The sequence below is a fragment of the Piliocolobus tephrosceles genome, chromosome 16, assembly GCF_002776525.5.
Source record: "Piliocolobus tephrosceles isolate RC106 chromosome 16, ASM277652v3, whole genome shotgun sequence".
In the NCBI taxonomy this organism is placed as follows: Eukaryota; Metazoa; Chordata; class Mammalia; order Primates; family Cercopithecidae; genus Piliocolobus; species Piliocolobus tephrosceles.
In genome coordinates this window covers 43715075-43773759 of record NC_045449.1, presented here as the reverse complement: position 1 = coordinate 43773759, position 58685 = coordinate 43715075, and the positions used below count along the sequence as shown (strand labels likewise).

Genomic DNA, 58685 nt, shown 5'->3' with positions numbered 1-58685 from the left:
GAGGATGCTGCTGCAAATGATTCAGAGTCCGTGACTTCCAAGAAAAGTTTATCAGGGGAGACAAGGCGAACAATAGAACGTGCTATGCGTTACAATAGAAACAACTCGGCATAATGGTAGTGAGCATGGAGACAGATGCCAGACTGCCTGGGTTTGTATGCCAGCTTTGCCACTCATATAATCTTGGATGAGTTACTCAACTTTCCCGTGCCTCAAATTCTGCACCTGCGAAATAGGAATAATAGTAGCACCCACCTTGCAGGATTGTTGTATGGATTGAATGAATGGATATGTGCAAAGCCTAGACATCTTAAACATTCATTGGATCATAGGTGGGTTACAACAAGGTTTACGTTAGGGAAACTTAACCTGGCAGAATGGGAGAGCAGTGCTGGTCAAGAAACAAGGATAATGTTCGGGTTTCTGGCTGATTAGATGGTGGTGTGATGTATTGAGATTTGAGACAAAGGATGTTGAGAAGGTTTGAGGTTTGGTCGTGAATTCACTTTTGAATCTGTTGAGCTTTCCGAGGACTTTTTAATTACTACTACTCTTTACTATCTGCTACTATCAACTCATTGCCAAGCACTGCAGGAACTGCTATACGTGGATTATCTCATTTAATCCTCACAACAACCCCTCTGTAAAACAGGACCATCGTTATTATCTGAGGCTCAGCGAGGTAATTAACTTGCCCCAATGCTGGCCAGGCGCGGTGGCTCACACCTGTAATCACAACCATTTTGGGAGGCTGAGGCGGGCAGATCACCTGAGGTCAGGAGTTTGAGACCAGCATGGCCAACATGTCGAAATCCCGTCTCTACTAACATTATAAAAATTAGCTGGGCCCAGCGGGTGCCTGTAATCTCAGCTACTCAGGTGCTGAGGCAGGGGAATCGCTTGAACCCAGGAGGCGGAGGTTTCAGTGAGCCGAGATCATGCCATTGCACTCCAGCCTGGGCAACAGAGTGAGACTCCTTCTCAAAAACAAACAAACTTGCCCAATGCTATACATGGTAGTTTGTGATGGAGCAAAGCTTTGAACTCAAGTTCAACTTCTGAGCCTGTGCTTTCTTTTCTGATTTTCATTTAAATGTTCAGTAAACCAGTAAACAGTTATGTGAATGGATATTGCATTTAGGAAGGAGATCTGGGCTGGTGATTTGTATTTTGGCAGTCAGCAAAGGGTGCTAACTGAAGTCATGGGAATAGAAGAGATAGCCCCAAGGGAATCTGTGTGAGTGCTGAGAGAAGACTGCTACCGGCGGTGGCTCACACCTATAATCCCAGCACTTTGAGAGGCGGAGGAGGGTGGATCATCTGAGGTCAGGAGTTCAAGACTAGTCTGGCCAACACAGCGAAACCCTGTCTCTACTGAAAATACAAAAAGTAGCTGGGTGTGGTGGTGCACGCCTGTATTCCCAGCTACTCAGGAGGCTGAGGCAGGAGAATCACTTGAATCTGTGAGGTAGAGGTTGCAGTGAGGCGAGATCGTGCCACTGTATTCCAGTCTAGGCAACAGAGTAAGACTGTCTCAAAAAAACAAAAAAAACCAAAAAAGACTGCTGAAGACAGCCAGGAATGGTGGTTTGTTCCTGTTATCCCAGCTACTCAGGATGCTGAGACAGGAGGATCCCTTGAGCCCAGGAGTTCCAGACTAGCCTGGACAACACAGTGAAACCCTGACAGTGAGACCCTGTCTTAAAATAAGTAAGTAAATAAATAATTTTTAAAAAGAAGACAACTGGTCGGGCACAGTGGCTCACGCCTGTAATCCCAGCACTTTGGGAGGCCAAGGTGGACGGATCACAAGGTCAGGAGATGGAGACCACGGCGAAACCCCGTCTCTACTAAAAATACAAAAAATTAGCTGGGCGCGGTTGTGGGCGCCTGTAGTCCCAGCTACTCGGGAGGCTGAGGCAGGAGAATGGCGGGAACCGGGAGGCAGAGCTTGTAGTGAGCCGAGATCGCGCCACTGCACTCCAGCCAGGGAGACAGAGTGAGACTCCATCTCAAAATAAATAAATAAATAAATAAATAAAAATAAAAATAAAAATAAAAAGAAGACAGCCAAAGACGGAAGAATACAAATGGTTCCCAATTTATGATGGTTGCAGTTAGGATTCTTTTACTTTACAACAGTGCAAAAGTGATACACAAAAGTGCAAAAGTAAGTAGAAACCTTACTTCATGTAACCAATTATTGTTTTTCATTTTCAGTACAGTATTTAATAAATTACATGAGATATTCAACATGTTATTATAAAACAGGTTTTGTGTTAGATGATTTTGCCCAACTGTAGGCTAATGTAAGTGTTCTCAGCACATTTAAGGCTAGGCTAAATTATGATGTTTGGTAGGTATATTAGTCTGTTTTCACCCTGCTATCAAGAACTACCTAAGACCAAGCACAGTGGCTCATGCCTATAACCCCAGCAGTTTGGGAAGCCAAGGCAGGTGAATCACTTGAGGCCAGAAGTTCGAGACCAGCCTGGCCAACATGGAGAAACCCTGTCTCTACTAAAAAATACAAAAATTAGGCAGGTGTGGTGGTACAAGCCCATAATCCCAGCTACTTGGGAGGCTGAGGCACAAGAATCACTTGAACCTGGGAGGCGGAGGTTGTAGTGAGCCTAGATTGTACCACTGCACTCCAACCTGGGCGACAGAGCAAGACTTTGTTTAAAAAAAAAAAAAGAACTACCCGAGACTGGGCAATTTATAAAGTGAGGAGGTTTAATTGACTTACAGTTCCACATGGTGGGGGAGGCCTCAGGAAACGTACAATTATGGCACAAGGTGTCATACACATTCACAAGGTGGCAGGAGAGAGAGCGACAGGGTGAAGGGGAAGTGCCACGCTTTTAAACCATCAGATGTCCTGAGAACTCACTCACTATCACAAGAACAGTATGGGGGAGCTGCCCCCATTATCCAATCACCTCCTATCAGGTTCCTCCCTGGACACATAGAGATTACAATTTGAGATGAGATTTGGGTGGAGACACAGAGCCAAACTGTATCTGTAGGCTAGGTGCATTAAATGCATTTTCAAGCTATGATGGACGTATTGGGATCTAACCCCTTTGTAAGTTGAGGAGCATCTATAGTCAACATTTTAATGATGGACAGAAGAGAAGAAATTCTGAAATGAGACTAAAGAGGAGCAGCTATTAATAGACTAGCAGGAGGAAAAGCAAAGGAGTGGGAGGGTTTGGAGACAAGGGAGTGATCCACAGGGTCAAATGCTGCAGAAAGGGCAAGAAAGAAAGGGCTGAAACGTATAAAATGGGGTTAACCATCACAACCTTGCTGGTGCCATTGAAGAGGAAAGGTGCAGTGAAGTGATACAGGTAGCCACCAGACTTTCTTAGTCCGTTTGGGGTGCTATAACAAAATACCACAACCTGAGTGACTTATAAGCAACCGAAATTTTTTTCTCACAATTCTGGAAGTTGAAATTCCAAGATCATGGTACCAGCATGGTCAGGTTCTGTCGAGGGCCCTCTTCTGGGTTGCAGACTGCCAGTTTCTCATTTTTTCCTTACATGGCATAGCAGAAGGGGCAAGGGAGCTCTCTCGGACCTCATTTATGAATGGCACTAATCCCATTCCTGAGGTCTCTGCCTTCATGACCTAATCACACCCGAAAGGTCCTGCCTCTTTTTTTTTTTTTTTTTTTTGAGACAGGGTCTTGTTCTGTCACCCAGGCTGGCACTTGACCTAAAAAATAAATATAAACAAACAAACAACAACAACAACAAAACCTTTCATTCTAAGGGAAGAAATCGATATTTGCAATATTGTGTGACAAACCCAAAAATGTGCAAGGATGCTTCAGGTAAAATGATGGCACAAAGAAGAAGGTGATCAGTGTGTAGCAGGTGGAGGGCCAGGGTCCAGGGTGGCATTGTGGAGCTGCTGAAACTGGGGCTGTGAGCTGAAAGATGAGTAAGGGCTCACATCTGTAACCCCGGCTGCTCAGGAGGCTGAGGCAGGAGTGAGACCCTGTCTCTGAAAGAAAGATAAGTAGGTGTTGCTTGCTGCTGGAGTGGAAGAGCTTTCCATGCCTGAAGCAACGTAGGTGGTGAAATGCAGAAAGCAAGGGTCTTCCAAGTACTGGAAGCAGTAGCAGATGAAGGTAGAGAAGCAGGTCAGAGCATGGACTACCTTGGACCACCTTGTGGTGGTTGAACCTTAGGGTGATGATGGGGAGTCATCGCCTCCAAGGTTGGAGGCATTTTTGTTTTGTTTTGCTTTGAGACAGGGTCTCACTCTGTCACCCAGGCTGGAATGCAGTGGTTCCATCTTGGCTCACTGCAGCCTCTGCCTCCTGGGACTCCAGCAATCCTCCCACCTCAGCCTCCTGAGTAGCTGGGACTAGAGGCGCGTGCCACCATGCCCAGCTAATTTTTGTATTTTCAGTAGAGATGGGGTTTCACCACGTCACCCAGGCTGGTCTCAAGCTCTTGAGCTCAAGCAATCTATCAGCCTTGGCCTCCCAAACTGCTGAGGTGTGAGCCGCTACACCTGGCCTGTTGGAGGCTTTTGAGCAGGGGTGAGACACAACTAGATTTACATTTAGAAAGGTGACTGATGGCCGGGCGTGGTGTCTCATGCCTGCAATCCCTGCACTTTGGGAGGCCGAGGTGGGTGGATTGCCTGACCTCAGGAGTTCCAGAGCAGCCTGGGCAACATGGCGAAACCCCGTCTCCACTAAAATACAAAAAAAAACCAAAAAACAAAAAATAGCCGGGCACAGCGGTGTGAGCCTGTAGTCCCAGCTACTCGGGAGGGTGAGGCAGGAGAATTGCTTTGACCTGGAAGGCAGAGGATGCAGTGAGCTGAGATCGTGCCACTGTACTTCTGCCTGGGCAACAGAGCGAAACTCCATCTCAAAAAAAAAAAAGAAAGGTGACTGAGGCAGCAAGATAGATGGAGGATGGGGTCAAGGGGCCCAAACTGGAGGCTGGGAGGCTGGGAAGCAGTCAGAAGACCTATAGTAACTGCAGCTTCCTTTCTATATTAGCTTATAGGGCTATCATAACAAAAATACCACAGACTAGATGCTTAAACAAAAGAGATTTTTATTTTCTAGAGGCTATGAGTTTACAATCTGGGTGTTGGCAGGTTTGGTTTCTTTGGAAGCCTCTGTCTTTGGCTTGTAAATGACCACCTTCTTACCATGTCCTCACATAGCTTTTTCTCTGTGCAAGTGTATCCCTGGTGCCTCTGTGTGTGTCCAGATTTCCTCGTATAAGGACACCAGTCTGATAGGATTATGGCCCAACCTAACAGCCTTGTTTTAACTTAATTGTCATCTTCAAATGCATGATCTCCCAATACAGTCACATTCTGAGGTTTCAGGAATTAGGCCTCAACATATGAATTCGGAGGTGACAGGAACACAATTTAGCCCATAACATTTTCTTTTTCTTTTTTTTTTGAGATGGAGTCTCACTCTGTCACCCAGGCTGGAGTGCAATGGTGTGGTCTCAGCTCACTGCAACCTCTGCCTCCCGGGTTCAAGCAATTCTCCCGCCTCAGCCCCCCAGGTAGCTGGGAGCATAGGCACCTGCCATCACATCCGGCTAATTTTTTGTATATTGAGTAGAGAAGGGTTTCACTATGTTGACCAGGCTGGTCTCGAACTCCTGATCCACCTGCCTCGGCCTCCCAAAGTGGTGGATTACAGGCGTGAGCCACCGTGCCCGAAGCCCATAACATTTTCTATTGGTAACAGGTATGGAATGGGGTCTGGACATCACTGGTTGATAAGATTAAGTCATTTCCCATTCCATCATTAGGAAACAGCCAACTCCTGTAGTCCATCAAAATTATCTGTGAAATGGGCTTTGTGATTTGTTAATAAAGACTACTTTTACCTCTGGATCCCGAGACACAGCAGAGAATCTGATACAGATCACACTAGGGCTCACTGCATTAATGGAGGATGAAGGAATTCATTATCTGTAGTGGTAACGCACACTGAAATGTGGCTTGTCCTCAGACTCTAGGAAAAAGAGAGTTGTAGAGTAAGACTTACCTGGTGTGTGACAGGGCCAGGAGCTCTCACCTCTGTGATTCAAAGGCATTTAATACTTTCTTTTTGAGACAGGGTGTCACTCTAGGTGCACTCCCAGGCTGGAGTGCAGTGGTGCAACCACGCCTCACTGCAGCCTTGACTTACTGTGCTCAAGTGATCCTCTCACCTCAGCCTCGTGAGTAGCTGGGACTACAGGCATGCACCACCACACCCAGCTAATTTTTTGTATTTTTTGCAGAGGCAGGATTTCATTATGTTGCCCAGGCTGGTCTCAAACTCCTGGGCTCAAGCAATCCGCCTGCCTCGGCCTCCCGAAGAGCTGAGATTACAGGTGTGAGCCACCACGGCTGGCCCAAGTAGTTTCATTTCAAGACCAAATTGTAGTTGTGATGTTTTTGTCTCCCATAGGTCAGGAGCTCCCGGAGAACTCGGTTTTATACATCCGTCTTTGTATTCCCAGCCAGTAACCCAGGTTCAGAACAGAACACATGCACCATTATAGTTTGTGGAAAGAATGAGATAATTAGATTAAGAACTTGTGATGGGCAGGAGCTGTAATTTTGTGTGTTTGTGGTTCATGATGTGTGCAGTCCTGTTTGTTTGTGGTTCACTTTTTTTTTTGGATGGAGTCTTGCTCTGTCACCCAGGCTGGAGTGCAGTGGTGCAGTCTTGGCTCACTGTAAGCTCCGCCTCCCAGGTTCATGCCATTCTCCTGCCTCAGCCTCTGGAGTAGCTGGGACTATAGGCCTGGCTAATTTGTTGCCCGGCTAATTTGTTGTATTTTGAGTAGAGACGGGGTTTCACCGTGTTAGCCAGGATGCTTGATCTCCTGACCTTGTGATCCGCCTGCCTCTGCCTCCCAAGTGCTGGGATTACAGGTGTGAGCCAGTAAGCTTGGCCTTTTTTTTTTTTTTTTTGGTGGTAGTAACAGTGGAGAGCCCTCAATAAATGCTTCATTGGGAAAACTGAAACCAACAGCTGAGAACTGCCTCATCTCACTGCTAAATCTGTAAATTGATTTTCTTCTTTCTTGTTTCAGTGGAGAAGATACTTTCTCCTATCAAAGGCCAGAGGTTTCAAATATGCCCTGGAGCCTAACCCGTTACCTTTTTAAGATTTTAAGTCATTAACTATCTCCTTCTTTTATTTTCTACCTCTCTACTGGAATATCCCCAACATTAAACATACTCTATATTCCTATGTTTGGTTTTTTTTTTTTTTTTGGTCTTTTTTTTTTTTTTTTCCTTTTTGTGGAGAATGGAGTCTTGTTATGTTGCCCAGGCATGTCTCAAACTCCTGGGCTCAAGCTATCTCCCTGCCTCTGCCTCCCTAAAGTACTGCGGTTATGGCGTGAGTCACCATGTCTAGCCTCTAATTTCCTATCTTAAAAAAGGCTCCGACCCCACGTGGTGGCTCACGCCTGTAGTCCCAGCACTTTGGGAGGCTGAGGCAGGTAGATCACCTGAGGTCAGGAGTTCGAGATCAGCCTGGCCAAGATGGTGAAACTCCGTCTCTACTAAAAGTACAAAAATTAGCTGGGCGTGGTGGCAGGTGTCTGTAATCCCAGCTACTCAGGAGGCTGAGGCAGGAGAAACTGTAGTTCCAGCTACTGGGGAGGTTGAGGCGAGAGGGTCACCTGAGCCCAGGACTCCAGCGTGGGGGACACAGCCAGACCCAGTCCAAAAAAAAAAAAGTGTTGGACTTGTTATCAATGTGTAGTGCCTTACATTGTATCAAATCATTTAATCTTCACAAAAGCATCGTGGCTGGGGGCCCGGGGAGGACTATTGTAAACCCCATTTTAAAGAAAAGGAAGGCCGGGCTTGGTGGCTCAAGCCTGTAATCCCAGCACTTTGGGAGGCCGAGACGGGCGGATCACGAGGTCAGCAGATCGAGACCATCCTGGCTAACAAGGTGAAACCCCGTCTCTACTAAAAAATACAAAAAACTAGCAGGGCGAGATGGCGAGCGCCTGTAGTCCCAGCTACTTGGGAGGCTGAGGCAGGAGAATGGCGTGAACCCGGGAGGCGGAGCTTGCAGTGAGCTGAGATCCGGCCACTGCACTCCAGCCTGGGCGGCAGAGCAAGACTCCGCCTCAAAAAAAAAAAAAAAAAAAAAGAAAGAAAGAAAAGAAAAGGAAACAGGCACAGAGCAGCAGAGCTGGGATTACGAACCCAAGCAATCTGGCTTTAGAGACCATACCCTTAACTGTGCTAGAGCATTATCCCAATTTATGTTGATGTATTTGTGACTTTATTTCTTTAGCGATTATCTCCCTCGCCAATGCACAAGTCTGCGGGAGCATGGACTGTCTGAAAGGTTCTAAGTTTAGCTTCAAGCACAGTGCCTGGCACATACCGTTTGTTGAACAAATGGATCTATCTATATATGTGTGTGTGTGTGTGTGTATATATATATATATATTTTTTTAGATGCAGTTTTGCGTCTGTTGCCCAGGCTGCAGTGCAATGGTGCAATCTTGGCTCACTGCAACCTCCGCCTCCCGGGTTCAAGCGATTCTCCTGCCTCAGCCTCCTGAGTAGTTGGGATTACAGGCATGCGCCGCCACGCCAAGCTGATTTTGTATTTTTAGTAGAGACGGGGTTTCTCCATGTTGGTCAGGCTGATCTTGAACTCCGGACCTCAGGTGATCCGCCCGCTTAGGCCTCCCAAAGTGCTGGGATTACAGGCGTAAGCCACCGCACCTGGCCTACTGGATCAATATCTTTTTAAAAAATTCCGCACCGGGAGGAATTTGATGTAGGACTGAATCCCCATATTTTAGAAGCTGCCTTGTCTCTTCTTGCCTCGATTTCCCATCCTGTTAATCAGGAGACTCAGTGTGGGAGGACAAAGCCAGGTGCAAAGAGGCGCGAGCGCAGCGCCTAGGAAAACGGAGTCGGAAGCCGGAATCTTCAGTTTCCCCCGCTGCAAGAGGCACCATGTGCACCACGTGGACTAAAGGAGACACTGTCTTCTCCATTTTGAAGCGGTGTCCAGGCTTCAAGACCCAGGTTCCAATTTCTCAGTGTTAAGAAGCTCGGGAAAACTGGGCACTGGGGGAAGGGCGCGGGCAGGAGTTACCTGGCCCCACAGCCTCTAGACAGGGGCGGAGTCCGGACCCGGCCTCCGCGGGCCCCGCCCCCGGACGGCGGAAGCCGAGCCCGCCTTCTCCGCCCGGGCCTGGGCGTGTCCCGCAGGCGCACGGCATGCTGGGAAGGCGTCCGCGCGGCGGCCATTTTGTCTTGTCGGCTCCTGTGTATAGGAGGGTTTTCGGCCTGAGAGCGGGCCGAGAAGATTGGCAACGGTGTCGCCCGTGTTTTCGTTGGCGGGTGCCTGGGCTGGTGGGAACAGCCGCCCGAAGGAAGCACCATGATTTCGGCCGCGCAGTTGTTGGATGAGTTAATGGGCCGGGACCGAAACCTAGCCCCGGACGAGAAGCGCAGCAACGTGCGGTGGGACCACGAGAGCGTAAGTCCCGCGGGCCTTGGTTGGGCCTGAGGCCGGGCTCCGTGGGGGAGGGGAGCGGGCGCGGGCTATGGCCCGCCGGGCCGCGGCGCAGTGTGGGGCCAGGGCCGCACTGGGGTCGAGCGTCTGATCCGGTACCCAGGGAGCCAGGAGGGAGAATGGCCCAGGAGGGAGGATGGTGTCCGGACCCGGGGATGGGGGTGATTTGGTTTTGTTGTTCTAGTATCAAGGGGGTCCAGGAGAACCCTTGGCAGAATTGAAAAGCACCTTGATGAGGCGGGGAAACGCGGGAAAGAAGGATAGCAGCATCTTATTAAATCTAGCGGCTCCGAGGTTTCACCTCATTGTGAAATAGGGAGAAGGGCACATTCGTCTGTAGTTTGGGTTGAACGTCGTATTTAGACTGAAATTTCTGACTAGGATTCATGGTAAAAATCGTGGCGGTATTTTATTTCAGTAATTACAGCAAGATGCTTATACGGGGAGATAGAAATGTAAAAGCAGTAGTTTACTTGTTAGAGGTTACCGTGATGATTTACAAATATTGTTCGTTAACAGTATTCTAGTAAGTCCCTTATAGAGGCAGCTGTCAAAGGTTTTTGCTAAAACATCAAACTCATTTGATGCCCTTAGCCCTGTGAGTAAAGGTAAATATTATAACCCCAGTTTCACTGGTGAGACTTAAAAAGGCTCACCCAAAGTCTTGGCAACTGAGGAAACTAATCTTTGTAGTTAGCTTTCCACAATCCTGTGAAACTGTTTCTCTGCGCATACTGTAACATTTTAAGTATTTTGATCTAGTTTTGAACATGCAGTGTAATGTTTACTTTAGGTCTTACCTGGAGAATAGATACAGAATTTAATTTTACTTTGCGGTTATAATCTAACATGCTAATTTTAAAACAATTGCTAATCAAAGTATGAAGGAATCGTTCAGGTAATGCATGCTTCTTTAGAAAACTGTTTCCTTACTCTTTTTAAACGTAGGCTTTGGTGAAGGTAAAATTTCTTTTTTGCAGTGTAGGAAAGCAAGTTGGTGCTAGATGACTTCTTTTAGTACCTTAAGAAAGAGTAAGTTTGGCTCAAGTTGTGTTGGGGTGCTACCTGATTCCAAAGTAGTATGAAACATTCTTAGAGTAGAATTTATTGTTTTTAAGAGGTGGGTTTTTTGTTTTTGTTTTTAACATGTAGGCTCCCCACACACACACACCCCGCCCCCCACCATTTGTCACAGTAGGAGACTAAGGAACTGCTTATCTTGACCATCTTTTGTAGGCTTCTTTGTTACAGCGAAGTAACTTAAAATTTTTTTTTTAACTACCTAACTCTAACCTTTCAGTCTAAACTTTGCAAAGGTGTTAGGAATAACGCTCAAAATCCTAAGGAAGGTAAAAAACAAACCAAAACATTATGGCGATTCAGCTGATATGCAATAGGATATTTGTGTATTTTGAATTCAAGAGAAAAATGTTTTCCATTGTACTGCTTATCAGTTGGAGCAGCCTTGTATCTGCGCCCTTGGCTTTGAACACGTTTTAGAGAAACTGTTTTCTTTCCCGAGGTAATTTGTTGCCAGATTGCATTGTATGTGATGGGTTTATGACTCTGCAATGATGAGGCCCTCAGAATAGCAATTTAGGTTTTATGTCATCTCAGCCATAATCTGCTTTGCTTTCAGTTTTAGTACTTTTCACTAATTTTAACTTACAGTGTTTGTTACTAAATTATTTAATGCCTTAATGACAAATTGCACTTCATTCTGGATTGAAGGATTTCAAATCAGTTACTGGCATTTCAGATTCATATCTGCAGGGAAAATGTTGGTAGTGTTGACCAAAAACAAAGCACATGGTCTCATCTAAATAAGTGGAATTATTGTGTAATAAAGCTGGGGAAGCTGTTGATATCATTTCCGGGTCATCTGCGTATTCTTGTACTGTTGGCTGTTAGTGCTAAACCTGCAGGGATGGGCAAACCCATTATATGCTGAAAAGGATTCTCTATCACTATAGTCTGATATTTTAACATATTTTTGCATTCCTATTACATCTGGAAATTTTTCTTGGCCATACTTGCATTAAATGGAAGAAGCCATTTCAGCTGGATTGGGTCCTTGTTTTTTCTTTGGAATAGAGATCAATACCAAAATAAGGAAAGGAAGCAACCATTTATTAAAATGACAGTTGCCGAGGCATCTGTAGGTATTTAACAGTCAAAATGGTGACTTTACCTTAATGTTAAAAGTAGTCCCTAGATAGCTGTATTTGACCTGTGGAATTTGTTTTAAAGTACTTCAATCCCTTGAACTCCCCTTCCCAGGGAGTCTGATTCAACAGTCTTGGGGAAGGGTCCCAGTATCTGCATTTTTTAAAATGGCTCCTCTTAGGCATTCTAAAGTTTGTGACCTACTGTTTCCTGACCCATCCTGATTAGTCCTGGGCTTTTAATTGTGCGTATCTGCACAATTAAATCTTAATTGGTATTAATTTGGTGGTAGATTCTACTACTGTACTTTTTTCTTCTTTTCATGATGAGTGATACGTGAACAAGCAGCACTTGAGAAGCTCAGTTTCAAGTGAAGGATGCATCTGTGATGCAAAACCATCGACCATTTATTTGTAATGGTGTGTATGTAACCTTCACCAAGGTGTTTTACTAGGGCTAGTGCTTTTACAGACATTTCCAACTTTGTAGATTGCTACCTCTGGATCTGAGAAACTCTTCAGCTAAAGTCAAATCGACTTTGATACTGTTTCATGGATTCATTGGTATACCCTCCCAGCGTGTGTGTTTGTATTTTGCAATTGTTTGAGATTATTGTTTTGGTTTTTTGCACTAAGCAGTTGCTTGGTTAATCCTAAACAACTACAGTGATGAGGAAAGCATGTGATTGTAACTAACTGCCTAGGGTGAGTACCTTTCAGTGAGGGTTTAATTTCAGTGTTTGCCAGAGAAGGCACTAGTAGCCATATTATCAGAAGATTGTAAGTAAGTTGTAAAGTCTGATCTGGAGCTTTTGTTATTTTTTATATAGCAAGACAGAAATTTTGTAGTTCAAACTGAGGTTTTTATATTCTAGATCTCGACCTGAAAATTAAATTACTTAATTTTGTTAACACTGATTCTAATCTCTGAAGTGAGTTTTCTTCCATTTATCAAACTGAAGCCTACCCTCCCTTCCATGAAGGTTTAACATGAAGGTTTAATTAATTATGAAGGAAATTGAACTCAATATTCTTTTCTGAAATCTTTGGAATGTTAGCAGATACTGTCACTGACACTGAAAAGTTATTTAGAAAAGGAAAAACAGCTAAGGCTTCTGTCCACATTTTTTACTTGTATACTTTTTGCTTTAAAAATGTTCAGAATTTGGGAGTGAAAATTGAAAGCAAAAAAATAGTAATTGTAATGCATGATGGCATCTATTAATATGTATTTTACTAGTTTTCATTCAGAGTTACCAAAATGTTTATAGTAACTTTACTATGTTACAATGGAGTAAGATAGAAAAGTAAGTATTTTCTACCACACCCCCCACCCCGCCCCGCTTTTTTTTTTTTGAGACAGAGGCTGTCTCTGTCGCCGAGGCTGAAGTGTAGTGGCATGATCTTGGCTCGCTACAACCTCCATCTCCTGGCCTCAGCGTGCCGAGTAACTGGGATTGCAGGTGTGCACCACCACGCATGGCTAATTTTTGTATTTTTAGCAGACAGGGTTTCACCATGTTGGCCAGACTGGTCTCAAACTACTGACCTCAAGTGATCTGCCTGCCTCAGTCTCCCAAAGTGCTGAGGTTACAGGCGTGAGCCACCATGCCTGCCTGGCATTTCCTACCTTACTGCATAGTAACATAGTAAGTGTTGGCTTCTCAGAATTGCCAGCAGTCCATGTGTTATATGTGTATGTAATTGCTGTTTGCTTTTCTTCCCAAAACATACAGAATTAGAGTGAATAGTATAATATAATGAACTCCCCACGTACCCATACCCAATTCAATAATATTAGCAAGTGGTCAATATTATTTCCTCTGTATCCCTTCCATTATTTTGAAGCAATTCTGTATTTCAACCTTAAATCCATCATTGTTTATCTGTAAAATATAAGGACTTTTAAAAAAAAACATAGCCGACTGGGCATGGTGGCTCACACCTGTAATCTCAACATTGGGAGTCCAAGGCAGGCGGATCACTTGAGGCCAGGAGTTCGAGACTAGCCTGGGCAACATGATGAAACCCCGTCTCTACTAAAAAATAAAAAAAAAATTAGCTGGGCGAAGTGGTGCATGCCTGTAATCCCAGCTACTCTGGAGGTTGAGGGGGGAGGATCCTTTCAACCCAGGAGGCAGAGGTTGCAGTGAGCTGAGATGGTGCTACCACAGTCCAGCCTGGGCAACAGAGTGACACTCTGTATCAAAAAAGAAATAGAATAAAATAACCACAATATCGTAATCACATTGAAAATAATAGTAAGGTATTTACTAAATCTTTGGTTGCTTTAGGAAAATGTGTGCTTGTGTGTCTGTCATTATATATGTTATTAGACTTGATTTTCTCACAAAAGGAGAAGGTAGCTTAAGTTTGTAACTTTGACTTTTTCCTAGTTCTTCGTTTTATGAAATATTTTCTCTCCCCCCGCCCCCCCCCAGATGGAGTCTTGCTCTGTTGCCCAGGCTGGAGTACAGTGGTGTGATCTCAGTTCCCTGCAACCTCCATCTCCCGGGTTCAAGTGGTTCTCCTGCCTCAGCCTCCAGAGTAGGTGGAATTACAGGTGCATGCCACCGTGCCTGGCTAATTTTTGTATTGTGGTAGAGATGGGATTTCACCGTGTTTGCCGGGCTGCTCTTGAACCCCTGACAACAAGTGATCCTCCCTAGGCCTCCCAAAGTGCTGGGATTACAGGTGTGAGCCACCGTGCCCAGTCCTTCTCTTCATTTCTTACTAATAGGTTAGGAACATTGTTGTATTCATTTATCCAATGAAAAAATATTGCTCTGCCGGGCCCAGTGGCTCACGTCTGTAATCCTAGCACTTTGTGAAGCTGAGGCGGGTGCATCACCTGAGGTCAGGAGTTTGAGACCAGCCTGGCCAACATGGTGAAACCCCGTCTCTACTGAAAATACAAAAACTAGCCAGGCATGGTGGCGCACGCCTGTAATCCCAGCTACTTGGGAGGCTGAGGAAGGAAAATAGCTTGAACCTGGGAGGTGGAGGTTGCAGTGAGCCGAGATTGTGCCATTGCACTCCAGCCTGCGCGACAGGAGCGAGACTCCATTTCAAAAAAAAAAAATGTTTTGCCCTTAGGTAGATAACAGCAGGATAGTACGGGTACAGCACTTGGTCCTAAAGAGCCATCTCAGGTATTGGTGACAGGAAGGAGTAAATGCACTTTTTTTTTCCCAGTAGGAATTATTCCAATTGCATGTAAATGTATTTCCATAACAGAATATGATAAATGCCCCCATTGGGAAAAGTAAAATTGACCCTTGAACAACACGGGTTTGAGTTGAGTGTATTCACTTTATACGTGGATTTTTTTCAATAAATATATTGGAAAATTTTTTGGAGATTTGCAACAATTTGAAAAAACTTGAAGACAAATCACATAGCCTAGAAATATTTTTTAAATTTAAGAAAGGATAAGTGCATCACAAATACATAAAATAGATGTATATACTAGTTTATCATTTTCATACCACAAAATACATACTAATCATAAAAAGTTAAACTTTATGAAAACTTATGCACACAGTACATGGTGCCACTAGCCGTCGAGAGAAAGTAAAGATTAAGTAATAACTGCACAAAATTAACTATAGTATATACTGTAATACTGTAATAATTTCATAGCCACCTGTTGCTATTACAGTGAGCTCAAGTGTTGCCAGGATCCACTTAAAATGCTCTGTGACCTGTGACTCTTAATAATCTCTGCATGAGCAATTGGTGTCTATAGTAAATTGCGTATCACAGTAAAAAATGATCCCTTGGTTCTTGTATATTTTCATTATGTTTATTGCAATACTATATAAACTTTTGTTGTTTTGTTCTTTGTTGTTTTTGAGACAGTCTTGCTTTTGTCACCCAGGCTGGGGTGCAGTGGTGCCATCTCAGCTCACTGCAATCTTTGCTTCCCAGGTTCAAGCAGTTCTCATGCCTCAGCCTCCCAAGTAGCTGGGATTACAGGCGTGTACCACCATGTCTAGCTAAGTTTTGTATTTTTGGTAGAGATGGGGTTTTGTCATGTTGGTCAGGCTGGGCTCGAACGGGGCCTTAAGTGATCCGCCCACGTGCTGGGATTAGAGGTGTGAGGCACAGCCCCTGGCCTATGTACCATACCATAAACTTTTGAATAATGCCCTGAGACCCATACGAGTGCAGCTAGTGACATTGGAAGTGCTCCCAAGAAGCAGAAAAGTCATGACAATACAATAAGTTAAATTGCTTTATATGTACAATGGACTGAGATCTGCACCTGGGGTTGCTGGCATTTTAGGCAATTCATCTTTTGTGTACAGATGACCTAAACTTAGGGTATTGATAAATGTAGCACTGTAAATGTGTTTTCACATTTTTTTCTGTAGCTTACTTGTAGTTATTTTTTTCCCTAAACATTCTACAATGCACATCTCTAGCTTACTTTATTGTAGGAATACAGTATATAGCCAGGCATAGTGGCTCATGTCTGTAATCCCAGCACTTTAGGAGGCTGAGGTGGGTGGATCACTTGAGGTCAGGAGTTGGAGACCAGCCTGGCCAACATGGTGAAACCCTGTCTCTACTAAAAATACAAAAATTAACCAGGTGTTGTGGCTGGTGCCTGTAATCCTAACTACTCTAGAGGCTGAGGCAGGAGAATTGCTTGAACCCGGGAGGTGGAGGTTGCAGTGAGCTGAGATCACGCCACTGCGCTCTAGCCTGGTTGACAGAGTGAGACTTTGTCTCAAAAAAAAAAAAAAAGAAAAAGAATACAGTATATAGTACATACTTTACAACATATGTGTTAACCAACTCTTAATGTTATCATAACGCTTCCAGTCAGTTGTAGGCTATTAGCTAAGTTTTGGGGGAGTTAGGGTCAGTAACTCTCTCAGTTGTTATAAAGGAATACCTGAGGCTGGATAATTTATAAAGAAAAGAGGTTTATTTAGTTCAGTTCCACAGGCTGTACAAGAAACATGATAGCTGGTATCTATCTGGTGAGAGCCCCAGACTGCTTCCATTGATGGCAGAAGGGGAGCCAACATGTGCATTATGGCTAGGAGTGCCAGACTCTGTTCAGCAACCAATTTTCCAGTCAACTAAGAATGGAAATTCACTGCCACAAGAATGTTTTTTTGGGACCAAACAAACCATATCCAAACCATAGCAGTGCCCCTAGCCCCCTGAGTTCAAAGGTCAACTGTACAGTGCACACAGGAAAGGAGTGCGTAACCCAGACTGGGATGGATACTCAGGAAAGGCCTCTCAGACAAAGTGGTCTTTAAATACAGTTACCTAAAAGTTTGGTAGGAATTAGCCTGAGGGAGAGGAGAGAGAAGACACCTTACCAGCCTGAAGGAAGAACTGGAGAAAAATCAGTGAATTTGGCAAATTTTAAATAGTATTGTTGTGTGTTTGTTTTTGTTGGGTGGGGGAGTGTAGATAGGTAGGTAAGAACTTGATTTTAAGTAGTTTTTATAAGCCTTGTTAAGAGTTTAGAGTTTATTACTTTGGGAAATAACTGAAGGCTTCTAAGCAGAAGAGAGATGATGACTAACTGGCTGCTGTAGAAGATTGATTGAAATTTTACTAGAAGTTTGTGTAGGCAATAAATAGTGAATCATGCCTGCAAAGGTATATGTAATGAAATTAAAGGCATGGAAATGAATATGTGGTCGTGATATAGCTGAAACATAAAACTGTATATTATCAGGGACATCATTTTTGTTATAAATTCTTTTATTAAAAATTATCTCTTTGGGGGTTTATCTTTAATACAATGAATTGAACTCTTAGCTAGAAAGAAAATATTTACTTATAGAATTAAACTGTTAATATTAAGGCAGAAGTAACAAAAGACTACAGCGTGAAGGGTTGTTTTTTTGAAACAGAGCCTTGCTCTATTGTCCAGGCCAGAGTGCAGTGGCGCGATACCAGCTCACTGCAATCCTCCGCCTCCTGGGTTGAAGCGATTCTTGTGCCTCAGTCTCCCGAGTAGCTGGAATTACAGGCATGTGCCACCATGCTTGGCTAATTTTTTTTTTTTTCTTTTTTTTTTGAGACGGAGTCTCGCTCTGTCGCCTAGGCTGGAGTGCAGTGGCCGGATCTCGGCTCACTGCAAGTTCCACCTCCTGGGTTTATGCCATTCTCCTGCCTCAGCCTCCCGAGTAGCTGGGACTACAGGCGCCCGCCACCTCGCCCGGCTAGTTTTTTTGTATTTTTTTAGTAGAGACGGGTTTTCACCGTGTTAGCCAGGATGGTCTCGATCTCCTGACCTCGTGATCTGCCCGTCTCGGCCTCCTAAAGTGCTGGGATTAGAGGCTTGAGCCACTGCGCCTGGCCGCTTGGCTAATTTTTGTATTTTTAGTAGAGATGGCATTTTGCCATTTTGGCCAGGCTGGTCTCGAACTCCTGGCTTCAAGTGATCTGCCTGCCTCGGCCTCCCAGAGTGCTAGGATTGCAGGCATGAGCCACTGCACTTGGCTCGTGTTCCTTTTTTTTAGCCAATAAAATTTCCAGGTATTCCTGGATTTTAAATTAATCAGTATTTGTGTATATGTGACATTTGAAGTATTCCAGTAATATGTCCTGTTTCAGAATACAGTAAGTCTTCATTTAACGTTGTTAATGGCTTCTGGGAAACTGTGACTTCAGTTGAAATGACGTATAACAAAAGTTTTACCATAGATTAGTTAATATAAAGAAGAGTTAGGTTTCTGTGGCACATTTCTGACATCAAACATTGAGATAAATTTGAGTTATACATACATTTAAGAAAGATGAATAAAAGCGAGATAATTGCCTAGTTTTTGGTGAATCAGTGAGTGATGGCAGTTGTGGTGGTGGGTTAAGTCAAGGAATAAATGTTTACAACTTGAACATTGTCAGAAGCACCTCCTACCTCCATTCAGTTCCAACACAATAATAAATTTGGTAAACTCACCGACCACTTTTGGACTATGCTGTTTATTGTCATGCATTTGTGTGATTATCATATGCTTTACAAACTTTTATTTTACAATAATTTGTATTCATTCCTTTCCAGCCTTCTTATTCCAGTTCAGGGTGGCCGGTGGCCAGAGCTGATCCCGGCTACCCAGGATGCAGGGCAGGAACTAACCCTGGACAAGATGCCCTCCCGTCACAGGGCATACTCACACACCCACACTCACCTAGACTGGGACTTAGCCATGCCATTTCACCTACTGTGCATAGCTTTGGGATGTGGAAGGAAACCAGAGTACTGGGAGAAAACCCATACAGACATGGGGAGAACTTGCAGACTCCTGCACAGTTAGCCCCAACTAGGAATCATTTTTTTTTTCCTCATCACATTATTCAAGGACTTACTGTATATAGTAATTAGGATTGGCTATTTAGATTTTTAAAATTTAAGTCCCTGTCAGTTTTACTGTTTCCAACATGAGTTGTGTTGCCAGTATTTAGATAATCAGCGTAGATACTGAATATAAATACATTTTATATATTTTTTTTGGGGGGGGGGGGGGGGAGACAGTGTCTGGCTGTATCACCCAGGCTGGAGCGCAGTGGCACGATCTCGGCTCACTGCAACCTCAACCTCCTGGGCTCGAGCAGTCCTGCCACCCCAGCCTCCCGAGTAGTTGGGACTATAGGCTTGCACCACCCCCAGCTCATTTTTTTATATTGGTGGAGATGGGGTCTTGCCACGTTGCCTGGGCTGGTTTCGAACTCCTGAGCTTAAGCCATCCACCTGCCTCAGCCTCCCAAAGTGCTGAGATTATAGGTGTGAGCCACCACTTCCAGTCTATTATCTTTATAATAAGCAGTTTAACAAAAATAGTGCAGACAGGCCAGGAGTTCGAGGTCAACCATGGTAAAATCCTATATCTACTAAAAATACAAAAATTAGCCAGGCGTGGTGGCAGTTGCCCATAATCCCAGCTTGGGAGGCTGAGGCACGAGAATTGCTTGAGCCTGGGAGGTAGGGGTGGTGAGCCGAGATCGAACCACTGCACTGCAACCTGGGCGACAGTAAGACTCTGTCTCCGAAAAAAGAAAAGACTTAAAAATTGTGCAGAGGGCATTGAAAATATTTGATTAGCTCAAGGGAGAATTGTATTGCTTAGTGTTGGATGTAAGTAGATACAGAAAGACAAAAATCATTAAGATGTCCTTAATGGGCCTGGTGCTGTGGCTCATGCCTGTAATCCCAGCACTTTGGGAGGCTGAGGTGGGCAGATCATTTGAGGTCAGGAGTTCGAGAACAGCCTGGCCAACATGGCTTAACCCCATCTACTAAAAATACAAAAATTAGCCAGGCGTTGTGGTATGCTCCTGTAATCCCAGCTCCTTGGGAGGCTGAAGCAGGAGAATTGCTTGAACTTGGGAGGCGGAGGTTGCATTGAGCCAAGATCGCGCCACTGCACTCCAGTCTGGGCAAGAGAATGAGGCTCTGTCTCAAAAAAATAACAATAAAACTGTTGATGAGATTGAACACTTGTTGTCACTAGTGTTGCCTTAAATTTGTTAAGAGGATAAGTCACGATTATGTAGGTATTTAGAGAGTTTGCATGGGTGTTAATCTGTAATAAGCATTTGTGTCTTTTAGGGATTACTATTAAATGAAAAATGCTAGTATTCTAAAACTTGAGCAGTTGTCATGATTATATCCAAAAGTAAGATAAGAATTCTCTGGGTTTATTCTTTTTTTGAGACAGTCTATCTATAGTGGTGCAATCTCAGCTCGCTGCAACCTCTCCCTCCTGGGTTCAAGCGATTCTCCCACTTCAGCCTCCCAAGTAGCTGGGATTACAGGCACTCGCCATCTTGCCTGGCCAATTTTTCTATTTTTGTAGAGACCGAGTTTCACCATGTTGGCCAGTCTGGTCTTGAACTCCTGACTTCAGGTGATCCACCCGCCTCCGCCTTCCAAAGTGCTGGGATTACAGGCCTGAGCCACCACACCTGGCCTCTCTGGGTTTATTCTCACTACCATTATTGATGACTTTATTTGAAGCACCCAAATATGTTCTTCCGGTTTTTTTGGATCCCTTGTTAATATTTTTAGTTAAAATCAGACTCTGGGGAGAGTTAAAAGAAGCAGTCCATGTAGCTAGTTTATTGCATAGAGTAACAAATAATTTTGATGTACCATTAAATGGTAAAGCAGGAGAGTTGAAGTGGAAGGAACACTCAGAACTGGATTGGGGAAATGGATGCTAGTTTGGATTCTGTAGATATAGCTGGATGCCGTCAGGGCAAGTCATGTGGTCTCTAATGGGGTGATTGGACTTGATTAGGTAGCTCCTGGTTAGCCCACAGACAGGCATGTATTATTTGTTCTACACAGTGCCTAAAAACATGTAAAATAATAATCTGCAGTGGACAGGTCTATGGTAGGTCTATGGAAACCTACCCCCAAAGTCTGAGAGGGCAAAGAAAGAGGCTGACAAATCCAGTTTCTTGGAGACATGTAATAGGAACCTACGAACAGAAGTCAGGTCTGTCTCAGGCAGCTGCTGGTGGCAAGACAAGATGACATCTCCCCAGACCCAGGGCTTATATACCATAGGGAAAGGGTACCTGTGCTTCAGAAGGCATGTGTAGGATAATTACTTATGGGCAAGATTTATGTTAAGTACACAATCATCAAAATTGTTTTGACCTAAGGGCAGGATTTACAGTAAGTACATGTTCTTAACACAGGGAGCAGTAGATAAAATAGAAATCTTAGGGGCATTCCTGGAATTGGAGTTAATCGGAAGTCAGCCTGGCAATTTAACACCCAAGATGGAGTTGCTTTAGCTTTTATGTAGGCCAACACCTTTTTCTTTCAGTTTAGCAAATGTATACAGTTTAATCTTTACAGCCCCACTATAAGAAATTTATCACCTCCTTTTTTATTTAATTGAGTCTTGCTCTTTCACCCAGGCTGAAGTGCAGTGGCATGATCACCACTCACTGCAGCCTCAACCTCCTGGACTCAAATGACCCTTCCACCCTAGCCACCCAAGTAGCTGGAACCACAGGTGTGTGACACCATACCTGGCTAATTGTTTTCTTTTTCTTTCTTTCTTTCTTTTTTTTTTTTCCAGAGACAAGGTCTCACTATGTTGCCCAGGCTAGGCTCAAATGATTCTCCTGCTTTGGCCTCCCATAGTGCTGGGATTACAGGCATAAGCCATTGGGCCCAGCCTATCTCCTTTTTTTAATACTGTGAAGAAACCAAGGCAGAATTACGACCCCTGGTTCTTTTTTTTCTTTTTTTTTTCTTTTTTTTAAGACAGGTTATGTTCTCTCACCCTAGCTGGAATGCAGCGGTGTGATCACAGCACACTGCCACTTCCACCTCCGAGGCTCAAGCAGTCCTCCCATCTCAGCCTCCCAAAGTGCTGGGATTACAGGCATGAGCCACCACGCCCCATCAGGTACCCCTGGTTCTTCAGCAGATAAGCAGATTTAAACTGTGCCATGTTGCAGTGTACCTATTTCACATGCTTCGAGAGTCAGGCGGGACTGTAGAGATGTGTCTGTTTGTTTTTGTTTTAACAGTGAACCTGTCTGAGGATCATAGACATTGTGTCTTGCCTAGCTTAAACTTATGGAACACTTAAATTGGTCATGAGGTCGTTAGAAGTCCTATTGAAAACAATAAAATTAATCTTTAAATACAACCATCTCCAAAATCCTAGAATATATTACTGTATAAGATGGGAAATAGAAACGAAATGTTTATAAGTAAAGATTAAATTCACAATAATAGTAAAATTTTCTTTTTTTTTTTTTTTGAGGTTGGAGTCTCGCTCTGTCGCCCAGGCTGGAGCGCAGTGGCGCCATCTTGGCTCACTGCAAGCTCCGCCCCCTCCCCTTCACGCCATTCTCCTGCCTCAGCCTCCTGAGTATCTGGGACTACAGGCGCCCACCACCGCGCTCAGCTAATTTGTTGTATTTTTAGTAGAGACAGAGTTTCACCGTGTTAGCCAGGATGGTCTTTATCTCCTAACCTCGTGATCCTCTCGTCTGCTCAGCCTCCGGAAGTGCTGGAATTACAGGCGGGAGCCACCGCGCCCGGCCAATTCATAGTAAAACTTTCATGTCTGTGAGGATGGCACACAAAATTTAGTTTTTAAATTATTTTATAACCATACAGTTTATGGCTATAAATTATAGCAGATTTTGGCAATAACTTTTACTAAATATAGTTGTGTGAAATTTTTGGGTCTTCAAGGTTAATATAATTGAAAGGTTAGGTCACAGTAAAAGTGGCATAATGGTTGCCATATCCTCCCTCCCCCAAATGAAAGAAATTCTCAAAGAAATCTTTTTAAAAATTGAGTATTGGCCTTGGTATTTTGTTGTGATGCACTTAAAGTGAACTCAAAGTTGAACAAAATGGATGTTTTGAGGTCAGGAGTTCGAGACCAGCCTACAACATGGTGAAACCCTGTCTGTACTAAAAATACAAAAACTAGCTGGCCATGGTGGCACATACCTGTAATTCCAGCTACTTTGGAGGCTGAGGCAGAAGAAGTGCTTGAACCTGAGAGGCAGAGTTTGCAGTGGGCTGAAATGGCGCCACTGCACTCCAGCCTGGCAACAGAGTAAGACTGTGTTTCAAAAAATTATATAATGATAATCCACCTAGTACCTGGTAACAGTGAAGTTTTGTGTGAAGGAAAGGTAATATTTTGGACTTTTGATTTACATGGTTTGTAGTGTTATAAAATTCAGGATAGAGCAGTTTTGGAATATATCTGAAGGAGTTACAAAAGTACCAGTGGGAGAGAATTAAACATTGGTTTTATGTTAATAGTTTTTCCCCCATACCGTGGGAACCCACCAAGAGTCTACTGTGTTGGCATGTATGAAAATATCCAGTGGCCAGGAACAGTGGCTCATGCCTGTAACCCCAACACTTTGGGAGGCGAAAGTGGGAGAATTGCTTGGAACCAGGAGTTTGAGACCAACCTGGGCAATGTAGCAAGACCCCATCTTTCCAAATGTTTTTAAAAATTTGCCAGGCATGGTGCTTGCACCTGTAGTTGTAGTTACTTGGGAGGCTGGTGTGTTAAGGATCTTCTAAGCAAAAAGATGGAGCCGAATTGCTTTAAATGAGTGTTATCTGTGATTTAGACGCTTATTTCCAAATCCTAATTTGTAAGTAGGCCCTAATCTACGAAAGAGTTGAAATGATAAGAATAGTGTAAGAGTTTTTAAAAATATAAAAATTGCCCTTTATTTTGGGAGGTCTTTTCCATATTTGTTTTTGCTACTGAGGGGTCAGCAGGTGATGATTTAAAATAGATAATAGAAAATACTAGTAATACAAGTACTGCATATTTTTTCCTCTATCGAAATTCAGGAGTCTGAAAGTCACTAATTTACCTAATATGATTCAACAAATGAAATTCTTATATTGGTTGAAGCATACATACCTCAAGAAATGAGAAAATAGTTATTTGGCACCCTTCTCCAATATGGTTTTAAAACCAAGCAATTTTTTAAGTACCTTTGTTTTTCTTTACTAGGTTTGTAAATATTATCTCTGTGGTTTTTGTCCTGCGGAATTGTTCACAAATACACGTTCTGATCTTGGTAAGTGAATTTTCTGTGTAACTTTTATCAAATTTATGATATTTAAAATGTTGAATAGGAGTGGTGAGAGGAAAAAAAACTGGTTCTTTATAATTCTGTAAAGTTTTTTCTTAAAAGATTTGCTAATAAGTAATTTCTTATTTGGTTTAGATATTTGAATGTATTAATAAATGTCAGTCTGATTAAACATGGTGGCTTAATTAAACATACATGTCTATTTCCACTCCCTCCCAAAACTCCACTTAAATGAAAAAAATTTTAAAAAGATGTATATGGAAGAGGAGATAACATTAGAGATGTCAGCAAATTTTTGGAAGATGACAAGTGGATGGAGGAGTAGCAGCAAACGCAACAGAGCAGAACAACTTGTACCCTAAAAGCCTGCAGAAGGGGATACTAAACAGAAGCGAGAGTTTGATCAGCAGAACCCTGGACAGGCTCAGGATTTGGAGGCACCAGGTACCACAGAAGACAGGGTTGAGTCATGGGGCTGAAAATGAGAGAGATTAGTCTGTAGTCTAGTTCAGGGTTTATCAGCCTTGACATTGTTGACATTTTGAGCCAGTTTTGGAGGGGGCTTTTCATGCATTGTGGGATGTTTAGCAACATCCCTGGCCTTTACCCACTAGATAACCAGTAGCACCCCCTGTTGTGACACCCAAAAATGTCTTCAGACATTGCCAGATGTCCCCCAGGATGCAAAATTGCCACTAGTGTAGGCGGTCCTGTGCATCTGTTGATCTTACTCTCCCACCCATAGACCCCAGGAGAAGAGAGGGTTATTTTCAGGAGAAATTGGGCTAGAGAGACTAGTTTATCTGAACCACAAAACAGAAAAAATAATTGACAGTTTCCTCATTTCTCTCAAGGATGGTACATAACCAGGATCATTCTGGATATATAAAAGAAGTCAATTCATTATGTACAATGTTTGCCTTAGAGCATTAGGAGCGTATTAAGGCAGGACCAGTCTAAATCTTGAGATTTCAGACACAGCAGGGGCAGTAGTAAGTAAAAAAAAAAAAAAAAAAAAGTAAAAGAGAGTAAATGAATCTATATTTTTATTGGTGGGGCTCTCCTCTGCCCTGTTCCTAGAAGGATACAGCCAGATGTTTTTCCCCAGGCAGAAGAAAAGAGGATTCTTCTCTAGAGAAAGTGAACAGTTCCTGAGAAGTGATCTCTACAGGTACTGACCCTTGGGGAATCTCTTAAAAGAAAATCTTACTGCCTGGTTTTCCTATGATAAAGCCCATCCATGAGCTGACAAACCCTGCCTAATCCCTACTAACTTCCAGTCAGATTTTGGAAGTGTCTTTTTAAAAAATTGGTTGCCTGCCAAGGACCACCAGCCAGACGTTCGAAGAAAGCCTTCAATACAAGAGATTAACAAAACCGACAGAGAAAGAAGAATTTAGTGGAATTGGAGATAATGGGGAAAGCAGAGAGAGATTCTTCAAAATCTTAAGAAATTTAGTATCTTCAGAGACATATGAGAAGATACTATATTCATCAGCAATAATAGGATGCCATAAAGAGGGAACTTGTGGAAAAAGTTTGGGAAACATTTTTTGAAAAACAGCTCTTAGAAATTAAAACTGGAGAAATAGAACTAAAATCGCCGGCAAGATTTGAAAATAAAATTGAGGACGTTTACTGGAATGTTGGGCAGTATGACAGAAGGATTTTTTAAAAACTTAGTCCAGGAATTGTACTACCAGCTTAATAGTTGTGGACAGAATAAAAGCAGAGGGAATTGCTTAAGAAAAAAAAGTTTGCGGTACTAAAGAACATTCATCTTTAGGTTGAGCAGGCCCTACAGGTGATCAGGACAGTGAATGAAAAAGATCCATACCTAGGCATACCCCTGTAAAATTTTAGAACGTGGGGGTGGTAGGGGTGAGTGTAGGTCACAGAATTATAAATCAGAATGGCCTAAGACTGGTCAGTAACAATGAGGAAAGTTGAAGACATTGGAGAAACATCCTCAGGGTGCTGAGTGAAAATGTGTCTACCAGGCTTAGCTATGTAGCCAAACATCAAAATATGAGGGGAGAAAAGATATTTTCAGATATACAGGGTCTCAACAGATTTATCTCCCATGGACTTTTTCTCAGGAAACTCCACCAAAACATGTCCATAAACTGAGAAAGAGGAAAGAAAAAACAAGAAATCAGTAATTCTCATCTACTACAGAGCAGGAAAGGAATTCATCAGGATAATAGTTCTATAGTGAGCTTAGAAAATAACTATCCCAGATTGAAGTAAGGCAAAAGGCCCATGGAAGAAAATGAAACTGATGATCTGATGTATTTTGAGTCATATGTGAAATTAGTATTGAGATAGTTTCTATAGCTGAGTTGAAGTGTTTGAGAAGAATTTGAAAATATAGAGAAAAAACTAGGCTCACACCTGTAATCCCAGCACTTTTGAAAGCAAAGGAGGGCAGATCATTGGAGGTTAGGAGTTCGAGAACAGCTTGGCCAACAGGGTGAAATCCTGTCTCTACTAAAAATACAAAAAAATTACCCAGCCGTGGTGGTGGGTGCCTGTAATCCCAGCTACTTGGGAGATTGCAGCAGGAGAATCCCTTGAACCCAGTAGGCAGAAGTTGTGGTGAGCCAAGACTGCGCCACTGAACTGCGGCCTGGACGACAGAGCATTACTCTGTCTCAAAAAAAAAAAAAAAATCAGAAATGTCTCATGATGCACCTTTGTTTGGCCTGACAGTGAATAGTACTTGCATAATATAAACACTAAGTGTTTATTTATCCCAAAATTTTGATATCTAGGATTGATAAATAGCAAAAATAAGCATAGAATTTTAAAAGGTGGAGGTAAATTCAAGAAGAAATAGAGAAGAGTTAAGATAATTGCTTTTTAGAGGTGGGAAGAAGTAGGAGTTGGGTACTAGTCTAGTGCTATTTGACTTTATATACAGATTTGAAAATAATAAAGTCAGCAATGATTCAGTTCAGTATCTGTCCCCATCAGTTTTCTTGAGTGGCAATAAAGAACAATTTCCTTTCACCTTCACTCCCTTTCTCTCTCCCTCCCTTACTTCTCTTTTAACCATATATGGTTGCTATCCATTATATTGACTTTGAAGACTGAGCAGATCAGTTTTATGTCCTATTTGGTTATGATGCTTCATGATTCAGTAGGATCAATTTAGATGTCTACAAACTACTCAGTGATAAAGTAAATCCTTTTTCTTTTTTTTAAAAAATAACCTTTTGTTTTTGGCAAGAAACGGTTGCTAATAATCACAGATAATAATTTATACAATTGTATTTTTCCCCCAGGTCCGTGTGAAAAAATTCATGATGAAAATCTACGAAAACAGTAAGTTATTTTGGTTGTCATTTCCCTCCCAGTTATTATTTGGTTTAAGGGGGACAAGGGTTGAAGAATAATTGGAAGTAATTGTAAAATGAGTGTCTGAGAGAAATCCATTCACTGGCTGGGGATAGTAAGAAACTTCTATCTTACTGCAACCTCCACCTCCCAGGTTCAAGTGATTCTCCTGCCTCAACCTCCTGAGTAGCTGGGATTACAGGCGCCCACCACCATGCCTGGCTAATATTTTGTATTTTTAGTAGAGACAGGGTTTCACCATGTTGGCCAGGTTGGTCTCAAACTGCTGACCTCAAGTGATCCACCCACCTCGGCCTCCCAAAATGCTGGGTTTACTTGTGTGAGCCACCGTGGCCAGCCCCAGTTTTATACATGAGACTTGTCCCAGGTCCAGGGTCATAGATCCAGTACAGTGGTAAAGCTAGTGGTTAAACCCCTGTGTAAAGCTCTATGGTGAGGGGCAATCAGAAAGGCACTTCAAATACACCTGGTTTACCCTGCAGCCTAAATGCAATAGTTGTTGAGGCTAGTTAAGATAGAATATTTGAGTTGTAATGGATGAAGATTTGGAAATGAATACTTGTTTATTTTCATGTTACCAGGTATGAGAAGAGCTCTCGTTTCATGAAAGTTGGCTATGAGAGAGATTTTTTGCGATACTTGCAGAGCTTACTTGCAGAAGTAGAACGTAGGATCAGACGAGGCCATGCTCGTTTGGCATTATCTCAAAACCAGCAGTCTTCCGGGGTAAGTGAAATCAATTCAGTCTTTGTAAAGGGTCCTTGTTTTCTGGAGATTCAGAGACCTCCCTAATGTTTTTGAAACTTGTCTTCTTTTCATTGCTTTGTTCTTTTAAAATGATATGAAACTTATAAGGCATTCATTTTTTCCAGTCTTTCTTAGCAAACAACATTGATTTTGCTAAACATAAGATTTTTCTTTCTTTTTTTTCTTGAGGCCAAGATTTTTCTCAAATAGTAATAACTGACAATATGTGATTGACCACCAGAAGTTGAAGATAATTGAATTACTCTCCTTTCAATTAAGCATTTTAATTATTAAATAGAAATATTATGTATGGTATGGGCAAATTTGCATGTTTATCTTTGTTTTCAACTTGTTGGTAATATGTTTTATTGTCTTCAACAGGCCGCTGGCCCAACAGGCAAAAATGAAGAAAAAATTCAGGTTCTAACAGACAAAATTGATGTACTTCTGCAACAGGTGAGAATTGTATGCATTAATGTCAAAATACTTGAAACAGATGTGTAACCAGCAAACATACAAGGATGGGCCAGGCATGGTAACTCATGTGTATAATGCCAGCAGTTTAGGAGGCCGAGGCGGGAGGATTGCTTGAGCCCAAGAGTTTGAGACCAGCCTGGGCAACAAAGTGAGACCCATCTCTACAAAAATTAGCCAGGTGTGATGATGCGCACCTGTGGTCCCAGCTACACAGGAGGCTGAGGCAGGAGAATTGCTTAAGCCTGAGAGGGTGAGGCTGCAGTGAGACGTGTGTGCACCACTGCACTCCTGCCTGGGCAATGGAGTGAGACCTTGTGTTGTGTGTATGTGTACATGTACATATATGTGTATATAAAAGGACGACAAATATGAAGATGCTCAGCATTATTAGTCGTTAGGGAAATACAGATTAGAACTACCATCAAATACCTATTTGACACCTATTAGGAATAGCTAAAATTAAACTGATCATACCAGCTATTGGCAAGGATGTGAGCCAACTGGAACTGGGATATGATATTGTACAACCACTTTGGAAAAAATAGTCTCATTTTTTTCTTCCTCTCATATTCCTGCAGATCATATTGGAATCTGTTTTGTTGTCGTTGTTACTGTTTTTTTAAGACAATCTCGCTTTGTCACCCATGCTGGAGTGCAGTGGCGCGATCTCAGCTCACTGCAACCTCTAACTCCCAGGTTCAAGTGATTCTCCTGCCTCAGCCTCCCGAGTAGCTGGGATTACAGGTGTGCGCCACCATCCCCGGCTAATTGTATTTTTAATGGATACGGGGTTTCACCATGCTGGCCAAGCTGGTCTCAAATTCCTGACCTCAAGTAATTTACCCAGCTTGGCCTTCCAGAGTTTTGAGATTACAGGTGTAAGCCACTGTGCCTGGCCTGGAGTCTGTTTCTTAAAAAGTTATAAATGTACCGTGAGCCATTCTCCCACGTATTTATCCAAGATAAATGAAAATGTATGTCTACACAAAGATTTACACTCCAGTGTTCATGAGTGCTATATTCATAATAGCGCTAAAAAAAAAAAAAAAAAAACCCAGACTGGAATCAATTAAAATATCTGTCAGCAGGTGAGTGGATAATTAAATCATGATGTATCCATATGGTGGAATACCTGTCAATAATGAAAAGGAAATAGCTACCTGAGACAGTATGAATAAATCTTAAAATAATTAGGCTGAGTGAAAGAAGCCAGACAAAAAAGGAATATAGACTCTGGCTCTATATAAAATTTTAGAAAACGCATATTTACCTATAGTGACAGAAAGCAGATCTGTGGTTGCCTGGGGATTGTGTTTGGGATTGAGGCTGGAGGAGGTACTGAAAAGAGTGGGTGGCTCACACCTGTAATCCAAGCACTTTGGGAGGCCGAGGTGGGAGGATTGCTTGAACTCAGTAGTTAAAGACCACCCTAGGCAACATAGCAAGACACAGTCTCTCTCTCTCCTTTTGTTTTTGAGACAGAGTCTCATGTCATCACCCAGGCTGGAGTGCAGTGGCATGATCTTGGCTCACTGCAGCCTCCACCTTCTGGGTTCAAGCGATTCTCCTGCCTCAGTCTCCCCAGTAACTGGGATTACAGGTGCCCGCTACCATGCCTGGCTAATTTTTTTTTTTGTATTTTTAATAGAGATGGGTTTTCAACATGTTGGCCAGGCTGGTCTTGAACTCCTGACTTCAGGTGATCTGCCCACCTTGGCCTCCCAAAGTGCTTGAATTACTGGCATGAGCCACTGTGTCCGGCCGAAAGTACATTTTTCTTAACACATGAGTTATACTTTATTGAAGTATAAAAATAAATCTAGGATGAATTAAACCCAAAGAGGCTTTTGTAAATAAAACCAAACAAAAAGATGGATAAAACCACTAATGAACCATGGGGAAAAAAGGAAATAGTTGGGTTTAAAAGAAATCTTAACTGTTTTTTTCCCCCACTCTTCTAAGATTGAAGAATTAGGGTCTGAAGGAAAAGTAGAAGAAGCCCAGGGGATGATGAAATTAGTTGAACAATTAAAAGAAGAGAGAGAACTGCTTAGGTCCACAACCTCGGTAAGTAAACCTTATATTCACATTATCTCACCTGTCTGTTAACAGTTAGTTAGTAGGAACTCATTTTTATCTGAGAACCTTTAAAAATTATTCTGATGTTCTAAACTTAGAGTCAGCACAATTGGTAGGCCACAAGGTCTGTGGCAACTACTAAGCTCTGCCTTTGTGCAGTATGCAAGCAACTTTAGATAGTATAAGAAACAAATGGGTGTGGTTGTATCCCAATAAAATGTTAGAAAAAGGCCTCCCTGGCTTGCCAAACACTGCTTTAAACCACAAATTTCCATATGAGCCTGGTTTTATTTTCATTTTTGGTGTAATAAATTACTCAGTACATACTTATATCTTTGTTAAAAATTAATACACCCTTAAAATATCTAATTCTTTTAATTGAAGAATAGAATATATGTGTTTCAGATACTATTGATTGCAGAATATATTCGGTCATTGGTTTCTCCGTATTGAGTAGGATATGTTGAGATTATAGTCAGTGTGCTTAGTTCCTTAATTAGTTTTGTGTATGGACATCATATCCCTTGAACCTAAGCAAGGAATGAATTCATACTAAAATAGATGGCTTTCTGAAAGGTGGTTTAAATTTTGTAAGGTAATGTGGGTGTTGAACATTGAACAGTGGGTCTCAACATTTTTTCTGGATGATTCAGCAAGTTAGTTGCTATTGCCTTAAACATCCCTCTTTAAAAGTTCACCACTTATAGCCCAGTATTACTGATTTGGGGAAATGGGAAAGAGCAATTCACACACATTAGAAATCTTTTCTAAATGTTGAGTACTTTCTTGAGATTTGTTTCTCTTCCTCAGATATTCTTGTAACTGATTTATCATTTTAGACAATTGAAAGTTTTGCTGCACAAGAAAAACAAATGGAAGTTTGTGAAGTGTGTGGAGCCTTTTTAATAGTAGGAGATGCCCAGTCCCGGGTAGATGACCATTTGATGGGAAAACAACACATGGGCTATGCCAAAATTAAAGCTACTGTAGAAGAATTAAAAGTAAGTTTTTTTGTTTGTTTCTTTGTTTTGAGGCAAATTCTTGCTCTGTCACCTAGAGTGCAGTGACGTGATAGCTCACTGCCACCTCCACCTCCCAGGTTTAAGCAATTCTCATGCCCCAGCCTCCTGAGTAACTGGAAGTACAGGCATGTGCCACCAGGCCTGGCTAAGTTTTGTGTTTTTGTTTGTTTGTTTTGTTTTTGAGACAATCTCACTTTGTCACCCAGGCTGGAGTACAGTGGCATGATCTCACTGCAACCTCCACCTCCGGGGTTCAAGCAATTCTCATGCCTCAGCTTCCTGAGTAGCTGGTATTACAGGCACACACTACCATGCCCGGCTGATTTTTGTACCTTTTTAATATAGAGATGGGGTTTTGCCCTGTTGGCCAGGCTGGTCTTGAACTCCTGCCTCAGGTGATCCGCCCTCCTCAGCCTCCCAAAGTGTTGAGCCACTGCACTCGGCCAATGTTAACTTTCTTCTAAAGATATATTTTAGCTATTTAAAAAAATTTTTTTTACCTATAGCTACAGCTTTTAGCTATCACTAGCTATAGATAAAAATAACTGTATTTTAATATGGCTTAAATGGAGATATGACCCTCTCATTGATATTTTCCTATGTGTAATTTTTTGAAGCATTGTGAGTTCCTGTGAATTTTTGCTGTTTATCGAACTATGAAAGAAAAGCACTTGATTTTCTTAACTCTCGAGTGCCAGAAGTTTGGGAAGAATATTCCTGAGGATTTAGACAAATAATACCTTGTGTAGACAAATAAGACCTTGGAATGTGTACATTTCCCTTAAGGGCATCAATTCCATAAGTTGGTCTACAGATTACTTCACATTAGTTGACCATTGTTAGTTACATTTGTATAAGAATCCAACTTGATTTTTCTAGGAGAAGTTAAGGAAAAGAACCGAAGAACCTGATCGTGATGAGCGTCTAAAAAAGGAGAAGCAAGAAAGAGAAGAAAGAGAAAAAGAACGGGAGAGAGAAAGGGAAGAAAGAGAAAGGAAAAGACGAAGGGAAGAGGAAGAAAGAGAAAAAGAAAGGGCTCGTGACAGAGAAAGAAGAAAGAGAAGTCGTTCACGAAGTAGACACTCAAGCCGAACATCAGACAGAAGATGCAGCAGGTCTCGGGACCACAAAAGGTCACGAAGTAGAGAAAGAAGGCGAAGCAGGTATATATATAACACCCAAGACTGATGTCCAGCTCATAATGAGTGTGCAATAACAATAATAATTACTAGTATTACTCCTCACAATGGTAGTTGGGAAGCTCTTAAGCATTTTTAAGTGATAGGATGGGTTGTGAGAGCAGAATCAGTGAATAAAATAGTTCCATTTTCGGGGCAAGTTCTGTGCTATTTCCCACCTGTCTAGGAAATTTCACACAATCTTTTTACAATTAGTGTACCTGATGGTCTCTTAAGTGCATGTCTTACTCATTCCAAGAAATAAAATATGAAATCAGCCATACTGTTTTAATTAGAACTACAAATTGAAGAAGAGTCTTAAAGAGCATAACGATAACTATCTTAGCACTATTGGAGATGAATTTAGAAAGATTTTCAATAATTTTTAGTTCTTAAGATTTCTAATGTAAATAGTTTTAGAGGGTAAGTTTTGCTTAGTCTTGTTAATTAATAATATCTACTTTAAGGCCTTTACTCATTGTAATACTGGCTGAAGTTGCCTTTTGGTTTTAAATTATTAAGAAGTAGAGATCGACGAAGAAGCAGAAGCCATGATCGATCAGAAAGAAAACATAGATCTCGAAGTCGGGATCGAAGAAGATCAAAAAGCCGGGATCGAAAGTCATATAAGCACAGGAGCAAAAGTCGGGACAGAGAACAAGATAGAAAATCCAAGGAGAAAGGTTAGTTTATATGAGAATTCAGTTAATTAAGAAACTGGTTTCACACCCTAATCGCCCTGCTCACTTTACTCCAGACGCAGGCAAAAATCCATTTCATACATACTCCTTTTCACTTTGAGGAACGCCATTCAGTAGGAGACAGGCATTCTTTCCCCCTCTCCTACTTAGATTTGTGAAAATGACACTTTATCTAGTGTTTTGATGTTAAACCGCATCTTTCAGTTGATAACCTGAAGGTTTTTCATGTAGATTCTTTTAAGTATTATATTAACTTTCAGGGTTATTAGGCGTAGGATTTATTATATTACCTTGGTTGTTGGCTACCCTTTTTTTTTTTTAACACTGCAGTGTTTCATAATATGTCTGATAAAGTAAGTGTACATTGTTGCATTAGTCTTCATTTGTAGCATTCATTTAAGTTAGTAGTTAACATCTAAGTCCCTAGAAGTTGAATTGCTTATATGTATCTTAACCATGTTTTCCATGGGATCAACATGCTTTTTCCCCTCTTTTTCTTTCTTTCCTTTTTTTTTTTTTTCTTTGTGGCATCCCATTAGCTGATGTACTGTGCTGTTAGCACTTTTAATGGACTTCTTAATTTTGTGTGGCATGTTTTCACAAGAATATTCTCATCTAACTTAGCCTTTATTGGAAGGTAATTCTGTTAACCATCAGGATCTCCTTTCTGAATTTTGTGTTCTCCAGATTATTTTAGTGTCTTTTATTTTGCATTGAATGAGCTGTTGTGCTTTGCATGGTTTTAGGAATGAGAGAAGGGGCCTATTTCTGATTTTCTCAGCTCTCCTTGTTTCATTTCATTCTACCTGTCTCCATGTTTAATCACCAGCATAATATATGTGCTGCTATTTAGGTTTATTATACTGGTCTTTTATATGTTGTTTATTATATCCTTCGATAGAACTGTTCTGGTTTTTTGTTTTTGTTTTTCCTCTAGACTCAACTAGAACTAGCGGCACAAACCATGGACATATTTTTTGGCCTCTGCTTTTATTTTCTTAACATAAGCACACACTCTTTTTCTGAAATATTTAACATATATTGGCTTTTTCTGTAATGTGGAAAAATGTTGAAAACTTACTGCCAGACGTGCTAGTGTTTGCCATTCAAGTTGAGAACTTGCTTCTGTGAATCAAAAGGCAGTTGCTACAATGGGTTAACTGATTTAACATTAGATTTATGTTTTACCCAATCTTTTTGCAAGACTTTCTGTGTAATTTATTTTTGGGTTGAGAGGTCAACTCTCAAGAGCCAGGTATGACTGTCAGGTCAAATTAATATTATTTGTCTTGAGAAAGTTTTTAGTTTTACATTTCCTATTGTTAGCTTTAGTTGCTCTATTCTATTCTGTGTTATCATTTGTGCCACTTAAAATTGTTGGGTTGATTTTTAGGGATAAAAGCTAGCTAGCCTTCATAACTACTGGAAGTCAAAGTTGAGTAGTAAATGACACTGGCCGGACTCAAAACAGGCATATTTGTGTAATTTCTGGATAGAGCAAAAAGATGTCCAGAGTTGCTTACCTTTAATCCTAAAATTGTAATGATGATGACATGACATTTAGTAAAGCTTTTTGTTTGTTGTTTTTTTTCAGACAGGGTCTTACTCTGTCATCCAGGCTGAGTGTGGTGGCACGATCACAGCTCACTGCAGCCTCCACCCCCCTGGCCCAGGTGATCCTCCCGCCTCACCCTCCTGGGTGGTCGGGACTATAGGTGTACACTACCATCCCTGGCTAATTTTTTTTTTTGGGGGGGGGGGGGGGCATGTAGAGATGGGGTTTTGCCATGTTGCCCAGTCTGATCTTGATCTCCTGGGTTCAAGCAATCCTCCTGCCTCAGTTTCCTAAAGTGCTGGGGTTATAGGTGTAAGCCACCATGCCTGGCCCCTAGTAAAACTTTTGTTTAAGCAGAATAAGCTGAGTTACGTTTAGATTAGCAACAGACAGGGATTTTCCATGTGAGACTTGGTGGAAAGAGAGAAGATACCGAGAAAACTGTATCAGGCTTGTCTTCCATAATTGGGTATGCTATGATAGAGTTAAACATTGGAATCTCTTTTAGAAGTGATATAATTTATTGGCATTTTGAAAATGCTGTGTAAAAATTAATTAATTAAAAATCAGTGTGCAGATGGGTGGATTAAAAAATGTAAAAAAAAAAAACAGAAAAGAAACTACCATGTAGCCATCTAGGCACTCTTATAAATGACTGAAGATCTGGACTTTGGAACCAGGTGTGAGCCACAGTGGGCATTTAATAATGGCAAATGAGAAAGAGCAAGTTTATTACTCCAGGTGCTATGATAGAAGCAGTTTATCTCACTCCACAAATGAAAAGTGGTTTCTCACACAAAGCTGTCAGCAACCAGTGTAAGGTGCTCTCTTTGTCAAGAGAGTTTCCTCTTTTCATCTATAGCCCTAAAATCCACCACAAATTGTGGATGTCCTTAGGACTATTAAGATCTACCATATTTACATAGGGCAGAAGATAAGATTATTGGACTGACTACTAGTCCTCTACGGGACAACAAGACGACTCTTCCTCATTGAAGCTACCTGTGCACCGGAGAAGCCCATAAGGCACAAAGGGAGGACTTTCCCACAAGGTCAGTTAGAGCCCACTGTCCTGGCACAGTTCTCACAAGTGGACAGACAGACATGAAGCAAGTCTTGCACTTAACTACTTGGACATGGCTTGTGTATTTTGCAAGTGTTATGGACTAAATATGCTCTTTTACATAAGATCTTCAGTTCTCTGAGTGGGTGCCCCTCCCATACCATATTTTGTTTTCATTACCATCTCTCCTAGATATTTGATGTTGTGTCTTCATAACTGTGCAGAAACTATGTAGAGGGTTCTGTTTCTCTTAAAATGTCTTTTTGTCTTATTAACTACTCTGCCAGAACAGCTATTCTTAGTAAGGGGAAAAGTAATTTTTCCAGAAAGTTTCTAGTTGACTCTAACGTTTTCTGTAGAAATTTTTTGTTAGGTGGATACTTGGAACCGAAAAGGCTAGACTTTGCTTCCTCTGTGTACCACTTTTACCTCTAGTCTGAGGTCTTACCCATCCAAAGAATAGTAGAGGAAAAAGTTGTTTACCTTTTTCATTCTTCATTTGCAGCTGAGTTGAATTTTAATTTCTCTTTTTGGAAAAACAACTCTCAGATGGCATATATATGACTTTTCTTAGCAAAGCACAAAAGTTCAGTTGCTTAGATTGGGATTTAAGATCATTTTCTTTCATTATGCTTATCCTTCTTGGATATTCAAATATATATATATACATTTTTTTTTGCGTTTAAAAATATGTAATTGTATTTTTTAAAACATGCCTGTTATAAACATTCAACTTTTTCTCACCTTTTGGGGTCACCATTTTTACCCTTCTAACTTAATAATTGAACCTCATGTGAACATAGTTTTGTATGCCGTCTTTTATACCTTTCCCCGTGCTTTTTGATGTTTTTTACCCACAATGAAATCTACTTAAATATTATATTCTGCAGTGTGCTTCATAGCTTCTCAACAATTGAGAGAATTTGCCCACTATTTTACCTTTTGCTTCCTTGAATTCCCCTTCCTGCCTTCTCTCCCATATATTACAAATTTTGTCCCTTTGGTAAATTCACCAAACTGTTGCTTGCATTCTGTGGGAAATGATTGTCTCTCATCTCTCAGTTGTTTCACTTTTTTTCAAAACCATGTCTTTATTGTATTTTACTTTAAAATCCATGGTCAATGTCTTCTTTTATGGCAGAAAAGAGGGGATCTGATGATAAAAAAAGTAGTGTGAAGTCCGGTAGTCGAGAAAAGCAGAGTGAAGACACAAACACTGAATCGAAGGAAAGTGATACTAAGAATGAGGTCAATGGGACCAGTGAAGACATTAAATCTGAAGGTGACACTCAGTCCAATTAAAACTGATCTGATAAGACCTCAGATCAGACAGAGGTAAGTGTATTGTTTCTCACTTTGATTAGGGCTTTTTGTTACTGTTTGACAGTGCAGCGTAAGTATGCACAGATGAAGATGGAACTAAGCCGAGTAAGAAGACATACAAAAGCCTCTTCTGAAGGAAAAGACAGTGTAGTCCTGCAAAACATTTTGAGGTACATTGTTTTGTCTCAGCTATTTTGTAGCAGACTCGTGCCCCCATTAGTGTGCCTCTTTGGAAATTATCGCCCACATTTGTAATATAGTCGCCATTGAAAAGTTAATTATCCTTTTTTTAGGGATTTTGCTGTCATTTCTTTTTTTTTTTTTTAATAAAAAGGTTGAACTGTTTTTTTTTCTTTTTGGTATTAAGTCCATCTTGTGTTGGTACATTGGCAGAGACATATGCTTTAAAAACTTAAAATATTTCGGAGGCACATGTTGGACTACTTTGTTTTAATTAAACTGCTAGTATTTCTTTGTCAAGGATGTTTCTAGTTTTTTGCTTTATTGCCTTGCATTCTAATGCAGTTTGTTCTGTAACTCGAGAGCCAGTAGCATTGGATTGATGGAAGTGTAGGGTTTATGACTTATTGCAGCTGACTACCATACCTCACACAGCGTTGGTGTTGTGAGCGGCCCATGAAAAGCCAAATTAAAAATCAAGGATTCAGTCAAACTAAGCAGGTACTCATGCCAGGTACTCCTTTCTCTACCCACATCCATGTTTGAATGCTATTGCCTGTGATCTTTACGCTTAACTGTTGTGTATCTTTTTTGTTCTTTACAAGAAGTGCAGAGGGGTTTTTTGTGTATTGCGTGAAAACTTATCAAATGTTAACAGAATGGAATTTTTTTTCAACTGTATGTAGGGCTGCAGTGGTGGCCAGAATTAGATATCTTTAAAGAATTTTAAATACAATAAACACTTCATATTATTCGCCTTGTTACACTCAATGCAATTCTCAAGTCTATAAGAGGTATGTGCTTAATATTTCCTACTGTGTAGGAGAATTTGCAGTCAGCCATAGGTATGTAGGAATAGTCACTTACTGGCTGATACATTTAAAGCAGCAGTATGAATAGCAAGGACAGACACCTTCAATTTGTGAAATCAAAGAACTGTTGCACTATATAGAATGAATTTGGGTTTTTTAAGAACTATTAAAAGTTAGGTACTGTAAGTGTTCTTAAAACCTATAAATTTCATTCTGTGGGCTAGTAGCGTGGGACAAAATATTCCTAATGAAAGGAAGTACCAATTAGTTTATTTGTTGATGGCATTCCCCTTTTGGGGAAGCAATGTAAGATTGTGTGTGTCATTCACACGTAGGGAAGCATACACAGGCACATGGCTTTAAGAACCACACTGATAATTAAAAAGAATACAGGCATTCCATATACACATGTTAATTAGCAGTTAGTGACTGGGCCAACACTTTCTCATAAAAATTGGCCTTTTACATGTTGTCTAATTATCATTTTTCCCCAAATTTTGCGTTGTAGGACTACTGTTCGAAGATTTTTGGAAGAATACTGAGAACGGCATAAAGTGAAGATCGACATTTAAAAAATGAGGTGAAAGAAAGCTATAGTGGCATAGAAAAAGTATAAAGCTCAGTTAGTTTTTTTATTATTATTATTATTAAAAGTTAATTCAGGACTGATGTGACCTACCAGATTTCAGAACATGTGTTAATAGTATATATGCCACTGAAAACTTAGGTCCTGTATCATACTTTTTTCTCTAAGACTTTTTAAGAAATATTACTTAAACATGTGGCTTGCTCAGTGTTTAATTGCAAATTTTCATTCTCGGACTTTGAAAACAGGATTAAACGTTAGTATTTGTGTGAATCAGACTAAGTGGGATTTCATTTTTACAACTCTGCTCTACTTAGCCTTTGGATTTAGAAGTAAAAATAAAGTATCTCTGACTTTCTGTTACAAAGTTGATTGTCTCTGTCATTGAAAGGTTTTAGTATTAATCTTTTTCTAATAAAGTTATTGACTCTGAACTAGTCCCCTGTTTTAAATACAAGAGTTACACTATCACTAGAGGTGTTGGTGTACAGTTTTATCTAATTTGTTCTGTTTAAGACTAATTTTTATAGAGTTTCTAATGTTTTAAATAATGGTGCTTCAATTTTAGGTGGTTATGAATAAATTTGAATTTTGCTTTTAATAGCAAAGATGTACAGTGAACTAAAATATATTTTTACATCCCTGAGAAATTCCTTTAGTAGAAAATTCCAAGTATCCTTCTGACAAGCACCCTTTAGCTAGCTAGCTATGAAATAATGATGTAGAAAAGCATTCAAGTGCTAGTTTTTGTTAAGTCCTGTATCAAGATTTCTTCTCACCCGGTCGTGTCAGTTTATAAATGTACTTGTGTATAGGGTGTGTAGTATATATGGCAAGGGTTTTTCCCCCCTCTTAAATGATTATTTTTGTGTCACATCTAGGAAAACTGGCAGCATGTTTCTTTCTATAGCCAGCTTCTTCAAGTGTATAAAAGTATTCTCTCCAGCTACGTATATACACACGCACATATATATCATAGCAATTCCTTGTGGTTTATAACTTTCAAATACTGCTATCAGTTTATAGGTAAAGAAACTGAGTGTGTTAAATGACTTACCCAGGGAGGGTCTTGTGGCTTCATGTTTATGGAGTTGCTAGGTCTCTGTCTCATGGTCCAGTGCCTGTTAAGACACTGTTGATTCAGATAGGCATAATGAATTGTTAAAGAATTTACTAAAATCTCTTCCACCAAACTTTGAAAAATAATAAAGCCCCCACTTTAGAGGCTCTGTTGGAAAAAATGCTGTGGAGACAGAGCCCTCCTGGCTCCCTAGCTGATCCTGGAGATGCAGCAATAGATAAGTAGGTTATCTCTGAATTTGTAAGAGATGATTCACATGAGGATTAAGATAAAATGGGAGGTAAAATCTAACAAACACAAAGATAGCTCCCAGGCCCTGCTTTGTGTAGCTTGACAAGATTGTGATTGTAGTAGCAAAGGACTTAAAATGATAGTTTTTAAACCATATTCTGTCCCTAAGTATTAAAAAATCTAGGAAGCTATTAAAATACAAGATTTGTTCTGCTCTGTCTCCTCTAGAATCAACATCTAACTTAAATAAAGTATAATAAATGAGCTCATATGAAAAGGCTTCCTCTATGGACCCTTAGATCTATTGTAACTATTGAAGTTACCTGGGATTTGGGGGCGGTGGGAGGAGGACCTGCCTCCTCAGGGCAGCTATGACTAAGGCCTGGCTTTAGTTATGGAGAGAGACCTAGAAGTTGAATTTTATACCCAAAATTGATGTGGCTGAAGAGGAACTGATTCTTGCTAACCATCTCATAAGAATCCAGTATTGAGACCAGTTCACTAGAAGAAACAAACATTTCTGCCATGCAGACCAAAAAGTTACTAGTTGGTGAATATATAGTTTCTCTTTGGAAAGTCTTTAAGGGGAGCAAACCAGTTTTAATCAGATTGCTTGGGAAGTTTGAAATCTGCAATCAGTTGGTCTTTAAAAAAAACCAACAACTTTATTTTGGAAATTTAAAGACATGCACAAAAGAGGAACAATATAATTAACCTCTATTAACTCATCACCAACAAGACTTATGACCACTCTTATACTTCATGAGTGATTGTATTTGTATCCACTGTCCCCTATTATTTTCGAGCAAATCTCAGACACATCATTTAATCTGTAAATAATTCAGCATGTATCTCTAAAAGACAAAGACCTCTTAAATAACAGTTCATTAGTATAAAACAAATTGGGTACACTTTTGTCAGTCATCAAACCATATAGCACTGGTCCAATAGTTTAATTTCCATTGAGCCTTTCAAGAGCACCGACCAGTCTGCTGTTCAAGACATCCTCTCCTCTGGAATGTAGAGATGATACATATCATGCTTCTTTTTGTTAAAACTTTTTTTTCCCCTTCAAACACAGTCCAGTCATTTTTCAGTTTGGGTTGAAACATCCTTCTTGTTCTCTTGATCTTGAGCTTATAATAACCTAGTCATATTGCTCAGCTCAGATATTTTTACCCCCTCTCCTTAGGCATTCTGGTTCCTTAAATATAGTTAGTGTCACAGAGGATAACCAACCTTATTTCCGAGGTCTGAGAACACTTGGACCACATATTGGTTGAGCTCAGCCACCTTCTGATTAAAGTTTTCAGAGTTGTAAGAACTGAACATTTTTATGGTGGAGGTTCTCTGAGCCCTCATCCATTCTGTTTTTAAAAATGCATTGCCGATGGGCTATGTGAATATGTTTTTAAACATGTTATGTGCATGAAACATAAAACACTTGAAGTTATGTTTACAATTCTGTGGGATGGGACTTCATTCAGGGTTGGTTTTCAAGCTTGATTTCCTGAGGGATGTTTTAGTTGTTTGTGAAAGAACCCCAGGTCTACTTTTGAAATTTTGTATTATAATTGTAATGTTGCCCATGATTTAAAAAAAAAAAAAAGTGTTTAGTGATCTGTCTCCTACTACTCCTATCCCTCTGTTTTTCCTCTGCAGGAGCTTGCTGCTGTTAAGTTATTCTTCCAAGTAGTTTTCTTTGTGGGGAGATGGGAGGTGGGAGGAAATATAAACATATTTGTATAAATCTTTCAAAATATATGACGGTATACCCATGTCTTCTGAGTCTTGCTGTTTTTACCTGGTAATATTTAGATAAACATTTATTTTGAGATAAAGGAGACGGCACTTTTAAGTTGAACCTGTAGTTTTAAAAAGTACATTTCAAGTAAGCCAAAGCAGAGAAGTAAATGTATTTTTCATTGTTGTATCAGAATTTTGAATTTACTATTTTAAAAATTCAAGAGTTTTGTAGCTGATCTATTTCTTCCCCTCAGCCATCCCAAATAGGTCATTTGTCAACAGATTTAAGAATGTTTAGGAACAACAACTTTGGGAAACGGGAAACAATTTGGCATAAGTGGGTGTGCCATAACCTCTCATAGCCATTCACTCTCGGATACATACCCTAGAGAAACTTACACATGTGTACCAGGGGATGGATTTAAGCATTGTGTGTAATAGGAAGAAAAGAAGAAAAAACCTGGGAAGACCCTAAGTGTCCACCAACAGTGTGTTGGATAAATACTGTGGTATATTCCAACAGTGGAATTCCACAGAAGTGAAACTGAACTGCAGCTCTATATGTGAACATGGACAAAACTCAACAACAGAAGGATCAAAAAAAGCAAGTCAGAAGAATACATCACTATGGTTCCGTTTCAATGAAAGTCAAAAACAGGCTGTCAAATACATGATAAGAGGAAACGATTAAGACATTTAATGTTAGCCGTTCTGATGGAGGGAGAGGTGATCATGAGGGCAGAGAGGGGTCTTCAGAGGAACTGGCGAGGGTCTATTTCTGAAGCCCTGTGGGCATTTTCTTTTTTAAGCTGTATGTTTCTGTGCTTTTGTATGTACGGTATTTCTTAATAAAATTTAAAAAGAATGGGAAAAAGTCTTGGTGCAGGTAGTTACTAATAGATATATAAGCTGTAGTGTATTTCATAAAAGTAACCATCAATGAGTGACAAATTTAAAGATACTGTTTCTTGAGTGCCTAATTTAAGGTTTTATTTTGTTTGAGACAGGGTCTCACTCTTGTCACCCAGGCTGGAGTGCAGTGGCACGAGCTCAGCTCACTGCAACCTCCGCCTCCAGGGTTCAAGCCATTCTCATGCCTCAGCCTCCCAAGTAGCTGGGATTGATTACAGGTGCGTGCAACCACACCTGGCTCTTTTGGTTTTGTTTTTATTTTTGTTTTTTTGGTATTTTCAGTAGAGACAGGGTTTCACCATGTTGTCCAGGCTGGTCTCAAACTCCTGACCTCAAATGATCAGGCCCACCCCGGCCTCCCAAAGTGCTGGGATTACAGGTATGAACCATTGTGCTCAGTCTTCAAATTGAGGTCTTAATTGTAGTTCTTAAAAAGCTAGAAACGGCGACCAGAGCAAGACTCCGTCTCAAAAAAAAAAAAAAGCTAGAAACAAGACCTAAATGTATGTTTCCTATGTGGTATCTTATTTTCATCTTAACATAATTTCTACTTGTCTGCCAGCCAGGGAGCTGATGCTTTTGTTTTCCTGTCTAAGCAGCTTCCAAAGAAGCTTTTCTCAGATTTATGCCATTCTGGGAAGGAAAACTGCTGGACTGTGCTGTACTCCTTTCCCTGGCCCAAGTTAGATTGTCACTTCAGAGAGGCTGCTGCTTTGGCCTTGTTCTAATTTTAGTAGGGGTACCGTGAACACAAAAATGTTTACTCTTTAAAAAGAGGAAAGTGAGGCCGGGCGCGGTGGCTCAAGCCTGTAATCCCAGCACTTTGGGAGGCCGAGACGGGCGGATCACGAGGTCAGGAGATCGAGACCATCCTGGCTAACACGGTGAAACCCCGTCTCTACTAAAAAATACAAAAAACTAGCTGGGCGAGGTGGCGGGCGCCTGTAGTCCCAGCTACTCGGGAGGCTGAGGCAGGAGAATGGCGTAAACCCGTGAGGCGGAGCTTGCAGTGAGCTGAGATCCGGCCACTGCACTCCAGCCTGGGCGACAGAGCGAGACTCCGTCTCAAAAAAAAAAAAGGAAAGTGATTGAAATTTGAATTGCACTTGCAGATTCATAAGGCTCATATAACTAAGGCCCTACGTCAGTTCACAGTAGCCCTGTTACCCCTCAACTATGCCCCAGGTAAGACTTGGATTCTCTCAGTATGAGCATAGGGCTTGGTTGTGGGTTCGTCCAACACACAACCCTGAGTGTTCCTATGTGCTGTGGAGTAACTGATACCTTTGGATACACCAAGGTGCAGCTTCAGCACCCTCCACTATGGAATCTGTCCTCACTGCAGCAGTGGCACCCTCAGGGCAGTGCCTTGTACGTAGGACTTCTGAAGGAGTGGAAAGGGGTAGGGCTGTGAGTTACTAATCACCCTATTAAAAGTGCACAGAGGTTATGAACAACTAAGAATTCTAGGTCATTTCATATTTCAACCTAAATAGTTCTGGGACTTCTAAGGATGGCATTTTGGTACCTGATTAATTTCACTTAAGGCCATTTAAAAAATCAGTGGAATTGGCTGGGTGCGGTGGCTCACGCTTGTAATCCCAGCACTTTGGGAGGCTGAGGTGGGTGGATCACGAAGTCAGGAGTTTAAGACCAGTCTGGTCAACATAGTGGAACTCCATCTCTACTGAAAATGCAAAAAAAAAAAAAAATTACTGGGCATGGTGACGGGCCCCTGTAGTCCCAGCTACTTGGGAGACAGGCAGGAGAATCACTTGAACCCAGGAGGCAGAGGTTGCAGTGAGCCAAGATCGCGCCACTGCACTCCAGCTTCAGTGACACAGTAAGACTCTGTCTCTAAATATATAAATAAATAAAATCAGTGGAATTGCACCTTACTCAGGGATTAGTTTTTTATAATCAATGCATGAGGTGAAGACTAATCAAATTACTCTTGAAGCTTTTCAAATTTTGTTTTACTGATAACCTGCAGCCTTAAGACTTACTTGTGTTATAGAAAATGAGTTTTGGCCGGGCGTGTTGGCTCCCACCTGTAATTTCAGCACTTTGGGAAACTGAAGTGGACACATCACATGAAGCCAGGAGTTCGAGACCAGCCTGGCCAACATGACAAAACCTTGTCAAAATTTTTTTTTTAAAAATTAGCTGGGCATGGTGATGCATGCCTGTAATGCCATCTACTTGGGTGGCTGAAGCATGAGAATCACTTGAACCTGCGAGACAGGTTGCACAGTGAGCCGAGATCATGCCACCACACTCCAGCCTGGGTAACAGTTATATGTGTCCCTAAAGTTTTTTTTTTTTTTAAAGGAGATAGGGTCTTGCTGTGTTGCTTAGGCTAAACTCAAACTCCTGGGATTACAGGCTTGAGCCACTGCCTGGCCTCAAAGTTAAAAAAAAAAAAATGCAGTTTAGACGCTGAGCTGCACTCTGCTGAAGTGCTTCTGTCACCTTGTTCCAGGAGGCCGCAAATAATGAGCAAGTTGCAGATGGTCTCAAATGACATTTTCTGAATGAAACAGGACACGCTTATTATTATTGGAACCATTTTTCTCTGTTTTGAACAGTTGGGTAAGATAAATCTTGATGTGCTGCCTATGTGTCCACTGCCCTTCATCAAAGTTGAACTACTGAGAAATTGGAGTTGAAGGAACAGTGGCTGACGGCATGTGCTGGGATGCAAGTAAGACATTATGCTTTGGCCATAAGGAGTTTTGGTATTTTATGTATACCTCTCCCACAAGGATTAGAGATGACTTCATGGTCTAGGAGGAACAGGTATGTAAAGAAGTGACAGTGTGGTGTGTGTGAATAAAAGTGGGTAGATAGGGTCAAGCCATTGCATGAGCCTGTACAAGGTGCAAGCAGAGTTACTAACTAGAATTTGGCAAGGAAGCTGACCTGGAAGGATCCTAGGGAGTGTGTTAGGGAGGAACGTAGCATGGGATGTGATGACAGCTCACTTTAGACGTATGTGAAGGCACCAGCTGGTTTTTCAGTTTATTTAACAGACCAGTGGTGTGTGCTGTGCCTCGCCTACTCTGGAAGTGGTATGTTAAAAATAGCCTCAAAGGTGTTAATCGTTATTGGCTGGGCATAGTGGCCACGTCTGTAATCCTAGCACTCTGGGAGGCCGAGGTGGGAGGATCACTTGAGCCCAGGAGTTCAGACCAGCCTGGCCAACATAGTGAGACCTTGTCCTTTTTTTTTGAAATGGAGACTCACTTTGTCTCCCAGGCTGGAGTGCAGTGACGCGATCTAGGCTCATTGCAACCTCTACTTTCCAGGTTCAAGCGATTCTCCGGCCTCAGCCTCCTAACTGGAATTACAGATGTGAGCCACTGTGCCTGGCCAAGACCTCGTCCTAAAAAATAAAATTTAAAACATATTTGGACAGATGTGGTGGCTCACACCTGTGAGGAGTTTAGGAGTTTTTTTTAGGACTTTAGGAGTCCTAACAACTTTAGGAGTTTAAACCTAGCACTTTAGGAGGCTGAGGCGGGCAGATCACTTGAGGTGAGGAGTTCGAGACCAGCCTGGCCAACATGGCAAAACCTCGTCTCTACTAAAAATACTAAAGTTAGCCAGGCTTTGTGGAGCATGCCTGTAATCCCAGCCACTTGGGAGGCTGAGGCAGGAGAATCGCTTGAACCCGGGAGGTGGAGATTGCAGTGAGCCAAGATCGCGCCATTGCACTCCAGCCTGGGTGACAGAGTGAGACTCCATCTCAAAAAAAAAAAAGGCATTATTTACTCAACTCAGAAATCATGCCATTTTGTAGATGAATTTAAAAAGGTATAAACAGGAAGTGATAGTATGGGGACACATTTAAAAATGAGGACAATTGGCTGGGCACAGTGGCTTACACCTGTAATCCCAGCACTTCGGGAGGCCAAGAGATCACTTGGGGTCAGTTCGAGGCCATCCTGGCCAACATGGTGAAACCCAATCTCCACTAAAAATACAAAAATTAGCCGGGTGTGGTGGCACATGCCTATAGTCCCAGCAATTCAGGAGGCTGAGGCAGGAGAATCACTTGAACCAAGGAGGGAGAGGTTGCAGTGAGCCGAGATCATGCCACTGCGCTCCAGCCTGGATGACAGAGCAAGACTCTGTCTCAAAAAAAAAAAGTAAAAAAGTTAGGGGGGCCTGAGCACAGTGGCTCACACTTGTAATCCCAGTACTTTGGGAGGCTGAGGCGAGTGGATCGCCTTAGGTCAGGAGTTCAAGACCAGCCTGGGCAACATGGTGAAACCCCATCTCTACTAAAAATACAAAAATTAGCCGGGCATGGTGGTTCATGCCTGTAATTCCAGCTACTCGGGAGGCTGAGGCACAAGAATCGCTTGAACCCAGGAGGCAGAGGTTGCAGTGAGCCACGATTATGCCATTACACTCCAGGCTGGGCAACAGAGTGAAACTCTCTGTCTAAAAAAAAAAAATGGGGAACACTGATAGAACTTGTGTTGCCAAGTGGGTCCTGGCTTTCCCAGCACCACCCTGCCCATGTGGGTTCACCCATCAGCTCACCCTGCCCATGTGGGTTCATGTGAAGAGACTCTGGCCATTTGTCCTGACTGAATCTCATAAAGCACACCTATACTCATCAGGATTGGGGCACAACTCTACAAAATAAACTGCCCTTGTTGTAAATGTCATACCTTGCGATGTTTTTTATAGCTGTTTGTCAAAACCCTGAACTTAACTCTTCTCCTAGCCCAGAGAAATTGGAGATGAGGAAACATAATAATTTCTCACAGTTCAAACATGAAGTTAGGCAAATTGGTATATGCATCCAGACTTCATTATTTATGAAATAATGATTTCAGTTTTTTATTCCTAGGATTGATTATTCATTTATTTATTTCAAAAGAGTCTTGCTCTGTTGCCAGGCAATTCTCCTGCCTCAGCTTCCCGTGTAGCTGGGACTACAGGTGTGTGCCACCACATCTAGCTAATTTTTGTATTTTTTTTAGTAGAGATGGGGTTTCACTATGTTGTTGGCCAGGCTGGCCTAGAACTCCTGACCTCAGGTGATCTGCCCACCTTGGCTTCCTAAAGTGCTGAGATTACAGGCATGAGCCACCACGTCCGACCATTCCTGGGATTATTTAATACGTCATTTTTGCAGCTTTGCTATTATAGCAGGGCCTTTCTGTCAGAGATGGTATATATTCTGTCAATCCGGAGCTTCCATTTTTCATTAAAATGAGTTCCACTTCCTGAAAGTCCTGCAGTCTTCGAATATCGTTATCCTTAATGTGGAAAAGAAATTATATCATGCTTAATAAATTTGAATGTAATAGAAAGGCTTAATATTAATATTGTTCAGCATCTTGGGTTCTGAACCCATATTTTTTTTTTTCTTTTGAGACGGAGTCTTGTTCTTGTCACCCAGGCTGGAGTGCAATGATGCAATCTCGGCTCACTGCAACCTCTGCTTCCTGGGTTCAAGTGATTCTTCTGCCTCACTTGCTCACTGCAACCTCAGCCTCCTGAGTAGCTGGGATTCAGACACACGCCATCATGCCCAGCTAATTTTTGTATTTTTAGTAGACAGGTTTCACCACGTTGGCCAGGCTGATCTTGAACTCTTGACTTCAGGTGATCTGCCCACCTCGGCCTCCCAAAATGCTGGGATTACAGGTGTGAGCCACTGCGCCTGGTCCCCATAAGATAGTTTTTTTTGTTTTTGAGGCAGGGTCTTGCTCTGTCACCCAGCCTGGAGTGCAGTGGCACAGTCACAGCTCACTGCAGCTCCAACCTTCTGGGCTCAAGCAGTCCTTCCACTTCCACTGCAGCCTCCCAAGTCTACCACACCCAGCTAATTTTTGTATTTTTTTGTAGAGACAGGGTTTCACCATGTTGCCCAGGCTGGTCTCAAATTCCTGAGCTCAAGCAATCCACCCACCTCAGCCTCCCAAAGTGGTGGGATTACAGGCATGAGACACCACACCCAGCAGATGTTTGTTGTTAAGGTGTCTGGAAGGCATGATCATCCCTTGACATGTTTACAAGGAATATACACTATCAGCCAAGACGCCAGTAAGAATTGCCAAAGGCACAGCAGCTCACCACCTGTTACCCCAGTACTTAGGACGGTGAGACCAGGGGTTTGAGAACAGACTGGGCAATACAGCAAGACCCATTTCTAAAAAAAAAAAAAAAATTAACGGAGCGTAGTTGTGTGTCCCTGTAGTACCAGCTACTCTGGAGGCTAAGATGAGAGAATCACTTGAGCCGAGGATTTCAAGGCTACAGTGAACTATGATCATACCATTGCGTTCCATTGTGGGTGGCAGAGTGAGACCCTGTCTCAAAAAAATAAAAAACAAAAAAATTGCCAAAGGAATTTTGAAAGCTTTAAAGAAAACATTTCCAAAGAAATAAGATTTCCTTTCCAAAATTAAAAATTAAGATCTGTATTTTGAATCTGGGAAATATGTAAAAATGCAAAACAATTTTTGTTTGCTAATATTTCAAATGCTTAGCAAACCCACGCTTTGCTAAGCAAACAAGGACGGGTTTGTGTTTTCTTTCCTGAGGACTATGTCATTTTATGTTAACCAGTCAGTTTTGCAGAGATCGGCAGGGCTAAAAGCACTGAACTAAAGTCTTAAATTGGGGAGTCACTTGTCATTCAGAGGTTTGTTTTTTTTTTTTGAGACAGAGTCTAGCTGTGTCACAAGGCTGGAGTGCAGTGGTGCTATCTCGGCTCACCACAACCTCCGCCTCCTGGGTTCAAGCAATTCTCCTGCCTCAGCCTCCTAAGTAGCTGTGATTACAGGCACCCGCTGCCATGCCCAGCTAATTTTTGTACTTTTAGTAGAGATGGGGTTTCACCATGTTGGCCAGATGGTCTCCATCTCCTGACCTTGTGATCCACCCACCTCGGCTTCCCAAAGTGCTGGGATTGTACTGGCGTGAGCCACTGTGATCGGACCATTCAGAGGTTTTCAAAAGGTTTATGGATTAGATGTGCAAATCTTAAAAGCGCCGGATTGAAAATGACCTAGCTACCATGTTTGGCCATTCTGCAGCCAGGATTTCTGGTGTCATGAAATGCAAGTGTAAACGACTGGCTCCAGAGAACATGATGTCATCCACTGTGATTCTGCATTTAGAAACTCTTAACCCTTACCTTTCTGAGCAGTGTGTTTGGTAGCTTTCTGATCTTCTCCACTTGTTCTGGGTTAATCCCCAGTTCACAGCAACTCACTTTTAATAGGTTTTGGTAACTCAGTTCTTGCCTCTTCAGTTCAATTTCAATGAAGTCATTTTCTTTGGGGTTCTGAATTCTGACTTTAAGCACAAGCTCTAAATCACCCATAAATTCAAATACAATTTGTAAAGGAAACAAAATACCCGTTAGAGATTTTCGTATCTATTATTATGGCATAAATAATCCTAAAAACTGAATGGTAAGTAGACACAGAGCTTTCACGGGCACATACACACTTTGCATTAGCTGAGGCTTCTGTTCTTGGAGTGTTGGGCAAGCTCTAGGATGTATGCCCCCATTATATCCACTGAAGACAGAAAGCTTGCAGCTTTAAGCCAGCCAAGGATTTAAAACATGCAATGGATATTTAAACACATCACCCTTGGGCGATACATAGGAGGCGCCCATACCTTATCTGGAAAGCTTCTGGGAAATGTATAGCCCTGGGGGCCCTGGTGTCCTTAAAGAAGCTATTGTGCAGAGGAGCAAATAGCTCTTGAGATTCCTACCCACCACCCCCACTCCTCCAGAAATAGGATAATTCTACCATGTTTTAGGACAGTGGCATTGTATTCCAAATTAACTGTCCTGAGAAGATACAGTATGAACTAAAAGTCCAAGTGGAAACCAGATGGTCAGTTTGGCTTTGCTACATGGTCACGTAGGGGCTGAGTCTTCACCTAGACAGATGTCGTTGGGTTTCCTGTTGTCACTTGGGTCGGTTGGCAAGTGTGGATTTGTGCCTTCTTGTTTATGTTCACCGGCGAAAGAGTCAGGAAAGAGCTGAGAAGGAGCAGTACCTCACCAGTTGGCTGTCTGCCAGACAAAGGACAAGGATGCCCCACTTCCATTTCCTGCCCTGCAGCTTATCCTCCCCCTCTCAAGGGAAAAGGCAAGTCAGGAAAAGGGCAGTAATGACTTTCAGTCTTGAAGAGTAATTTTCTTTAATCACCACCCAAATCATGAAAAGGAGCTGAGGCAGTATTTTTAAATGGTGCGTAATCTGGGGAAGAAATATTTATAATCTCTGTGCTTAGCTCAAGTTTTTACTTAAATATTTTTGGCACAGAGTGCTTTATGTCTTCAGTTCTCTAGCAGAGATACACAGTGAGGAGGGTGCCTTTATAAGGAGAAATTTTCTCACCCAGAGGGAAGGGAAAGGAGTGAATATTTAAAGCGCTTTGCATATGCCAGGCCTTTTGCGTACTTCTTTCTTTCTTACAATATCCACTGAACATGTTGAAAGCCTGCTTTGCACCAGGCACTGGGCTAAGGCCTGGGGAAATAATATTCAAAAATCCCAAAGATGTCGCTGTCCTCCTGGAGTTTGCAGGTGAGCAGGAGAGACAGATGTTAATAAATGGGAAATCACAGTTGTGGGGGCATGATGAATGCGAAATACACAATACTTTGAAAGCATGTTAGGGGTCAAGGGAGGCCTCCGTGAAGGTTGATTATTGGAGCTGACATCTGAAGGATGAATAGGCTTAACTAGATCCAGAGGGCAGAGGAGGTGAAGAGCTTTTCACAGGACCCTGTGGAGAGTTCAGGATGGCTGCAGGGCAGACAGCACAGGGGGACTGAGTGTCAGACAGGCTGGCAGGGGCCAGTTTACACAATAAGGTAAAATATACCCTGGATTTTGGAGGCAATAAAAAATTTTCATACTTATATGTTGATATAATGATTTGTATATAGTGGGCAAAGTATATTATTAAAATTAGTTTCACCTGTTTTTACTTTTTAAAACGTGGCTACTAGCAATTTTAAATTACATATGTGACTTGCGTTACATTTCTATTGGGCAGCATTGGTCTAGATGAAAGGTTCTGGTCTTTGTCTTAAAACACCACCAGGCCATTCTAGTTTTTAGCAGGGAGCTGTCATAATCAGACTTGCATTCTGGAAAAGAGAAAATCCTCACTGTCCCCAGAAGAATCTTGTGGGGTATGGACATTATTATTTTCATTTTCAGACAGGAAAATTGAGGCTGAAAGGGGAAGTAATTTGTTCAGGTTGGTAAGTGGCCAGACGTGGATGTGACCAGAGCCAACTACAGAATTTGCAGAGCCGAGTGCAAAAGGAAAATGAAGAGGAAACCAATTTCCCCTTCTCACAGCCGCTGCTGTAACCCAGGGCAAATGGGTGACGCCCAAGGTATTGCAACCTCCCCACTGGAATGCGCCAACTAGCTGGATGGGGGTGGGTGAGCGTGTCCAGGGCTGCCTGCCACTCCTCAGCTTCTGATCCTTGTTTTGCCTGGGTAAAGGTGACAGCGGAATGAGGGACTCTGGCAGAGGGTTACAGCAGTGGTGGGGCTGGTCTGGGTGTGGAGACCATACTCATGAGCTGAGGCTCCAACTCCCAACCCTGGCACATGCTCCATTGTCCCATCTGACTCCACTTACAAAACACATTCAAGGCTAAAATTATGACACATTTCAAGTCAGCAACCACAGAAGGTTGAACCCCAAGCCAGGGCCTTTCTGAATGCAAGGCCCTGGGCAACTGCACTGATTATAGCCTTATGAAGTCAGCCCTGTTTGTGCCACCCTGCCACATGCCTCCAAGGAGATGAGACGCTCCTGCCCAACTCAGCCCCTTCCCAGGACAGGAATAATGTCCCCTCCTCCAGTGAGTGGGGATCTGCAGTCTTCTCTTTGCCTTTCAATGCTGGGCCCTGGAGGTGGCTCAGGGCTGTGGCCCCTTCTCAGGCAGCCCCTGTAGCAGCTGGGCCCCGGCCCACCTGCCAGTACCTGACCTGACACCGATACCTGATACAGATACCAGTACCTGACCTGAAACGAGGCCTTCCTGCCTCACTGCTAACTCACCCAACACACAGCCCGAGAACTTTCCCTGCCCCCTCCACTAGGTTTGAAAGCATTTTATTCTGTGATCAGTGTGTCAGCTCTGTGAATGGACAGGGTCTCATAGAGGTCACAAAGCATGCCCTTTGCACTCAGGCAGATTTGGGTCTGAATTCCTCTGCCACTTGGTAAATTTGATACCTTGGGCAAGTTACATACCCTCTCTGATCTGAAAATGGGGTTAACCGTCCTACCTCGCCAGACTGCAAGAAGTCGATGACAAAGTCCACAGAAGGTACAACTTCCTAGCAGTGCTAAGCACCAGTAATTGCCGGCTGCTATTATTATTTATTGTAGCTGTAGACACTTGCTTCCTTCTGAAAGGATCTTTGGTCTAGTTGCTCTGCTTTTCACTACCCCACTGGCAGAGTGGGGGAGGATACGGGGCACTGCTGGAAACAGCATCACCCCTGCCCCAGCCTTCCCCAGCCCCCTGCCCCATCCTCCTTGAGGACCATGTTGGGAACAGGACTCCCAGCCTCACCTTCTGGCTTCTCCCCGATGTCCTGTTCCGGTTCAGCCATGAGTCACCTCTGTAGTCCGTCAGATGTGCAGCCCCTCTCGCATTTATGCACAAGCTCCCAACCAAATAAAAAGCACTTTCTACAGCCTCAGCACACCTGTCTGCAAGGCAACAACACTGTGTTCTTGCCAGTCCAGTGAGATAGCGCAGGGTCATTTTTATTTTATAGACAGGGAAAAGGAGGCTCCAATGTGTGCCATGATTTGCACAGGGTGAGGCCAGTGAAGGAAGGTACTGAAGTTCAAGGCTCCAGACTCCCTTCTCAGGCTGTCTCCACTGGAAGATGGTGCAAACCAGTAGTACTCACCCAAGGGAATGGTGCCCTTCGGAGGGGAGGCCTGAGAGGCACAGCAGGCACCCAGCCAGACCCGAGAAGGGGGCCAGGCCCTCCTTGGAAAACGTTGGTAGCTTCTTCATCAGGGGTAAGAAAAACCAAACACTTTGTTTCTTGGTTTGAATGGAATCCTCCTCCCCATTTCGCTGTCTTTTCTCCCAGCCCCTTCCTCAGCCATGCATGACAAGAAAGAAGCAGAAAGACCCCTCCATACCTGGGAAAATGACCTTGTTGATGATCCTGGATCCCCTGATTCTAGACATCAAAATGGAGGAGGCAGAGGCTGGAGCAGGAGGTTCAGTGAAGAATGGGTGGGGCCGGTCAAAGTCCCCAGTGAGGCTGCTGCCTCAAAGGCAGCCTGAAGACAGGAGGAGGTGCACAGATAGGAACCCAGATGTTTGGGTGAGGCTCACATTTCATTTAACCCTCCAATGACAAAAGACGGGCAAAGAGACGGGGCATCAGGGTGGGCCTCGGCATCAAAAAACTGGAGGGAGCTGGCTGGGCGTGGTGGCTCACGCCAGTAATCCTAGCACTTTGGGAGGCTGAGGTGGGTGGATTGCCGGAGCTCAGGAGTTGGAGACCAACCTGGGCAACTCGGTGAAACCCCGTCTCTACTAAAATACAAAAAATTAGCTGGGCGTGGTGGCGTGCACCTATCATCCCAGCTACTCAGGAGGCTGAGACAGGAGAATCACTTGAACCTGGGAGGGAGATGTTGCAGTGAGCCGAGATCGCACCATTGCACTCCAGTCTTGGCGACAGAGCAAGACTCCATCTCAAAATAAATTAAAAAATAAATAAAATTTTAAAAACACCAAAACAAAAAAAGCCAAACGACAAAACAAAACAAAAAATGCTGGAGGGAGCTATGGAGATCGTAGCCCACCGGCTCTCAAATGTGGTGGGCATTGAAGTCACCTGGGAAGCTTTAAAAACCGCGGATGCCCAGGTCCCACCCTATAAAGAGTCTGACTTAGTTGGTCTGGATGCAATCGGAGCCCCAGGACATTCGAAAGGTTCCCAGCTGATTTCAATGTGCAGCCAAGACTGTGAACCACTGATATGGCCAAACTGCTTAAAGGAGCAAACAGGGAAACTGAGGCCTTAGGAAGTGAAATGTTTACCACTAGTCACGTGGCCAGTCAGGCACAGGCCTGGCACCGGACCTGGGTCACCTGGCTGCCAGGCTGATGCTGTCTTCCCAGTACGCTGGTGTGTCTTTCTGCAAAAACAGGGGAAGGGCGGGGTGGAGCAATGGCGAGGCGGAAGTAGCAGGGATCCCCTGGCCCAGACTCTGAGAAAATGCACTTTGGCCAACCTGGCTGCCAGGGTGTGGTCAGCCATAAAAAAGGCATCCTGAGCCTCCTCCCCGGAGTGGGTGCGGCTACAGGTGCAGGGAAACTGTAGATGAAAAGGTTTGGCACTTGAGGGGAAGCCTCAGTTCATTCTCACTTTGCTCACCTGTTCAGTCCATTCATTCACTCACTCCCCGTTCACTGATTCACTCATTCACTCACATGTTCACTCAACAACACTCATTTTTTTCTTATTTAGGGGAACACACTTTCTTCTTTTAATTTATTTTATTTTTTGAGAAGGAGTTTCGCTCTCGTTGCCCAGGCTGGAGTGCAATGACGGGATCTCAGCTCACTGCAAACTCCATCTTCCAGGTTCAAGCAATTCTCCTGCCTCCGCCTCCCTATAAATAGCTGGGATTACAGGTGTGTGCCACCATGCCCAGCTGATTTTTTTTTTTTTTTTTTTTTAGTAGAGATGGGGTTTTGCTATGTTGGCCAGGCTGGTCTTGAACTCCTGACCGCAGGTGATCCGCCTGCCTCGGCCTCCTAAAGTGCTGGGATTACAGGCGTGAGCCACTGCGCCTGGCCTTTTGATGAATTTTAATGTTTAAAGTATTACATGTTCTAGTTAAAAAAAATCTACTGGTACTAAAAATCAAGGTCGATTAGGAAGGAAGAAGGCAAAGTGTGTTGGGGGGGACAATCAACTGCCACACACGCCTTGGCATGTGACTTGTTCCATTCATTATACTGGGCATTTATTGGGCCCTTTTACCCATGTATTAGTTTTGCGTGTGTGTGAGCCTGTGAGAGGCAGCTTTTAATTCTGATATAATTTCAAACTTACAGAAAGTCGTGCCAGGAGTAGTGGCTCATGCCAAGGTGAGAGGATTGCTTGAGCCCAGGAGTTCGAGACCAGCCTGGCCAACACGGTGAAACCCCATCTCTACAAAGAATAAAAAAAGAAAGAGCTTTTCTTCTCATCCATTCATTCATTTATTATCATTGTGAACTCATGGATTCTTATTTTATTCAGTGGGTCATAATCCATCACTATCATGATCTATTTTGATGTTTTAATCATCCCAACGTTGTCCAGCGTTCTGTCCTAACAGCTGTTTCCCATATCCTTTGACATATCCCCATTATTTTGTGAGCACTTTCTTTTTTTATTTTATTTTTTAGTCAGAGTCTTGCTCTGTTGCCCAGGCTGGAGTGCAGTGGTGCGATCTCAGCTCACCACAACCTCCGCCTCCTACGTTCAAGCAATTCTCCTGGCTCAGCCTCCCGAGTAGCTGGGACTACAGGCATGCACCACCAGGACCAGGTAATATATTTTGGTGTTTTTAGTAGAGAGGGAGTTTCACCGTGTTCGTCAGGCTGGTCTCAAAATCCTGACCTCAAATGATCTGCCCTCCTTGGCCTCCTAACGTGTTGGGATTACAGGCGTGAGCCACTGCACTCGGCCTGTGAGCGCTTTCTTATTTCCTGGCACATCAAGACGTTCTGGGTTCCGTTGTACTTTCCCTGCCCCAGCCCTGCCTGCAATCAGGCCTTTCTTCAACGAGCCAGGTTCTTTTCCATGAGCCACAGGTGTGATCATTCCCATGGAGATGTCATTGTTTCTAGGCTGTTCCCGTGTGCAGAGCTAGGAGCACACATGCACACGTGCACATCCGCACATAAACACATAAACGCATGCATCTATTTCTGTATATAGATATATGTTTTAAAATCAATCTAATTTATTTAGTTTCCTCTTTTATGTGTGTGTATATTTAAGAGAACAACTTCATATTTCCAGTTCCGTTCCAACACCGAAGGGTTCTCCCTTGCTGGCTTGCTTGCCTTCTTTTCTTCCTCCCCCTTTCTCTTTCTTTCTATTTTAAACAACGAAATTTATTCTCTCACAGTTGTAGAGGCCAGAAACCCAAGATCAAGATGTTGGCAGGGTTGATTCCTTCTGGAGGCTCTGAGAAAGAATCTGTTTCATGCCGCTCTCCTGTTCTGGTGGTTGCCAAAATCCTTGGTGTTACTGGCCTAGCTGTCTCCAGTTTCATATTGAAACTCTCTTCTCCAAAGGGTAAAATCTGGCTCCTAACATCTTTGATATATTTACTCCTTTGCTCAGTCCAATACACAGAAAGTTTCAGAATTGTTCATTTGAAATATATTTAGGTTCATTGTTTCTGTTTGTATATGAGGAATTTTCCCAGGTGATTTTATTTATGTATGTATTTATTATTTAAGGCAGAATCGTATTCTGTTGCTCAGGCTGGAGTGCAGTGACGTGATCTCAGCTCACTACAACCTCCGCCTCCCGGGCTCAAACAACTCTCGTGCTTCAGCCTCCTGAGTAGGCTGCACCATCATGCCCGGCTAATTTTTGTATTTTTGTACAGACGGGGTTTCGCCATGTTGACCAGGCTGGTCTCGAACTCCAGATCTCAAGCAATCTGCCTGCCTCGGTCTCCCAAAGTGCTGGGATTACAGACATGAGCCACTGTGCCTGGTCAATTTATTATTTCTCGAACATATTAATCATTAAATGGTTCTGTAGGTAGAGTCAAAACATTGGTATTTTAAAAAGTGTTGTTTTACTTTTTTATCCCTTCCATTTCATTCCCATATATTTATCCCCTGTAGGAAACTAATCTCACTCGTTTCTGACTTATCCTTTTTATGTTTCTTTTTGCAAAAGTAAATAGATACATTTTTGGCCGGGCGTGGTGGCTCACGCCTGTAATCCCAGCACTTTGGGAGGCCGAGGCGTGTAGATCATGAGGTCAGGAGTTCGAGACCAGCCTGGGCAGGATGGTGAAACCCCCGTCTCTACTAAAAATACAAAAATTAGCCAGGCGCAGTGGCGGGCACCTCACAGCTACTTGGGAGGCTAAGGCAGGAGAATCACTTGAACCCTGGAAGCGGAGGTTGTGGTGAGCTGAGGTCACGCCACTGCACTCTAGCCTGGGTGACAGAGCAAGACTCTGTATAAAAAAACAAAAAAAAAAACAACAAAAAAAAGTTTTTTTCTTATTCCTTTCTTACACAAAAGATG

General features: G+C 42.4%; 2 protein-coding genes across 10 annotated transcripts; one reads left to right on the top strand and one right to left on the bottom strand.

Moving 5' to 3' along the window:
* The first annotated feature begins 9229 nt into the window (after positions 1 to 9229).
* Positions 9230 to 43306, top strand: LUC7L3 (LUC7 like 3 pre-mRNA splicing factor). Of its 9 annotated transcripts, none has more exons than XM_026457535.1 (13): positions 9259 to 9517; positions 24222 to 24288; positions 24555 to 24747; positions 25412 to 25474; positions 27591 to 27630; positions 28245 to 28389; positions 28792 to 28866; positions 30850 to 30954; positions 31806 to 31967; positions 32868 to 33151; positions 33689 to 33849; positions 37627 to 37767; positions 37873 to 43031. In XM_026457535.1, exons 6-13 carry the CDS (start codon positions 28267 to 28269, stop codon positions 38061 to 38063), a joined length of 1242 nt encoding a protein of 413 aa, XP_026313320.1. In that variant the 5' UTR covers positions 9259 to 9517; positions 24222 to 24288; positions 24555 to 24747; positions 25412 to 25474; positions 27591 to 27630; positions 28245 to 28266; the 3' UTR covers positions 38064 to 43031. The 9 variants fall into 9 exon arrangements, with proteins under 9 accessions (XP_023060267.1, XP_023060270.1, XP_023060266.1 ...); XM_026457536.1 differs by having other exon boundaries at positions 25384 to 25474; XM_023204499.2 differs by lacking the exons at positions 24555 to 24747; positions 25412 to 25474 and having other exon boundaries at positions 9230 to 9517; positions 37873 to 37978; positions 39309 to 43306.
* Positions 43307 to 48381: 5075 nt separating this feature from the next.
* Positions 48382 to 50868, bottom strand: ANKRD40CL (ANKRD40 C-terminal like). Its single transcript, XM_026457538.2, has 2 exons — positions 50519 to 50868; positions 48382 to 48632 (listed from the first exon to the last, which is right to left on the bottom strand). The coding sequence occupies exons 1-2, from the start codon at positions 50705 to 50707 to the stop codon at positions 48489 to 48491; spliced, it is 333 nt and encodes a 110-aa protein (XP_026313323.1). The 5' UTR covers positions 50708 to 50868; the 3' UTR covers positions 48382 to 48488.
* Between the last annotated feature and the right edge of the window lie 7817 nt (positions 50869 to 58685).

Coding starts and splice junctions, on each gene's coding strand:
- LUC7L3 (XM_023204498.2), top strand. CDS start 9,419: ATGATTTCGGCCGCGCAGTTGTTGGATGAGTTAATGGGCCGGGACCGA. Junction 24,289..27,590: donor AAATACACGTTCTGATCTTG/GTAAGTGAATTT, acceptor TTTTTCCCCCAG/GTCCGTGTGAAAAAATTCAT. Junction 28,867..30,849: donor TTGATGTACTTCTGCAACAG/GTGAGAATTGTA, acceptor CACTCTTCTAAG/ATTGAAGAATTAGGGTCTGA.
- ANKRD40CL (XM_026457538.2), bottom strand. CDS start 50,707: ATGGGTGATTTAGAGCTTGTGCTTAAAGTCAGAATTCAGAACCCCAAA. Junction 48,633..50,518: donor CAAACACACTGCTCAGAAAG/GTAAGGGTTAAG, acceptor TTCCACATTAAG/GATAACGATATTCGAAGACT.